Raw genomic sequence first — 72,089 nt, forward strand, 5'->3', positions numbered from 1 at the left:
ACACATAATACCCAAACAAAAACATTTATTACACGAAATCATTACACAAAGAATCCAAACAAGAACAAACACAACATACAAGCTCAAGTCATCAACACAATAATCAAATAACACAGAACAATAACTCTTAACTCTTTAAGGCCATATACAGTGTGGTTGATGCTTCATGACTTCCATGTCACCGCTTTTCCCTCAATCTCCATAAAGGGTGATGGGGTTTATGCTTCATGAATGAGAAAGAGTGGGAGAGAAACAGTCGTGAGCCTCGTAGAGATATCCACGATCTTCATGATTCATGAGGGTGGAGTCAGTATTCGTTATTTAATTAGTTTATGATTTACGATCGGTATATTATTTAAATGTTGCATTTCTTATTATTTAAACGACAATCATCCCTTTCAACCATCAATTAATGACATACAAAACATTGTGATGGAAATATGGGTATACTTGTCACAAGACTTGGTAAAAGTTATCTCTTTCCAAATACAAGAAAGCTATACACTAGAATAGGAATTCACAAATGTGATTTTACAATTTTGCATCTAGAAAGAGTTTACTTTTTTGCCAATAAAAAAAAGTAAAAAATTAAAGGTTAGTACGTTATCAAAGCATGTCAAGAATAACCCCAATTTTAGGGCTTAGTATAACATATGGTACATTATGCAAGACTTTGTAAAACAATTACCAACAATTAAAGTATAAAGTATTTCTTAATCTACGTTTAAACAAAAACAACTTAAAAGGCACTTTATGTCAACATCTTAATTCTATTAAACCACTACAAGTTGTATTAAAAGAGACTTTTGAAATAACTTTAAAATAACTCTAAGCCTAAAATGTAGAGATTCACTAAAACGTAAATTTGCATTCTCACCACTTGCAATTCATTGCTTTAACATATACAATTTCCCAATAGAATTTCTATATATGTCAACCAACCACTCCACGATAATGGTCGTGATAAACATCACCAACATGGTTTTTCTTGTATTATTGTTATTGGTATTTATTGTCAAAAGTAAAAAAGAGTACACATGATAACTTGTATTTGTACATTAACTTGCTACAAGAAATAGATTGAAGAAGATCAAAGATGGCTTGACTTGCGGTGCTTCTTGTATTTGTTTAAGATGAAGAAAATAGTTGGGAGCATCAAAATGTCTTAACTAGGGCCATTCATTAGATTTTGAATGATTTGTGTGACTACTAAAAGGGAATCCTTTAAAACAAAAACTTGATAATTGTTTTAAATAGAGTTGTTCATGAGTTGAACCGAATCGAGCTAAGGCTAGCTCGGGCTTGTTAAAAGTCTAATCAAACTAGCTCGGCTTGGGTTGGATTTTAAACCGAGCTGAAAGTTTAAGCCCGAGCTTGGCTTATTTATAAACTGAGTCAACTCGCCTTGGTTTGTTTTCTCGTTTAATCGATGTGGGATGGGTAAATCACAAATGGAACAAAGTAGAAGGAAAAATAAGCGAGAAAAAGAAAGCAAAACTGCCAATCTTTGAACTCGCGACCTTGTATATGACATAGAGAGTGTCTTACTATCTTTTGTTTTAGTAGTTATGGATTTAAATTTGAATATAACAATTAAATTCTTTATATATATTAAAAGGGGGAAACTTATTGGCTCCCAACTATTTAGGTCATGTGCAGTCATCCGTTTGACACACTCTTAGGGCTACACTGGTCTTAACAATATCACTGGAAGGTCACTTATGGATGTATTTAAGGCGTCCCTTCTTCAATGGTACGTTAAAGGTTGAAGTCTAGTCTTGAACATAGGTATAAATTGGTGTGTATGAGTTATGTTATTAAAAGAATTACTTACACATATTAGGGTTTTTAACATATAATAAAGTTATAGCGTAGAAGAAACCTCAATGAAAGGGCAACCCTTCTATTTCTAGACATTCTTTGTCTTTTAGATGATAATAACAACTCATTCCATAAGGTCATAGTACTCCGACCGTGTTAATATAATTGTTGCATTCTTTATGTGGTATTATAACCAATGGTATTCCTATTGTTCATTATGCACTACTGGGTCATAGTACTCCGACCATGGTAATACAATTGTTGCATTCTTTGTGTGGTATTATAACCAATGGTATTCCTATTGTTCATTATACACCGATAAATATTGACAAAATCTTAAAGAAGACTCTATGGAATATTATTCGGCATAAATTGTAGTGTTTGGTATCATTGAATCCAATTTCCTACAAAAAAATAATCAATTTTGTTATAGTATTTATGAAGCAACATAATTGAGTTATTCTATGCATTTTTGTACTCACATGTAATCCAAAATCGCTAACACAAGAAATCGATGTTTAGCACGATAAACTTGTGTATCATTGTAAAAGGTAATTATGTTAAACTACTTACACAACTAAATACAGTTCACAACACAATTGCCTTTTATAATCAAATATATGAGACTCAAATTTTCAAATTACCTATTTGTTATTGCACACGGTAGTGTTTTTGGAATTTGTATAAACACGAGTTGACGTTCACCCGCGCGATGCGGCAGGATGTTGATTATGAATGTGTTAGTATTCCTATATAAAATGTAAAAATTCTCAAGTTTATGACAAAAAAAAGGTCTTCATTTTGCACATCCACCCTACAAAAAACACCACACTAATACATTTTAGTTTTATCTTTTAATTTTGATTTGCGCCAAAACATGTTGGTATTTGCCACATTTGTCACAATCAAAGATCAACATCATAAGGATTAATCTGTAAACAGGCTCGTCAATGCATTAGAGTGCATTGCAATGTTAACAAATTGCACCAAGAAAAATTAGTAGATACAATTTATGTGTCTTTGATCACAATGATGTGTTTTAAAAAACAAAGTTCTTATCAAAGCCTTTTTATCAAATTTTTGAGTACATTCTGCTTATTAAAACTGCTTGGGCGTAACAATTCTGATACATATACGTAATTATATACTTGACATATTTTTTTTAAATGACAAAAAGATACTTTAAAAAAAAACACTTCTAATTGAATATTGAATAATTCAATAACAAAGTATTTAACTTCCACACTGTTTAAAATTCAAATAAGATTAAGGATTAACTTGTAATTCTACCAAAGATTAAGGTTTAACATGTAGTTCTACCATAACGATTAAGATAATCTTTCTTTTGTAATATCCCTATGGTAACCACTGCTACTATTCCCTTTTCACAGCTTCTCCTTCATCCATTTTTCATTCACTTTTATATGTTTCTTCTCCAAAGGTTCCATACCTTCCAAACAAAAAAAAACATACCAATCAAGCCGCTTTCACAATTTTTTTTAAATAAAAACCAACAAACACCAAGAAAATCATAAGAGGAAGGATGCTGAGAATAGGAAAGTGGCCTAACCTTACTCTTAAAAAACTGGGTTTAATATTTACTCGTTTAGGCTTAAAGTAACGGGTTGCTCGTGCAAACCATGGCATGGCTATGAATCCGCCCCAGCGTAAGCGGATCACTATCTGCACCAATAGCCAGTCGGACCATGAATCCTTTTGAATCGGCGTCACCAACCCTTATCCAAACAATTGTGTCCCATGGGGTAAACAAACATTTAACGGCAATAGAAATACATCACAATTAGTAAATATTATATCTTTTTATCAAAAAAAAAAGAAATTTGGTGAGAATATGAATAGTCAGAATAGACAAACCTGCAGTAACCACAATATTAAGAATATGGAAAACCTTCAGTGTGGTCCAACGACAAACATGCATTAACCAATATATTAAAAACATGGAAAACCTTCTGTGTGGTCTAACCATACTCTGAAACTCTTTGTTGTATCCGAAATAATTGCGTCTATAACATGGATGATTAAAATCACACATCATTTACTAAAACATTTGCATACATATTAACAATTTCCGTAATTATTATTATAATTCTAAAAGACTAAAACAAAACACTATAAACATGAACACCATAAATTAGACAACATAAAACTCAACAAACAATAGAAGAAAAACGTAAATCACCATTGCAACGATGGCGCCAAAGGATTTTAATATGATATACAATACGGTATATGTTCGAAGGATTCTTAATTTTTGTTTACGAATGATTCACGAAACATTCCCGAGATTAATTAGAAAGTTTATCAATCCTTGGACTGATCTACTTTGACTTTGGTTTCTTGATCGGATTGTTGTTAGTAAAACATGGGTTGAATTTTTGGGGTCATTAGCGAAAAGTAAGTGGCCAGAGATGAGTGTGGTGGGGTTTATATACGGCGTTAAACAGTGGCATTCGACGTTGAGTCGGTGGATGGAGTTGATGTGGCGGTTGAGTTCTATGTTTGTATGAAACTGTGAGTGGATTGTTTGTTCGAGATGTGGAAAACAAATGGGATGTAGGCACCGTTTCGAAAACGGTGTAATTCTTTTACCGTACTCCGAAGTGATGCGTCGGTTCATAAAATAGATTTAAGCACCGAATCAACTTCAAGTTATCCTAATATCCAAAAATGAATCGCCGCCATTGGTTTAACATTGCTTTGCATCCAATGACTTTCTAAGGGACATGACTTTTGAGCAAAATAAACGTAACCCAATTGCTATTTGATATTATATGATAGGGTGTGAGTTATATGAACTAAAAGGTGTGACTTTTAAACAAATAAGACATAACTCAAGTTGCTAATTGTATAAGGGTATAATATGTGTTTGAGTGCAATTTGCCTATTTTTGAACGGCCAACGACATCTTATTAAACGTAGGTGAGTAAAAATCTAGACACCTAAAAGCAGGGGTGTTAAACGGGTCGTGTTCGCGGGTTGACAGGTTCAACCCGACCCGAACCTAAAGATTTTACACGAACCCGAACCCGAAAATCGTATCATACATATCAACCCGAACACGACGCAAAATTTCATGGGTTGATCCGAACACGACCCGTTCAACCCGAATTTTTTAAATCTTTTTCTGAAATTAACATATTAAAACTAAATTTACTTAAAAATCACATATATATATAATAATATCATATTTAAATTATAAAACCTATGTTAATTTCTCTTTCTAAGTTATAATCATGGCATAAAATACACACCCCATTAAATTTATGACATAAAATATGTTGTAAAAATATATATAATAGTATAAATGTGTTAAATGGGTCAACCCGTCAACCCGACCAGGTTGACCCGAACCCGACCCGTTAACCTAAACGGGTTCGCGGGTTCAAGCTAAAGTTGACCTGAACCCGTTTAGACTAAACCTAAACCCGTGAATTTCGTGTTTGGTTCGTGTCGGGTTTTCAGGTCGTGTCAGAAATTCACACCCTAACCTAAAAGTACATCCACCAAAAAAAAAACATAACACCAGAACTAGGAAACCTTCAAAAAACAAACAACTGATCAAACATCAAAAACACCTTAACTCCACCGTTGACTTCATGTAAGGGGGACTTATTCGACCAAATTTTTATCCATAAAAATCCCAACACTTTAACTTCTTCGATAACCTGTGAAACTAAACCTGACTTCTGGTTAAACACCATATCTTTTCGCATTTTCCATATACACCATAGAGACGTTAAAATGATAACATGGGATGCTTTTTCTTCTTCTTCTTAGAGCCATGGGTAAACATGTGTAAGTCTAGCAAATCTCTCAAGCACAAAGCATAAATAGCCATAATGTTGAACCATTGGGAAATAGCCTACGACACTAATTGAACAAACAAACATGTGACAAAGACGTGCTCAGGTGATTCTTTGAAATCACCACGGAAAACACATGAATCAGATTTCACTTGGATATTCCTATGAATCAAAGCAGAATCAGATTTCACTTGGATATTCCTATGAATCAAAGCATTAATAGTTGGTAACCTTTAATTTTCGACTCTCCAATCAAGAACGCTAAAATTCTTCGGGACCCAGTTGTTCCACGTAAACATATAACTTGTCTAGACATTAGTAGTTAAGTGAATACATCTTTTTAGGCTATAACTAAAAAACTCCAGAATATCTAAGTTTCAAGCCCACTAGTTGACTAAATACATCTCTTTGGGATACTAACTGAGAAAACCCCAAAACTATCTAAGTTTCAAGCCCATTGGTCCTCAACCCCATAGATGGTCCAGGACTCCATGAGAAGCAGCAACTGTCCCATCTCAGTCAATTTCGTCGAGTCCACATCGGCGGCTTTAACGCCCAACACCCACACGAGCCAACCGAGTCCAACCAAACTCGATCAACCATTGAACACATATTTTATGCTTCCAGAAGGAACAACGAAGGGCAAACCACATCAATGGATTAGAGCAATGCCAAATGTCCAACCAAAATAAGATGTTTGTCCCTCGACCCAACACCCCTTTGATAGCCTTACTCAAATCTATCTCCACCTATAAAGAAAATCATTAGAAACTTTATAAATTTGCTTTCAACTCCAAGACCTAGAATTAAGGTGAATAGACCAAATTACTTTCCTTCATAAACCATGCTTATCCATTTTGAATCTCCACCACCATTTAGATAGCATAGCCAAATTTGCATTTGTTACCATATTCAACCGGAGAAATAGTTTTCTCCCAAGCAATCCAATTAACCTTAGATTAATATTGTACCCCCAAGAAGAAAGTTCTACACATACTTTGCAAGCCAAAAATAACTTGAGCTAGGGCCTTATATAACAAGAAAAAAATACTTAGGCAACGAATTAAGCACCGACTTTATTAAGGCAACACGCTCGCCAAACAACAATTTTCTAGCTTTCCAAATGTATAACTAATTTCTGAAAGTATCTAAAATCGGTTTACAGTTTTCACAAGATTCATGTTTATCCTAACTAGAAGACCTAGGCATTGATCAAAATTTTGTTTTTTACAATCTTTGATCTAACCTTGTGAAAGATGAAGTGAAAAATATGGGTTTTTTTGGTAAGCTTTAACATACTATTGGATTTATTAAAAACTCAATTAAGATGGTGAATGAATCTTAAACTAATCTGGTGGAATCTATTCCGATTCCATATTTAACAACCAATCATAAAGTTTAACATTTCTTCCATGAATCTGTACAACAATATTTCATATTGCTTCTTCAACAAGCAAATTAACATTAAAAATAAACAAAAAAAATAATCGTCCCCTATTATAAATATGATGTGACAAACCCTAGAAAAAACTATCTCTTAAACATACTTGTTATCCTTTTAAAAGGACCCTTTCATTGGGACGATTGAGACCCCAACCCCAAGCCCAAAGCTCTTGGAAGATGTGGGAGATTGAGTGGGTGGTGTGGTGTGCCTCACCATCCCACGAGACCACCTGTCACACCCCAACCGATGGCGGAAACATCGGGGCGTGGCAATGAGCGAAACAGATTGTCCAAGAGAATCCATAACAACTATTAATGACAATATATTTAACGTTAATATCCCATACTACTAACATATAAAGTAAAAATAGTCATTACAGATATAAGTCTCAAAAACAAGTCTATTCCGACAACTCATATTTATTTAGCGGGTTTCTAGACTTCCTGATGTACGTGAAGTGTGTTATAATTTGGATGTATATTTTAAGCCCTTTTTACACTTTTAGCCAAGTTTTAAATTTATAAAACACGATATTTACTAACACTAAACACACATATGGGCAAGTGCACCCATCGTGGACGTAGTATAGTGTTGGTAAGATACCGAGGTCGTCCAAGGACACAAGAGCTTTTAGTACCGGTTTATCCTCAACGTCTAATCAAATCAAAATGTTAGGAAAAGATTTTAAACTAAGAAAATAAAACTAACTAAAATGCTGAAAATAAAAATAAAAATAAAAACAGATAGACAAGATGAATCACTTGGATCCGACTCGTGTGTTAGTGTAACCTTTGATTATTTTCACACTTTTGCACTTGTTTAAGAGATTATCTTAGTTATTGTAGTAGGCCCCTCTTTTGAAGGCGACGTTACCCTCAACCCAGTAGTTTGCGTCAGCAAGGATACAATCCTAAAGGGTCGGATTATTGAAAGATAATTAATTAAGTTATTAATGCATAATGTGGTAGGCCCCTCTTTTGAAGGTGACGTTACCCTCAGCTAAGTAGTCTGAGTCAGCAGGGATACAGTCCTAAGCAGCTGGGTTAAAGTTTTAATAGTAGTTAACTTATGAGGGGATCAAAGAGTTTGGACCCTCGCCATCCAATACCTTTGGGTATTGAAGGAGGTCCTACTAAATTTGACCCAGGTCCCTTGCAGGATCTCTAAACGCTGAACAACGGCAAGACTCTTACCAAACCATTCCCTTAACCCCCGACCAGGTAGCCAACATACCTCCATATAGACCGTGGAGATATGAATGGTGAAAATCTTTTATTTTATATAGACAGTAAAATAATGCCAAGACACCACGGACAAACGATAAGGAAGAATCACCTTCAACATAAGAAACTAGTAATTAAAGTCATTAATACAAAACCAATTAAAAAGTGCAAAAGATTAAAAATAAAAAGTATTACACTAAACACTTGTCTTCACCAAGTGATGTAAGAGACTTAGGCAAACATGGCCTTTGATTGTCAAGAACTCTTACGATCAATCTTGGATCCCGAGACGACTCACACACTCTATGATGGATGATGGATGATGGTGGTGGATGATGGTGTTATGGTGGTGGTGGGTGGTGGGTGAAGTGTGAGAGAGGTGGTGTGCCAAGGGATGAGTTGAAATGTCTCCAAGCACTCCTATTTATAGGCTGAACAGAAGCTCGGGCACGGCCCCGTGCCCGCTGGGCACGGCCCCGTGTCCATCCTTGTCTCTCTCCTCATTAATTGTAATTCGCAATTACAATAAATGCGTCTACAGGAGTCTGACCACGCCCCCGTGTCCACTAGGCACGGCCCCGTGGTGGGCAATAGAAGCTTCTAAAGGTTTGTCTTTTCTGTTGCTTGTGTCCTTGGTTTTGCTTGGGAAGATGCTCTTGAGGGGTCGGGCATTCCACTTTTGTTCCTTTTCTTGTATTTATGTTAGATTTTGCTGTCTTTTTGCTTCTTTTGTTAATTTAAGCTCATTTAATCCTGAAAATACAAAAGGAAGACAAAAACACACTTTTTCCAACATTGGTACTAAAAAATGGTTAGTTTTATGCCACATTTGATGTAATTTATATGTTGCATTTTGCGCATATCAAATACCCCCACACTTGAATCTTTGCTTGTCCTCAAGCAAAACTCTTTATAATGTGGCTTTATTCACTCCCAAATGGAATGGGTAGAAGAGAAGGTTTTTGGACTTGTCATAGAGTATCAGGATTTCGAAGATACTTTATTGAGGTTTTATTTTTATTTATTTACAATCCTATTCGGCATGATTTATTAAGAACATTCTTTAAGATAAATTACATATTCGGGCATAACATACCTTTTTTTAAAATCTCATATATATACAAGTTCACATACCTCACGGGAGATCACTCAACACTCGGCCGAAGGTGTATTTTTAGTGAATCACTCGAGCGCAGCATGGAACTTACTTCTACCATAAGCTTGCCAAGCAATTAATCCTCCTCCTTTTTAACTATATACCTTTGTAAATATCAAGAAGACTTTATGGGTTTTTTTGGCTTGGGCTAAAGGTGGGTAGTTGGGTTAGTGGTTAGTAAAAGGGCGAAAGGCGTAACAAACGTCGGTTTGAAAGACTTTTTATTTTTCATATTTGTATTTTATTTCGATGGATTGTTCAAACAAAGAGATTTGATAAACTTTGTTTGTTTGTTTGGCTTCATCGAAATATATATATATATATATATATATATATATACATATATTCAAAATCATAAGAGAACCAAACGTTGTTACTAAAAAAAATAAAATAAAAAGGTTTAGGTGGGTAAAAAGGGTTGTTTTGGGTTAAGAAATGAAAAGGTTTAGGCTCAAAGGGGTTAACTAGGGGGATTTTGGGTAGGTGGTAAAAAAAAAAAGAAATATAATGGTGTAGAATGAAAAAGGGTTAGTCCTAATGCCTCCATCATTTACTTACTCGGGTTTAAGTTGGTAAGGACCGGGAATGTATTGTTGTGGCAAGTTCTAGAGTCGTATGAACCAAGCGGCTATTCACACAAGAAATGAAAAATGAGCATTTAGTGTAAAGATATATATATTTGTATGCTCGTTAAAGGCTCAAAAAACTCACTTTTGTGGGAAAAGGTTTTTTTTTGTGATCAAGTATATATAATCGTATTTTAACTAAGTTTGTCATGCCTTTTCATAATTTTCTTATGTTGGTTCTTTTTATCACGACGCTATCGGTTGTAAATTTATAAAAATATAACCTTATTAAGACTTGAATTCCCAACTTAAACTTAGACAAGTAAAAAATGATTTTTTTTTTTTTGAAAAAATTTGGGGTGATTAGCGGTTCCAATAGAGTTTTGTGTAAGGCTTGTTATTAGGACTTGCAAAATTCAAAGTTTTAGCATCCCCCCCACACTTAAATTACACATTGTCCTCAATGTGTCCCAAAAATAATTTTTTAGGTTGATTGAATGTGTAAAATGTTGTTAAAAGCAAAATTTTATGTTACTGGCAGTATGGACACGGCCCCGTGCTGGGTGGACACGGCCCCGTGTTCAGGTGCCAGTAACGAAAGCTTACAGAAGTTGGACACGGGGGCGTGTTGGCTGGGCACGACCCCGTGTTTGGTAAAAATCTGCAGAAAACTAAACAAACAGCAGGTCTGGGAGGTGGGCACGGGGGCGTGTCGGCTGGACACGACCCTGTGTGGACTGTCTGCAGGGCTGAAAAACAGGTTTCTTTCTCTGGTTTTCCTGTCCTGGCTTTAGTAGTGCTAATGTTTAGCACTCTAAGCCTCGTTTGTACATGTTTTATCAGTAAATACCACACCAAACAATACCAAACGTCCTAAATTACCAAGTCAAACATCAAACCATCAAGTTAAAAGTAAAAACAAAAGCAGAAAATAAAAAGAGTTAGGGAAAGTAAATTGTTCAACACTTCGGCACGCAGGCCGGAAATTGTCTGATAGAAAGGGAAATTAACCTGTGGGCTCACCAACCGTCCACTCCTACTCCTTCTTCACCCTCCTAGTCCATGTCTTCATCACTGTCATCACCTCCTCCCCCATGACCCGCCATATACTCCTAGATGCTTCCGATGTCATCTTGGATATCGGTGATGTTTCTTTCAATGGCCCCGACTCGGTGGTATGTGTTGTTGGCAAGGTTGTAGGTGTTCCTGGTGCACATAAGGTTTTCCTGCAAAAGATCATGTAAACTTTGAAAGTTAGGAAAACCACCCCCTTATGAGGAGGATTGGCCCAGATCACCATGGGGTTGGTACTGGTACTGGGGAGGTGGAGCGTGAAGGACTAGTGCTTCTTGTGGGTTCCATGCATGGCCTTGCATTCTCTGAAAGCTTACAGACCTATCTTCCGCCTCATATATTAGGTTCATAGCACGACAAATGTGCACATCGACCCGCCCCGACCATGGGCTTCTCTGGAAGGACCTAGGGATGTTCGTGAAGTGCTTGAAGAGGCGGTACACCCATCCCCCATAGAAGATCGGGGTTGGTGCATGAGCAAGCCGGTTCAGATGCATGTTCTGGAGTAGGAGGAATGGAACATCGAGGGCTCTTCGGGTGTGAATGCAGTGTAGGACTACCAAATCTCTCAACCCAACAATGCCGCTGTTGTCATGTTTCTGACTAAGAGAGTAAGTAAGGAGCCCGTGAATGTAGCGATAGAGCGGATCCCTGAGCTTAGTGCTCTTAGTACTGCTCGGATTGTAAAACCCATCACCAATCTGAGCCCATGCAGCCTGGCGTTCATTCTCATCAATCTCACGCATTCCCCCGGTATTTTCCTCATTTCCCGCATCTTCCTCTGAATACAGCCCCACTATTGCCCCGAATTGCGCCATAGAGATCGAATACCTTGTCCCACCACATCTGAATGCAACCCCCTCATTGTCGAACGGGTCACACCTTGAAGTGAAGGTGAAAGTATTGTAGAACTCCAAAGTGCACTCGTGTACCGACCGGAGTCGAGTGGTCAACGCAACCCTGAGCGGGTCGGTAACAAGGTTGTTGAAGCGGTCAAGTTGATTCACCATGAGTAACATGTCCGTGCATGCTTGCCTTGGGTATTCCTCGGGTCTCGTTTGAAGCGTATCATATCTGGCCCTAGCATCGAGCTCATTAAGGTTGAATCTCGTAAACTTCTTCGACATCTGAAAGAATACACCAAAAGTTAGCACGAAATAGTGGAATTTTCGGAAAACACTGCAAACAGTGAGCTGGACACGGCCCCGTGCTCAGCGGGTACGACCCCATGTCCAGGCTTTTATTACTCAAAAATTGCATTTTTCGTTCCGGTCCTGAAAATCTGAAAATTTATGGCCAAGTAGGTGCGGTTTCCCCTGAAAATAAAACCCCATGTGCCGTTTTTCCCAAAACAAACCGTTTACCCCTTCAATTTTATCTTTTTTCGATTCAAAAACGAGGGTTTGAGGTTTTTATGAGAAATCAGGCAAATCTATCAACAATACAAGTGTATTTACTTCCCATTATACTAATCTAAACTAATGCTAACAAATTATTTCAAAAATTTGAGGTTCGATCCGGATTAACTTCAAGAACCCTAGATTTTTCCCAAATTTTTGATGTTTTTACTACATGCAAGTAACTAATCTAACTACTAATGATAATAGAATCATACCTTAATGTTGTTAGAGTGAGAGGAGACGTCGAAAATATGCGGAAAATCGCCTGAACCAGAGCGTTTTTCGGGGAAACGGGGCGTGTGGAATGAAACTGTTTGTGAAAAGGGGGGTTTTTATCCCGACAGTTGCGCGGACACGGCCCCGTGCTGAGCAAAGTTTTTTTTTAGTGTTCGTGTGAGTGCCCGTTTTTCCCAAAAACATGGTTAGAAGACTTACCGGTTTCGATGTGTACTCACTTGTTCGTAACATACCTGGTACGATGTGGATGTAACGACTCTCACTAAAATTAAAACTTATTATGTTAATTGTATAAAAAGGAAACCCTAATTGAGACACCCAAGTAATTCTGCATAAACCCTAAAATTTTCAGAACATTCAAAATCAGGATCAGGGCCCCTAATACTCAAAGGGGGTTAAACCCTAATTGATATTTATCTTCGAAATACGTTGTCAAAATAGAAATTCGTTCGTACATCGACTCACCCAGGCTATGCTAGTGACGAGGCTACCCTAGGCCATAGGGCACGCCCCGCGATACGCGACAGGGGGAGAGGATCCCTCCGCGACTCGCATGCGGCTCAAATTTTGGGTATAAATGCAGGGGTTTGGGGCCTGAACTAGTTGCTCAGTTCGACAGTCTAAAACGTCGTCCTACTCTTTGTATCTTCGTTTCTTTCTATCAACGCCCTAAAACCCCGAAACTCTGCTCGTTATTAGGGTAAGAACTCTAATCGCTGCTACGATTCAATCTCCGATCGACTGAAACTATCCGACGGGATGTTTAAGTACTATCCTTTGTCATTAGTCGTGATTCCGACAGGATGTTTAAGTACCACCCGAACTCGAGGAATACTTTGTCATTCGTTGTGAATCCGACGGATGTTTAAGTGATTGTACTTTGTCATTCGTTGTGAGGGTTTTATCTCGTGATTGTCGTTAAAGTTGAATTGAGTTAATACGCTAATACGAGTTCTATTGTATCTAGAAATTAGAACTCATAAGCAAGGAGCTGCTAGAGTACTTAATAGCTAAGTAAACTTAATAGTTAAATAAACTTAGCAGCTAAGTTAGCTGAGTAGATTAATTAATTTGTTAATTAAGTTAAGTATGATTAATTAATTAGTTAATCAATATTAATTAAGCTAACAAGATTAATTAAGCTAAGTAAGATTTATTAAAAATAGATATATATAGGGACGTATGAGAACGTTTAATATTAATAATTAAATATATATTTTTTTTTGACCTTACTCCGTTTTTAATGAAACTTAGGTTAAAACATAGATAAAAATATGCTCGTTCTAAAGACATATTCGTCGTTTTATAAAACATCATATTTTAAAAGTTATACAAGAAAAACGAGTGAAGCAGCTGAATTAATATATATAAACAAGCTAGCTAGCATGTCAAGCAGGTAGGTAGACATGTCAATTGTATCCCACATCGACCAAAAGAATTGTTGAGGTGCTTGCTTGCTTGCTATAAATAGGAACCTAGGATTTCATTTTTCATTGCTCATTTCTTTTCTTCTTCTCTCTATACGTTGGTGTTCTAACCAATAATCACCAAAGCGATGTCCTGTCAGATCGATTTAGGAACCATCTAACGAATGCCGAAGTGTTGTGCTTTGTGAATTTCGTTAAACGGAATCCAAAGTACTATACTTTGTGAGTTCATTAAATGGATACCAAAGTGTTGTCTGAATAAGACTATACTTTGTGAAATTCGTTAAGGTTCGAATCTCGTGACTACCGTTAAGGTTTGATTTGGGTTTTACACAAATACGTATTCCATTCTGTTAAACTATGTGTTTAACTACCAAGAATACTCCCAACTACACACTTACAATCAAACAAACTATTAAATCATCAGAAGATCCAGAATAATAAAGTGCATGCTTAATTATCGGAAGAAGTAGAATCAAGAAGTTTGTTAACTCAATCCTGCATGCTTATAAAGTGAGTCATTCTCTTTTTATTAACTATTTTACAATACTCCAAATTATTTTCAGAGTTATAATTACAGTGATTAAGTTTATGTAATCACCAATTACAGCCGGTATGTGGGGTATTGTGCACATTACTACTGTTGTTATCACTTTAGGTGGGCGAACCTAATTAGTGATATTCGTCACTATTGGGGCAGTCAATGGGGGATATGACCACAATCACCGAAATGAGTCGAGTGACAAATATTGTGGGTAGTTGGTTGATATCAGAAACATTGTAATCTCTCTTAATACTGTAAATTATATCAAATCAGTCGTTTTAGTAAACTGAATGATTCACTCAGTATTACCCCGCTGACAAAACCTTTTTAAAACGCGTTTCAGGTAATTACAGTAGATGGGAGTAAGAATTGGATCCGGCACTGAAAGACTTCAAGAAGTGGCTTATTGTATTAGTTAAATCAAATTAAGAAATATTGTTTTTATTAAAAGCTACCTTTGTAAATATGGAATTTATTCCATCTATTTAAATAAAATCCGGTGTTTCTAAAATCTGATATTTTTCCTAACTCACGGTCCTGATGAAATTTCCGCTGCAATGTTTTCAAAAATAACCACCGGTACCGCTTGGCTGCTCGCGACTCCCGATTCCGTCCACGGTGGGTCAGGGGTCGTGACAGAAGGTGGTATCAGAGCCACTGCTTTAAGCCTATAAGTGTTGTGATAATAATACTTAAGCTTAAATAAAAGAGTTAGGAGATTGCTATTAACTGGTAGCACATTTGATAATATTTAGACTTGAACATAAGAAAAAATACCTTAGTATAAGCTAAGCCACTTGTTTAAGCAATTAGGTGTTGTAATAATACCTAAGTTTAAACGGAGAATTAGGAACTTAATATTATCTGATAGCACTCTGGATGATATTTAGACTTGAACTTAAGAATTTTGCCTTAATATAAGCTTCAAGATAAAATTACTTATATAAGTATAATGTAATGGATATTGGTATGCCATAAGAATGACGGTTAGCAGGAAATAGCACTTAATTGCTATTAATTCTTGCTTATTGATATTACTTGGTTTAGAATAAAGATATGTTATGGAAATACAAATTTCCTTGATTCTGGATAAAAGCCCTAATAAAGAGGCACTTTTAAAATCTTGAAAAGATACTATTTATGGGAAATAGAAAATTTTCTCCGGCAAAACTGGGTATAGAGTAGCAGACTCTCCAGCTTGTCCGGATATACTGAGATTACCTCTCCGGCGTGAACCGGATAAGACGGGGTACATAGTATGTCAAACGAGTGACAAGATTTCCCTAAATAATATCATGAGCCGATATCTGACTTATTTTGGAAATATGAATCTATTATATACATTTAACCTTATGAAAGGTATGTATATTACAGCATGTGAAATATATAAATATATAGATATGTATATCTATAAGGAATTCCAAAAGTCAAATAAGAATAAAGCACAAGCATATGTGTCAATAATAAAATCTAGATTTCTTTATCAGGAATCTCTTGCATATATCTATAATTTCGATGTCAAACATTCTTTCGTTTGATCATCTACCTCGTAACTCGTACGACAAAATAATAATGAAAATCCATTAAGTTGGGGCACCATCAAAAGTATAAGAATTTCCAATGCGTTACCATAAGTTATTACCGCAAGTAAGAAACATGTAAAATTGTGCTAATACACAAAGAAAACACACGAACTTAAAATTTTACGTCCACAGACGTCGAAGTATATCACACACAACTTTCCAGGCAAGACCTTTGGAAAAATATAATTGGGCATGACGACACCAAAGCAAATCTCGTCAGTGGAAGAACTACTAATCAAAAAGCAGCACTTGGCCATGTGATCCTACAAATGACATGAATCTTGCTGAGACACGATAGAACCAGATTTCACAACAATCGGTTCACAGTCTAATCAAAGTCATAACTATTGGCACTGCAAAAGAAGTCATATACCTTTATAATCCCCACTTTTATTTTATTCGATATTCTCTAGTAATATCACTTAACAACGGTTATCACACGAAATTCCAGATAAAATTCTTATATTCCTTCCGTTGCAATCCTGACTTCTGCCTATAATGAGTTGACTTTTGCAATCATCATACCATGAGGATTTCTTTCATAGTAGCAAATATTAATCCATTTCATTTCTTGGTAAATCAACACGCTACACATGCACTGTTTGTTGCGCATGTGGTTCATTTGAATTATAAAGACCATAGGAGGACATCATTCCAATTTGTTGTTTTATCAAAAGTTCAAATATCATTTTGCTATACTTGATCTTTTCATTGTAAACCGCGTTTTTACAAAGCGATGACTCTTTAATATTGAATCAATGAATTTCTTGAAAAACTCGATTTTCTTTTAAAGGGTATACATGGTTTCTGTTATAATCATGTCCGAACTTCCTTATTAAAAATCGTTTTATTCAAACCAAGTAAACTTGCTCGCAATACGTATTCAATTCAAAGTCCCATATGATATTTTAGGCCATCACAATTCCAATAAGCACTTTGATTCTCTTGAACCATAACATGCTTGTTTGGTATTCGACTTCATTAAATCATTTCTTTGATCACGATCACCTTGTGGTGACGTTTTCACAAAATCTGAAGCATACGCTAATCTCGGATTTAATTATTTATTTATTTATTTATATTGAAATCCGCTTTGATTTATTCTATACAAGCAATCTTAAAAACAATCATGTGCTAAGATAATGATACACAAATCTATTTCATATTTCAGTATATTTCTTAATAGTTCTTACAACATCAATCGAGCCTTTCGTGATATTTATTGATTTATCATCATTAATCGAAAATTCTATGATATTCATTTGGTCTTTCATCATCAGTTGAAAATCCTATAATATTTATTTAAAATTTAATATAAATTTAATTGATTATATATGGAAACTTTGATAAGTAAATACCTAATTTATAATATAGTATTGCTATATTTAAAATTCTTGTTAAACCATTGAGCTGAAGAATTTATATTATAAGGAATACTCTCGTTTAAGTTTATGAATAGTTATTGTTATTTATTTTTGGTAATAATATATTAATAATAGTAGTATTAATATTATTTTAGGTATTAGGGTTATTTTCAGGAACACATATTGGATAGCCTTGCCTTAGATAGGCATGAACTGACCACCCATGCTTAAACAAGGCAGCACTAACCAATATCCAACCATGATAATAACTATTTAATGTATATAAATTAAGTCATCATACTTATTTAGTAAATTTCAAATTATATATAAAAATATTTTTATATTATATATAGAAATATATATACTTTGTACTGTAAAGAGAAGACATATTTTCATAAAACAATTAAAGGGACGAATAAAATTATCTAAATAATTGTCTAAGTATTCATTAACAAGACATATTATAAATATATGTTTATCTTGATTAATATTTCACAACTATTAAAGACTTATAGAAATATTCTTTTATAATATATATACATTAAAATATCAAATGTTATTTACGCAAGCCAATATTTAAGTATGCTTGATATTAAAATAAACATTTATTATTTTACTTTTATGATTTAAAATACCCTATTATAAAATCTTATAGTTAAACATACTTGATTTTAAAAATGATAATCGTGAGTTCTAGGATATTGGGTAAACCTATTTATAAAACATATATCATTATTTTGTCAAAATTACCACGGGTTTTGATATTTTAAACCTATCTATATTTATTTATTATTCTACTTTATGATAACATAAAAGGAAAAGGTATTTAATAAATCAAAATATCACCTATCTTTAATTAAACATTTGATTAGAATCATCTGAATACAATTATGTATTAAGACAAAAATACACTAACTTGATTGTCTTTTCGTGTATTCTTACAAATCACCCATCTCAATACATTGATTTTCTCATATCATAATTCAATATTTGACAAATTATTTTCATGTTTTCATTTCATTTTGAACCTGTCAATCTTAAGTCTTCCTTAGGTACCAATCAAGGTAAGTTTTCTTCTGACAAAGAATTTTATTAATTCTAAAAAAAAAATTCTTCACATTCATTTTAAATATCTATTGATCATATATCTTTTGGCTTGAACATAATCACCTTGAAAACTATATCATTTCATCGGAATGTCTCATCTTTTGAAATATCTAGATTCGCTTCCTTGAAACTCTCAGTTAATTTCGAAAATGGTAAATTTATTATTAAGTTCTTTCAATCATAACAGTACCTTGCAGTATCCATATACATTTGTAGCCTGTGCTAATAATAAACCCTATTCATACGTCATTCGTTTGATTTGTCATATTCTTGGTACAATTATGTACTCAGATTACGATACACTAAATTCTATTGTCCAGTACCATTTAAGTAAACGATATTGATTTTCGGATAATCATTAACAAATCATTTTCCATACTTCCATTCACAAATAGATATTTATCAATTCGGAATCTCCCTCAATTGATCAAAGTAAGTTCATTTCGGATATTGAATCCAATTGTTTCTATAAATCATTTTTATTTTCAAAATTCATACCCCTCAAATATCTTTTGATTCCATCCCATGATACATTGTTTCTATTAATTAAAAAGAAGTAACATAACCCCAAGAAAATATCATAGTCCAAATCTCGAGGACGAGATTTTATTAAGGTGGGGAGGATGTAACGACTCTCACTAAAATTAATACTTATTATGTTAATTGTATAAAAAGGAAACCCTAATTGAGACACCCAAGTAATTCTGCATAAACCCTAAAATTTTCAGAACATTCAAAATCAGGATCAGGGCCCCTAATACTCAAAGGGGGTTAAACCCTAATTGATATTTATCTTCGAAATACGTTGTCAAAATAGAAATTCGTTCGTACATCGACTCACCCAGGCTATGCTAGTGACAAGGGGAGAGGATCCCTCCGCGACTCGCGTGCGGCTCAAATTTTGGGTATAAATGCAGGGGCTTGGGGCCTGAACTAGTTGCTCAGTTCGACAGTCTAAAACGTCGTCCTACTCTTTGTATCTTCGTTTCTTTCCATCAACGCCCTAAAACCCCGAAACTCTGCTCGTTATTAGGGTAAGAACTCTAATCGCTGCTACGATTCAATCTCCGATCGACTGAAACTATCCGACGGGATGTTTAAGTACTATCCTTTGTCATTAGTCGTGATTCCGACAGGATGTTTAAGTACCACCCGAACTCGGGGAATACTCTATCATTCGTTGTGAACCCGACGGATGTTTAAGTGATTGTACTTTGTCATTCATTGTGAAGGTTTTATCTCGTGATTATCGTTAAAGTTGAATTGAGTTAATACACTAATACGAGTTCCATTGTATCTAGAAATTAGAACTCATAAGCAATGAGCTGCTAGAGTACTTAATAGCTAAGTAAACTTAATAGTTAAATAAACTTAGCAGCTAAGTTAGCTGAGTAGATTAATTAATTTGTTAATTAAGTTAAGTATGATTAATTAATTAGTTAATCAATATTAATTAAGCTAACAAGATTAATTAAGCTAAGTAAGATTTATTAAAAATAGATATATATAGGGACGTATGAGAACGTTTAATATTAATAATTAAATATATTATTTTTTTGACCTTACTCCGTTTTTAATGAAACTTAGGTTAATACATAGATAAAAATATGCTCGTTCTAAAGACATATTCTTCGTTTTATAAAACATCATATTTTAAAAGTTATACGAGAAAAACGAGTGAAGCAGCTGAATTAATATATATAAACAAGCTAGCTAGCATGTCAAGCAGGTAGGTAGACATGTCAATTGTATCCCACATCGACCAAAAGAATTGTTGAGGTGCTTGCTTGCTTGCTATAAATAGGAACCTAGGATTTCATTTTTCATTGCTCATTTCTTTTCTTCTTATCTCTATACGTTGGTGTTCTAACCAATAATCACCAAAGCGATGTCCTGTCCGATCGATTCAGGAACCATCTAACGAATGCCGAAGTGTTGTGCTTTGTGAATTTCGTTATACGGAATCCAAAGTACTATACTTTGTGAGTTCATTAAATGGATACCAAAGTGTTGTCTGAATAAGACTATACTTTGTGAAATTCGTTAAGGTTCGAATCTCGTGACTACCGTTAAGGTTTGATTTGGGTTTTACACAATACGTATTCCATTCTGTTAAACTATGTGTTTAACTACCAAGAATACTCCCAACTACACACTTACAATCAAACAAACTATTAAATCATCAGAAGATCCAGAATAATAAAGTGCATGCTTAATTATCGGAAGAAGTAGAATCAAGAAGTTTGTTAACTCAATCCTGCATGCTTATAAAGTGAGTCATTCTCTTTTTATCAACTGTTTTACAATACTCCAAATTATTTTCAGAGTTATAATTACAGTGATTAAGTTTATGTAATCACCAAATTACAGCCGGTATGTGGGGTATTGTGCACATTACTACTGTTGTTATCACTTTAGGTGGGCGAACCTAATTAGCGATATTCGTCACCATTGGGGCAGCCAATGGGGGATATGACCACATTCACCGAAATGAGTCGAGTGACAAATACTGTGGGTAGTTGGTTGATATCAGAAACATTGTAATCTCTCTTAATATTGTAAATTATAACAAATGAGTCGTTTTAGTAAACTGAATGATTCACTCAGTATTTCCCCGCTGACAAAACCTTTTTAAAACGCGTTCAGGTAATTACAGTAGATGGGAGTAAGAATTGGATCCGGCACTGAAAGACTTCAAGAAGTGGCTTATTGTATTAATTAAATCAAATTAAGAAATATTGTTTTTATTAAAAGCTACCTTTGTAAAAATGGAATTTATTCCATCTATTTAAATAAAATCCGGTGTTTCTAAACTCTGATATTTTTCCTAACTCACGGTCCTGATGAAATTTCCGCTGCAATGTTTTCAAAAATAACCACCGGTACCGCTTGGCTGCTCGCGACTCCCGATTCCGTCCAGGGTGGGTCAGGGGTCGTGACTGTGGATGCTTTTATTCGTTGACCGTTTGAAGCGAGATCTCTTCTTCCTTATCCTCAATGGATCCTCGATAGAGCTTTAGCTGTTGGCCATTGACTTTGAATGGAATTCCATTTCGAGATTTAATTTCTACTGCACCGTGAGGAAAAATATTGGTGATGGAAAAAGGTCCTGACCACCTAGATTTTAGTTTACCCGGAAATAATCGAAGTCGTGAATTAAACAACAGAACCTGATCTCCTACTCGAAATTCATTAGGTTTAATGTATTTGTCGTGTAGGTTTTTCATTCTTTCCTTATAAATTTCCGAGTTAGAGTATGCATAATTCCTTAGTTCGTCTAATTCATTTATTTGACAAAATCGATTTTTACCTGCAATATCTAGATCTAAGTTTACATTTTTTATTGCCCAGTAGGCTTTGTGAGCTATTTCTACCGGCAAATGAGAACTTTTTCCATAGACGAGCTTATATGGTGTTGTGCCTATAGTGGTTTTATAAGCAGTATGAAATGCCCATAAAGCATCATCTAATTTATCGGCCCATTCCTTTTTATTTAATCCTACGGGTTTTTCAAGTATTTGTTTTAAACCTCTATTAGTCACTTCGGCTTGTCCGTTTGTTTGAGGGTGATATGCTGTTGAGACCCGATGATAGACCCCATATCTTGTTAAGATTTTATCGAGTTGATGGTTACAAAAATGGGTACCCCTATCACTTATTAGTGCTTTAGGTGTTCCAAAACGAGAGAATAATTTTTTCAGAAATTTTACCACAACTCTTCCATCATTTGTTGGAAGGGCTTCGGCCTCGGCCCATTTAGACAAGTAATCAAATGCCACAAGTATATATTTGTTTCCTTTTGACGGTGGGAAAGGTCCCATGAAATCGAGTCCCCACACATCAAAAATTTCACAAACGAGAATGCCATTTTGTGGCATTTCATTTTTGGAAGAAATATTACCTGTTCTTTGGCAAGCATCACATGTCTTGACAAGATCTTTCGCATCTTTGTAAATGGTCGGCCAATAAAATCCTGAATCAAATACCTTCCATGCTGTACTGGCAGCACCCTGATGTCCTCCATAAGGACCTTCATGACAATGGCGGAGAATTCTTCTTGCTTCGTTCCCATGTACGCACCTTCGGATGAGTTGGTCAGCACACATTTTGAAAAGATAAGGGTCTTCCCAAAAGTAATGCTTTACATCAGCAAAGAACTTCTTTCTTTGGTGATGTGGCCATCCTTTGGTGACTATACCGCTAGCTAAATAATTAGCATAGTCGACATACCATGGTTCTTGTCTGTATTCCACCATTTCCAGGGACTCTGTTGGAAATTTTTCGTTGATTTGTTCGTCCCTGGTTGCCTCTAAAGCTGGGTCTTCTAGGCACGAAAGCTGATCTACTGCTGTGTTTTCTGCTCCTCTTTTGTCTTTGATTACAATATCAAATTCTTGGAGTAGTAGAATCCACCTGATCAAAGGGGGTTTGACATCTTGTTTCTTGAAGAGGTATCGAATAGCTGCATGATCTGTATAGACTATAGTTTTAGAAAGAACAAGGTAAGAACGGAATTTATCAAAGGCAATTACCATGGCTAGTAATTCTTTTTCAGTAGTTGTGTAATTTTCTTGTGCATCATTAAGTGTTTTACTAGCATAATAAATTGGGTGGAAATGCTTTTCTTTTCTCTGTCCCAAGACTGCTCCAACAGCAAAGTCACTTGCATCACACATGATTTTGAAAGGTAGTTTCCAATCGGGCGCTATCATGATAGGTGCATTGACTAGCATTTCCTTGAGGGTTAAAAATGCTTGATTGCAATCCTTGTCAAAGATGAAAGGCGCATCTTTTTCAAGTAATTTTGTTAGAGGTCTTGAAATTTTTGAAAAGTCTTTAATAAACCGTCTGTAAAATCCGGCATGCCCTAAGAAACTTCCTATTGCTCTAACGGAGGATGGTGGAGGTAATCGAGAAATTGTGTCAATCTTTGCTCGATCAACTTCCATTCCCTCGCTCGAGATCTTGTGACCGAGTACTATTCCCTCTGTTACCATGAAATGGCATTTTTCCCAGTTAAGGGCGAGGTTAGTTTCCTCACATCGGGATAGCATTCGTTCGAGGTTATCGAGGCATTGGTTGTATGAATCTCCAAAGATAGAAAAGTCGTCCATGAAGACTTCCATTGTCTTTTCTATCATGTCATGGAAAATGGCCACCATGCAACGTTGGAAAGTTGCGGGGGCATTACATAGACCGAATGGCATGCGACTGTAAGCAAAAGTTCCATAGGGGCATGTGAAAGTTATCTTTTCTTGGTCTTCAGGTGCTATTGGAATTTGAAAGTAACCTGAAAAACCATCCAAGAAACAGTAAAATTTATGACCGGATAGTCGTTCTAACATTTGATCAATGAAGGGAAAAGGAAAGTGATCCTTCCTCGTTGCTTCATTTAATCGTCTGTAATCTATACATACTCTCCATCCTGTGACGGTTCTCGTTAGTATTAATTCATTATTTTCATTAGTTATTACCGTCATACCTCCCTTCTTTGGGACTACTTGGACTGGACTTACCCATGGACTATCAAAGATAGGATAAATAAGTCCGGTGTCAAGCAGTTTGATGACCTCGTTTTTAACCACTTCTTGGACATTTGGATTTACCCTCCTTTGTGGTTGTATCACGGATTTGTAATCATCGTTCATCAGAATTTTGTGCGTGCACATGGAAGGGCTTATTCCTTTTATATCTACAAGCTTCCAAGCGATCGCATTTTTATGTTTTTTCAAAAGTTTAATTAATTTTTCTTTTTCTATATTATTTAGTTTAGATGAAATAATTACAGGAGAACCACCATCTTTGTCTAGAAAAGCATATTCCAAACCTTTTGGGAGTTCTTTGAGCTCAAGAGGTGGGTCTTTAGGAGACTCCTTATTTTGGGGCTCATCTAAATTAAGAACCTTAAAGGTTTGTTCTATGGCGACCCCTTCTTCAACAAAGTGGTCAACTTTTTCACTTGTATCGGGTGGCTCATCTTCATCTTCAATTAGGGGGTCATTATTGCCAAAAGGATATTTCATTGAACGCTCAATATCTATGCTCCTTTTGAATGCCCCTAATTGAAGAGATAGATTATTGGACTTCCGGTTTTTCAAAGCTTCATGAGTTTTTACAAAAGGTCTTCCCAACACTAGAGGAGCGTCATCGAGGATGACAAAGTCGGTTGGAATAACCAATTGATCTGTTTGAACCAAGATATCCTCAACTACACCAATTGACTTTATTACTTTTCGATTGGATAGAAAAATGGGTATTTGAATTGGAGCAAAATCACTAATACTTAATTTTTCGAAAATGTAATTAGGCATTATGTTAACACAAAGATCTTTATCAATGGTGACATTACTAATAAATGAATTTTGAAAAAAACATGGAACCAGTGTAATGTTAATTTCAAAAAGGGTCTTCTTTTATTAGTGAAGTTTGATCATTAGTTAACTTAACACTTACCATTTCTTCAATTTTCGCGTTAGTGTTTAGTTCCTTTAAAAACTTAGCATGAGTTGACACTAAACAATGGTTTTCAAAAGAAGGTGACAAGAGATTAATTTCTTCAAAATTAGACTCTTCTTGGATTTTAATGTTATCGGCCTCACCTCTTTCGTTGTTTAACTCATGTGTCGGTTTTTCATTTGTTTGTTCTTCCATTTTTAACTATTCAACTATCGTTTCTTTATTTAGTTCTTCTCTTGCGTGGGACTCCTCTTCCCTTGCGCGAGATTCTTTTATGTAACGTTCGATACTTTTAAGTTTTTCTACTATCCTCTCGGCTATGTCGGTGATAGAGTAAGGATCGGGATCCTCAAAGCTTGAATCCGGTTGTTCGATCCTTGGTTCCTCATAGTACCCATATGAAGTAGATGGTTCACACCATTGTTCCTCATAATAAGTATATGGTGGATAAGGGTCGTAATTTTGTTCTTCATAGTACTCATATGAGGTAGATGGTTCACACCATTGTTCCTCATAATAAGTATATGAAGGTGGTGGCTCATATCTTGACTCCTCAAAGTATGAGTATGAAGGTTCATACCTTGGTTCATCAAAATATGAGTATGAGGGATAAGGTTCATAACTTTGGTCTTCATAGGATGTGTATGAAGTCGATGGCTCGTACCTGGTCTCCTCATAATAGTTGTATGAAGTGGATGGTTGAAATAAGTTACAACATTGTACCGAGTGTGGGTTACCACAATTAGTGCAATATTCTCTCATATAATCATCCTCCTCATAGGTGTAGTTGTAGCCTCCTGAGTATTGATCCATAGGAATCACTCAACAGACCACAACTGAGTCTCGGGACCAGAAAACAGAAATAAAGATGGAAACAGAAGCTGGACACGGCCCCGTGTTTGGTGAACACGGCCCCATGTTCAGGGTCTGTATCTGGGCGTTTTAATTAAAGTAACTGGTCTCGTTGAGCACAGGGGCGTGTTTAGTGAGCACGGCCCCGTGTTCAGACTCTGTATCTGGGTATCTAACTAAAAATATGCAGCACGGCCCCGTGTTCAGTGAACACGGCCCCGTGTTCAGGCTACTGTAAATGCAAACTAAACTAAAATGCAGAAAAATGTGCGCGCGTTTTAAAAAGGTTTTGAAAAACTGATTAGGCCGTCGATTTTAAGCTTTCTTAAAATCCTTGTGTCCCCGGCAACGGCGCCAAAAAACTTGATGTGCGTGAAGTGTGTTATAATTTGGATGTATATTTTAAGCCCTTTTTACACTTTTAGCCAAGTTTTAAATTTATAAAACACGATATTTACTAACACTAAACACACATATGGGCAAGTGCACCCATCGTGGACGTAGTATAGTGTTGGTAAGATACCGAGGTCGTCCAAGGACACAAGAGCTTTTAGTACCGGTTTATCCTCAACTTCTAATCAAATCAAAATGTTAGAAAAAGATTTTAAACTAAGAAAATAAAACTAACTAAAATGCTGAAAATAAAAATAAAAATAAAAACAGATAGACAAGATGAATCACTTGGATCCGACTCGTGTGTTAGTGTAACCTTTGATTATTTTCGCACTTTTGCACTTGTTTAAGAGATTATCTTAGTTATTGTAGTAGGCCCCTCTTTTGAAGGCGACGTTACCCTCAACCCAGTAGTTTGAGTCAGCAAGGATACGATCCTAAAGGGTCGGATTATTGAAAGATAATTAATTAAGTTATTAATGCATAATGTGGTAGGCCCCTCTTTTGAAGGTGACGTTACCCTCAGCTAAGTAGTCTGAGTCAGCAGGGATACAGTCCTAAGTAGTTGGGTTAAAGTTTTAATAGTAGTTAACTTATGAGGGGATCAAAGAGTTTGGACCCCGCCATCCAATACCTTTGGGTATTGAAGGAGGTCCTACTAAATTTGACCCAGGTCCCTTGCAGGATCTCTAAACGCTGAACAACGGCAAGACTCTTACCAAACCGTTCCCTTAACCCCCGACCAGGTAGCCAACATACCTCCATATAGACCGTGGAGATATGAATGGTGAAAATCTCTAATTTTATATAGACAGTAAGATAATGCCAAGACACCACAGACAAACGATAAGGAAGAATCACCTTCAACATAAGAAACTAGTAATTAAAGTCATTAATACAAAACCAATTAAAAAGTGCAAAAGATTAAAAATAAAAAGTATTACACTAAACACTTGTCTTCACCAAGTGATGTAAGAGACTTAGGCAAATATGGCCTTTGATTGTCAAGAACTCTTACGATCAATCTTGGATCCCGAGACGACTCACACACTCTATGATGGATGATGGATGATGGTGGTGGATGATGGTGTTATGGTGGTGGTGGGTGGTGGGTGAAGTGTGAGAGAGGTGGTGTGCCAAGAGATGAGTTGAAATGTTTCCAAGCACTCTTATTTATAGGCTGAACAGAAACTCGGGCACGGCCTCGTGTCCATCCTTGTCTCTCTCCTCATTAATTGTAATTTGCAATTACAATAAATGCGCCTGTAGGAGTCTGACCACGCCCTCGTGTCCACTGGGCACGGCCCCGTGGTGGGCAATAGAAGCTTCTAAAGGTTTGTCTTTTCTGCTGCTTCTTGGGCACGGCCCCGTGCTCGCTGAGCACGGGGCGTGTTCAGTCTTCTATGTCCTTGGTTTTGCTTGGGAAGATGTTGTTGAGGGGTCGGGCATTCCACTTTTGTTCCTTTTCTTGTATTTATGTTAGATTTTGCTGTCTTTTTGCTTCTTTTGTTAATTTGAGCTCATTTAATCCTGAAAATACAAAAGGAAGACAAAACACACTTTTTCCAACATTAGTACTAAAAAAGGGTTAGTTTTATGCCACATTTGATATAATTTATATGTTGTATTTTGCGCATATCACTTCCTAACTTGTTTCAGCATAGCATCCAAATCAACCTGTCACATACGTTAAAGTAAAGTAAATACATAAAATGTAAAGGTGAGTACACAAGTTTGCATAACATATAGTATGGAAAGCGTTTACGCATAACCAACTTGTATCACGTAAGGGCGAAGCATGTAACTATCAAAACTATGTTCACACTTAACTATGAGACTGTGTTGTAGAGTATGCACGGCACATGTCCAGCAGACACGTGAAGTAAAGTGATGTGATCCCTAGCAACCCCTGTCCACGACAGGTGCTGAGTCCAAACTATAGTACTATCGTTGCTAGAGGCGGTATAATGTAACACTGTATAAGTATAGTAACAAGCATTCATAGATCACGTATAACATGCGGGAGTGGTTAGCGTTCATAAAGTGTTTGCGTTGTGTGTTGTTGTGTTTTGATAGAGAACGTATGTAACACCCAAAAGTGCATTGAAAGAAAATGGGTTCGAGTATACTCATAGTGCGTGTTTAGCTAGTAAACACAGGCTTGGATTGAAGGGAGCGCGTGGAGTTAGCCTGAGCATAGAATAGTAGCGTAAGCGTTGAACAGCATGTAAACAGGATGTCGGATGTGATAAGTGTCGAATGGTGATTCGATCGGATGAGATACCATTCGAGCGGATGGTCATCCGGACGGATGGTCATCCGAGCGGATGGCCATTCGAGTGAGTGTATGTTGTTTGTAAAAATTGTTAAAGTTTGAAGTTTAATCAAATCATTTTGAACAAGGATTAGTATGAGGGACAGGTCGCCTGGTCGAATGGTCATTCGATCGGATGGTCATCCGATCGGATGGCCACTCAAGTGGGTAACTCTTATTTGTAAACTTTGTAAAATTTTCTAAGTTAAAAGTTTGAAATTTAACGGAGTTAACGGAGATGGCGTGACGACATGTCAAACAATGGAAACACACCAAGGTTCAGCTCATTGGAGCGGATGAGAATCACCCCATTCGATCAGATTCACTGTTCTCTGACGAAGTTTCATGTCTGACCCGTTAATCAGTCATCTCTTCGGTGGAAATCCGTTTTCAAGCCGCTCTAGACTAAGGAACGAGTCTAAGGTCAGTTTGGGTCCAGATTCCATCGGTTTTGAGTAGAAAAGTTGAAGAAAAGTTTAAGAGGAGTTGACAACAGTTGAAGAATGTTGAGATCTAAGTTAAAATTGTGGAAATCCTTTAGATCTGAACCAATCTTGATGAGATAATGTCACAGAACAGTTTGCATAAGCAACTAAGTGAGAACCACCTTCAAGGAGTCCAAATCAGGCGATTTCGAGAAGAAAATGTGTGATTTTGATGGAGAAGATGATGTAAAAGTGTGTAGTGATGATGATTGTTTACGAAAGGGTCACACTGCCATTTTGGCACTAGTTACTGATGCATCAACGAAAGAGAAAAGAGTAGAGGATATCCCAGTTGTACGCGAATTTCCTCAAGTGTTTCCTGAAGATTTACCTGGTCTACCGCCTCATTGCCAGGTCGAATTTCAAGTCGAGCTAGCTCCAGGAGCAGCACCTATAGCTCGCGCACCGTATCGATTAGCTCCAACCAAACTGGAAGAACTGTCAAAGCAACTACAAGAGCTCTTGGATAAGGGCTTTATACGTCCTAGCTCTTCGCCTTGGGGAGCTCCAGTACTGTTTGTGAAGAAGAAAGATGGAACTTTCAGGATGTGCATTGATTACCGCGAACTGAACAAGGTCACAGTGAAGAACCGCTATCCTCTTCCTCGTATTGACGACTTATTCGACCAGTTGCAAGGGTCGAGCTATTACTCCAAGATTGATCTGAGGTCAGGTTATCATCAGCTGAGAGTCCGGGATGAGGACGTCTCCAAGACAGCATTCAGAACTCGCTACGGCCCTACGAGTTTCTAGTCATGCCATTCGGGCTAACGAACGCGCCTGCAGTCTTCATGGATCTTATGAACAGGGTGTGCAAGCCTGATTTAGACAAGTTCGTGATTGTTTTCATCGACGACATTCTGATCTACTCCAAGATTCAGGAAGAACACGAACAGCACCTGCGTCTTATCTTGGAACTTCTTCGAAAGGAACAACTTTACGCCAAGTTTTCAAAATGCGACTTCTGGCTTCGTGAAGTCCACTTTCTAGGCCACGTGGTAAACAAGGATGGGATTCATGTCGATCCATCCAAGGTAGATTCGATCAGAAACTGGCCTGCGCCTCGCACTCCAACGAAAATACGCCAATTTTTGGGTTTGGCAGGTTATTACAGACGGTTCATTAAAGACTTCTCCAAGATTGCACAGCCGCTTACGCTACTGACACAGAAGGGTGTTACTTATCGTTGGGGTAATACACAAGAAACGGCTTTCCAGTACCTAAAGGATAGGCTTTGCAGCGCACCTATTCTCTCATTACCAGAGGGCACGGATGATTTTGTGGTCTATTGTGACGCATCGATACAGGGGCCTGGTTGTGTATTGATGCAGCGAGATAAAGTAATTGCTTATGCTTCGCGCCAACTCAAGGTTCACGAACGGAACTACATGACGCAGGATCTAGAGCTGGGAGCTGTTGTTTTCGTGCTCAAGATATGGCGACACTACCTGTACGGTACCAAGTGCACTATCTACACCGATCACAGGAGTCTCGAGCATATCTTCAAGCAGAAGGAATTGAACATGCGACAACGTCGATGGGTTGAACTACTGAACGATTACGAATGTGCCATCAAGTACCATCCAGGCAAAGCCAACGTTGTGGCGGATGCCCTCAGTCGAAAAGATACTTTACCTAGACGCGTGCGAGCACTACAACTTACTATTCAGTCCAGTCTTCCTGCACAGATACGAGATGCTCGGGTGGAAGCATTGAAACCAGGAAACGTCAGGGCTGAAGCCTTACGCGGCTCAAGGCAACGATTAGAACAAAGGGAAGACGGCGCCTACAATGTAACAGGACGCATTTGGGTTCCGCATTATGGCAATTTACGCGAGCTGGTAATGGATGAAGCTCACAAGTCTCGCTACTCGGTACATCCAGGTTCGGATAAAATGTACCACGATCTCAGAACAACATATTGGTGGCCTAGCATGAAGGCCCACATAGCAACTTACGTCGGCAAGTGTTTGACCTGTGCGAGAGTCAAAACGGAATACCAGAAACCATCAGGCCTGCTTCAGCAACCAAGGCTACCACAGTGGAAATGGGAAGAAATTTCCATGGATTTTGTTACTGGCCTGCCTAGATCCCAGCGTGGGAATGATACTATTTGGGTGATCGTTGATCGACTCACAAAGTCTGCTCACTTCTTGGCTATCAAAGAAACTGACAAGTTCTCTACCTTAGCAGACGTTTACTTGAAAGAAGTTGTTTCGAGGCACGGAGTGCCAACTTCTATTATTTCGGATCGGGATGCACGATTTACTTCAGAACTATGGCAAGCAATGCACAAAGCGTTCGGCTCACGGCTAGACATGAGCACAGCTTACCACCCTCAGACAGATGGGCAGTCTGAGCGCACTATCCAGACTCTTGAAGACATGCTTCGGGCGTGTGTTATCGATTTCGGCAACAGCTGGGAAAAGCATCTCCCGTTAGTGGAGTTTTCGTACAATAACAGTTACCACACCAGCATTCAAGCCACTCCATTCGAGGCATTGTACGGACATAAATGCCGGTCACCTCTCTGTTGAGCAGAGGTGGGGGATAGTTAGATCACAGGTCCAGAAATGGTAGTTGATGCTACTTAACGAATTGCACAGATACGAAAACGCATGGCGGCAGCTCGCGATCGTCAGAAAAGTTACGCTGATAAGCGCAGGAAACCGCTCGAGTTCCAAGTTGGGGATCGAGTGCTACTCAAAGTCTCACCCTGGAAGGGTGTGGTTCGTTTTGGTAAACGAGGTAAGCTCAATCCGCGGTATGTTGGACCGTTCGAAATCATCGAGAAAATAGGCAAAGTGGCCTACAAACTGAACCTACCAGCTGAACTCGGTGCAGTTCACAATGTTTTCCATGTGTCGAATCTGAAGAAGTGTCTGTCAGACGAGACCCTCATTGCTCCTTTGAAGGAACTCACTATCGAGAGCGGTTGCAGTTCGTCGAGGAACCAGTAGAAATCACGGACCGGGATGTCAAGGTCCTCAAGAACACCAGAATACCTCTTGTACGAGTTCGTTGGAACTCCCGTCGTGGCCCAGAGTACACCTGGGAACGAGAAGATCAAATGGAACTCAAGTATCCCCAGTTATTCGAAAACCGTGCAACCACTACTGAGGTTGAAGCTACTACTGCAGAATTTCGGGACGAAATTCCAAATCAACGGGGGGATGATGTGACACCCCAGGAAAACCAGTAAACGATACAACTTACCTAGCTTCCTCAGTAACCGCATGCCAAATTTCGGGACGAAATTTCTTTCAAGTTGGGGATAATGTGACAACTCGAGTTTCCAAGATTTCACTTTCGCATTTATTGCACGTTCACTGTTTGTTTAGTTGTTTACTTGGACAATTGGTTGCGTTGTAACTGTATACGTTTTGGTTTGATAAAGTATATTGTGATTGTGCATGGTTGTGTGTTATTTACGAAAAATGTGACAAATACATGAACTTGGTAATGAAACTGTAAATTATATTGTGATGGGTGTGCCTTATGTAAAAGATGATACTTAGGGGGTGAGTAGAGTAGTTAGTGAAATTTTAATCACTCTTAACCCTAATCTCCTTCACTAATCATCACACAAGAATCAACACACGTACTTTCACATTCTCCAATCCTCTCTTGCAATCATTTTCTTCATCATTGGCAAGCTCTCAATCATCACTCTTGATTCCTCTCTTTATCTCGAATCAATCCAAGGTAATTGTTTAATGATTTCTTGTTGTTAATCTTTGATTATGTGATTTATGCAAAACCCTAGTTCTACATGTAATGGTTCTGTGTTTATTGATTCTGATTATTGTGAAATGAAGATGATTAGTTGTGTAATCACTAGCATGACACTAATATGTCTAATATCATGAAGATGTTCATTGTTGATTAGATTACTGCAATGCATATGAATGAATTAGGGTTTCCTGATCGTAGAAACAAAAATGTAACTGTTGCCTTGTAGTTGAATGTTCATATGATTGATGGTTTGCCCGATGTTTGATCTTACATGTAGTCCGACTTTTGTTGATTGAAATTGTCTGAGTTTTGATCATACATAAAGGTCCGGATTTTTACCCATACATAGATGGTCCGACTTTTATTTGTGGTGTGGTCCGAGTTTGTGTAAGGAGCTAAAGGGTCCGAGTTTTGCATGCCTATGTGATGTCCGACTTTTAAAGATGAACAAGGGTCCGAACTTTTGATGCTAGTAAATGGTCCGAACTTGTTGGCTTGTATATGGTCCGAACTTGTTTGCTTGTAGATGGTCCGATCTTGTTTGCTTGAATATGGTCCGAACTTTGTGGTTAGTGTAAGGATCCGACTTTTGTATGCATGTGAGGTCCGATTTTATGATGTGGTATAAGGTCAGACTTTTATGAGGTTGTATGTTGTCCGAATTTTATAAGGGGAGGGGGATAGGTCCGACTTTTATTATATGTAGATATAGTCCGACTTTTCTAATTGAGCCTTGTCTGAGTTTTAAAGGCATGAGCCTCGTCCGAGCTTTTACTTGCATAAGTGTTGTCTGAGCTGTGTGATGCTTGAAAAGTCTGAGTTTACTAAGTATGAACACTTGCATGCTACTGTATATATAACTGTATGTTTTTGTATGTTGCTGGATGATCCTATATGTGTGAACAATCTTCTCATATCATTCTGTACATAATTATCACACAGAACACAGCTACTTGGATACCAAAGACTTGTAAACCCTAATTGAACGTAAAACACTCACATCGAGTTTATGTGCAATGTACCTTAGGTCGTGAGTAACGGACCTAATCATTTATTAACACTAGAAGCAATAACATACCAAGCAAACCAAGGTGAGTTCACACTCTTACCAAGGCATGGCATTCGCGGGGTTTGGGAATGGGATTGAATGAATGAGGATTGAATAGATACCTGTACTTACACGGTTACTAGACTATCTACCATCGTCCTCGGATGCGCAGGACACATACGTAAAACCTACGTATACTTGTACTCATCACTGTCCTCAGGTTGCGAAGGACACTCACGTAAAACCTACCTGAACTTATACTCACTACTGCCTCGGTTGTGTCAGGCACTTACGTAAAACCTACGTAAACCCCCGCGTACCCCTGTCCTCGGTTGTGAAGGACACTTACGTAAAACCTACGTAAACTTTGTACGTACTACTGTTTTCGGTAAGAAGAACACTTATGGTTACAAATAGTCTAGTGTATATGCAATTATGGGAAGCCCCCACCAATAGAACATACTATCGGCCCAGTAGAGCCACAGGTTGCGAAAGGAACTTACTATTACAAACTTACTTTCTGTGAACTCGCTCAACTAGTTGTTGACTCTCTGTTACATGCCTTGCAGGTCGTTATGTATTCATGGAGCTTGCATGGGGAGGCGCGGTCGTTGTGAACAAGGATCGTGAATGCTTGATTTAAACATTTGACATTACATACTTTATTTATGATTGGGCTTTTACTCATACGCTTCCGCTAAACTTTGTTATTATACTTATGTTTTGGATCACCTTTCATATGGATTGGTTTGGTTAATTTACATTTACATTTACTATATACATTGTTCTATATGATTGGTGGCTTGATCCTGGTCAGTCACGCTCCCAAGCGGTGATACTCCGCAGGTGGATTTTGGGGGTGTGACAGATGGCCTTTCGATCGGATGGCCATCTGGACGGATGTCCATTCGACCGGATGTCCATTCGGACAGCCGTGTGGTGCGAGTTAGTTTTCCAACTTTCGTTTCGTATGTTAAGCGTTGCGTTGCATTTAAGCGAGTTACGAGTAAGCGTTGAGCGTGTAAGCGTTGCGTTGAGATAACCACATCATATAAAACAAGTAATCACACAATTAACACACATAAACACATAACTAAAAGCATAAAAGTAGATCTGGGTTTCGAGTTTGCGTTTAGTATAATCATGCGATGTGATATGCCATAAAATGCGTTTAAAAAGGTAAGCATCGTGAATAGCATTAAATCGATAACTGCGTTTTGAATAAGCGTTGAAATCATGCGTTTAAAATGCGTGCGAGATATAGTTTAACCCATTGCGATAATCGAAATCTCGAGAGTACAAGTAATTTAGCAAGAAATGACAGATACAAATGACCCGGAAAGTCGGGTTGTTACAGCCTCCCTTACTTTAGGGAATTTCGTCCCGAAATTAAGGCACAGGCGTAACGAAGAGTTGGGGTACTTAGCTTTCATATCACTTTCGAGTTCCCAAGTGAACTCGGCGCCGCGTTTGCCTTCCCAGCGAACCTTCACTATAGGAATGTGAGAGCGTCGAAGTTTCTTGGTCTCTCGATCCATGATTTCTACTGGCTTTTCCACAAAGTGTAGAGTTTCGTTCACTTGCAAATCCTCGAGAGGGACATGCAGGTTTTCTTCAGCTAGGCACTTCTTGAGGTTCGAGACGTGGAAAGTCGGATGTACGTTGCTGAGTTCCTCCGGTAATTCGAGTCGATAGGCCACTTTGCCAATTCTTTCTAGAATCTTAAAGAGAACAACGTATCGTGGCGCTAGCTTTCCTTTCTTGCCGAATCGGATCACCCCCTTCTAAGTCGAAACCTTTAGGAGTACGTGACCACCAACTTCGAACTCAAGGGGCTTGCGGCATTTATCGGCATAACTCTTTTGACAACTCCGCGCTTTCAGGAGATTGTCTCGTATCTGGAGGATTTTGTCAGTCATTTCTTGTAATAACTCAGGACTGGTAATTTGCGCGTCTCCGATCTCATGCCATACAATAGGCGATCGACATTTTCTTCCATATAATGCCTAAAAGGGTGCCATTTGTATACTAGCGTGATAACTGTTGTTGTACGAGAATTCAACTAAAGGTAAATGCGAATCCCAATTACCACCAAAATCTATAACGCACGAACGAAGCATGTCTTCAAGGGTGCGAATCGTGCGCTCAGTCTGACCGTCGGTCTGGGGATGGAAAGCGGTACTGAGATTAAGAGTAGTACCGAGAGCGGATTGAAAAGTCTCCCAGAGACGCGAAGTAAATCAACCATCGCGGTCAGAGATGATGTCACGAGGTGTCCCATGTCGACAAATGACTTCGTCGGTATAGATTCGTGCTAATCGTTCAACCTTATAGTCTTCTTGTATCGATAGAAAGTGAGCAGATTTCGTTAGAAGATCAACAATAACCCAAATGCTATCGTGACCTGATGGCGTGCGAGGGAGTTTCATAATGAAATCCATAGCTATACTCTCCAATTTCCGCATCAGGATCTCGGGTTGTTCGAGTAAGCCAGAGCGTCGTTGATGTTCAGCCTTGACTTTCGAGTAAGTTAGGCATTTTGAAACATAGAGAGCGATATCCTTCTTCATTCCTGGCCACCAATACCAGGCACGGAGGTCCTGGTACATCTTGTCGGCACCTGGATGAATGGAATACTGGGATTTGTGGGCTTCAGTCAGCAAAATCTCGCGGAGACTATTGCGACTAGGAATCCAAATTCGATCGAGATAGTGAAAGATACCATTCGGTTTATTCACTAATTGATTTTCGGTTCCAAGTATTCGTTCTTCCTTCAAGGTGTTCTCGAGAAAACAAGCGTGTTGAGCGTCGCGAATGAGGGCTTCGAGTTCGTGTTGGGCTTGAATGTTACGAATACTATGTAGATAGCTTCGTTGGCTAAGAGCATCGACAACGATATTTGCTTTGCCCGGGTGGTAGCGTTTCTCACAGTCGTAATCGTTGAGAAGTTCAACCCATCTGCGTTGGCGCATGTTCAGTTCCTTCTGGTTCAAGATGTGTTGTAAGCTCTCATGGTCAGTGAAGACCGTACACTTGGTACCATAAAGGTAGTGTCGCCTAATCTTCAACGCAAAAACTACTGCACCGAGTTCGAGATCGTGGGTTGTGTGGTTCTTCTCATGGACTTTGAGCTGACGAGACGCGTACGCGATAACCTTGTCTCGTTGCATAAGAACACAACCAAGACCTAGGTTAGAGGCATCGCAATAGACAACAAATTCATCGTTTCCATCCGATAGCGCGAGTACGGGAGCGTTGCAAAGCATACGCTTAAGAGTTTGAAAGGCATCCTCTAGCTCGGTTCCCCAAACAAAAGTCTTGTCTTTATGTGTAAGAGAGATGAGAGGAACGACGATTTTGGAGAAATCAGCGATAAATCGACGGTGGTAACTCGCCAATCCGAGAAAAGAACGTACTTCGGACAGTGCTTTCGGTGTAATCCAACTCTTAACTGCTTCAATCTTCACGGGATTGACGTGAATACCTTGACTATTGACGATGGGACCGAGGAATTGAACCTCCTCAAGCCAAAATTCACACTTGGAGAACTTGGCGTAGAGGCGATTCCCTTGGAGAAGCTCGAGTACCAAACAAAGATGTTGCGCGTGTTCGACTTTCGACTTCGAATAAATAAGGATATCATCGATAAACACGATGACGAAGCGATCAAGAAAGGGTTTACACACACATTTCATCAAATCCACGAAGACCACGGGTGCATTGGGAAGACCAAAGGGCATAACGACGAATTCATAATGGCCATAAGGGGTGCGAAAAGCGGTTTTAGGGATATCTTCCTCCTGAATTCATGACTGATGATAACCAGAGCGTAGATCGATCTTAGAGAAACACGTAGCGCCTTGCAATTGATCAAATAAATCATCGATTCGAGGTAAGGTATAGCGATTCTTGATAGTAAGCTAGTTGAGTTCCCTATAATCGATGCACATTCGGAATGATCCATCCTTCTTTTTCACGAAAAGGACAGGTGCGCCCCATGGAGATGTGCTAGGGCGTTTAAAGCCTTTATCAAGTAATTCATGGAGTTGACTAGAAAGTTCTCGCATTTTGGACAGTGTGAGGCAATAAGGAGCTTTAGCGACAGAGTTAGCTCCAGGAATGAGGTCGATACGAAAGTCAATATCACGAGTCGAGGGTAGACCGGGTAAATCATCAGGAAAGACATTAGGAAAATCATGAACCACAAGTAGTGATGTGGAAAAAGTAGTTCAACTAATTAAACTAGAATAACCCTAAATTAAGACTCAAGTAATAAAAATCTAGACTCTCTAACTTGACTAAACTACTCACCGGCAAGTGAACCGGTCGACTCTAGCAAAGAAAAGTATGTCCGGATGTCGAACCCACAAGGACTCTAATGAATTACGTTAACAACTCTATTTAGATTAGACACTGACACGACTTAACAATTATTGTGTTTTAAGGGGGGGGGGGGTTTACTAAAATCCTAAAATTGAAATTAAAATGGAATTAATCTAAGACACGAATGAAGACTAAGGTTTGATTCAGATGAGATTAACGACTACCTAGACTTGAATCCAGTTTAACTAGGAAAGGACTTTTAACGGTATTATTGTTGTATGGAGCCGGGATCGTAAAATACTAAACCTTAAGGTATTTCAATGCTAAGACTTCCCAACCCTTCTCAGGAAGAAACCTAGGAAACCCTACAAGGCTGTTATGCACACCGACTGTTAGACTTCCTCTCAGTCCTCTAACGACTATAAAAGTGCCCTAATACGACTATCAGCCTCTCAGCGCGACAATCTAAGGCAATTCTAGGTTCTAACTTGGTTTACTAGACACAAATGCAATAAGGGAACTAAGATTGACTTCTCTCAAAACCTATCTTAGATATATACTGCACCGCGACCTAATAACTAACTCGAGCCTCTCAGCGACAAGTTAAGCAGAATATTTAATTCTAATTGTATTTCAATTACTGTTTCTAAGGTTATCGGCCGATTTACCCAAAGATTACCCGAATCCGCAAGGATGCAAATAATCAACACAAATTTATTATGTGAAAGTCATTCACCAAAATCTATGTGAAACAGCAAGTAATCAACAATCGAAAGTAAATACGCATATGCACCAAATCAGAAATTCTAGAACAATTGACTTTCAAAGATCAATCCATAAACAAACAATAATAACCGTTAAAAGATCCAAACTTTATCAAACTATCATCTTGTCTAGGTAGTCCCAAAGGTTTTAGCCCAGAAACATGTTGTCTATAGCAAACAAATCAAGTTCAAAACAAGAATTCATCGGAAAATATTGAAAACACAAAATTAAAGAAAACCGGGAGATAAAACCCGAACAATCTTCGCTTCCACGCTCCAAGCTTCAACCGAATGATTCCCGCAAGCTAAAACTCTCCGAAAGACGTGAAATTTGCTCCAAAAGCTCCCCTAGGGTATTCTTGGTTCGTAAGATAGTTAATGATAATGATTATCCTTCAATAAATACCAAACCCTAATGAAAACAAGAATAATTTTCGCAGCTCACCCCGTCGCGCTATGCGACGGGTTCCTATCTTCTCACTCGCGCAACGCGAGCAGGTGGAGTTCCAGATTTTGTTTGCTTTGTGTTGGCGCTACGCGACAATATGCTCTCCTACCCGTGGCGCGACGCCACGGGTGTTTTTTCACAGTAACTTGCTTCAAAAATCCAACTTTAGAACCCCAAAACTCTTCAAAATAATTCTAACACTTTTAGACTTGTTCCAGGACGTGATGTTTCAGTACTCCAGCTCGTTTCCACTCAATTTTCAGCCAATTAAAGTATTAAGACCTGGAAAACCAAACTTTGATCAATAGCACGTAATTCTAAATAAAACTAAGCTATAAATAACGATAAAATATACAAAATATACATGAATAAAGGATGTATTTTGCAATACATCAAACATCCCCACACTTGCTCTTTTTTCGTCCTCGAAAAAGAATTGTGCAACGGAATTAGAGACGAACAATCACTTGGGTCAAAAATTATTTATATCTTATTAAAACCAAGACTTGCGTTAGCCGCGATTGCGCATATACTTGTCCTTTTAAACCCGAATCCAATCCTAAGCCCTTATCATGTGATTTAATTTAAGTGCGGTCAATCCACCTAGGGCCTCACACTAGAATTTACGGTCCACCTACTCCCACCTCAAGCTTATAGGACTAAGAGAACAATCACTGGACCAATTCCCTACCGTCTTATATCAAAACCAAGAGAGTTTACAATCAAATATTTTTTTTTTCATTTTTTTTTCTCTTTCATGAGTCTAGACGATGCTTTCCCTAACCAAGAGGCAATCCGGCTGTAGAGTCGCTATCCCCAACCCAGATTACTTAAGCTTCGGTACTTTTTTTCTTTTCTTTGCACGGTCGATTTCACACACCCTAGCGGTAATCTTGCTGTAGAGTCGCTATCCCCAGCTCAGACTACATAGGAATGCATTACTTTCATTTAGTTTCTAGATCACTTTTTATTCTATTTTTTTCGCTTGATCGCAAACTCTAACAGTTTTAACTTATAACGGTGCCCCTTATACTATTATCGGCAGTTTTAATTTCCCATATTTCCCAGGCGAAAACCCACTAGCAGACCGACAATTAAGGTATATTAGCTCAAAGGGACTTAAAACCAAACCCGGGCCTATCCACATATCCCTAACTAGACGCAAGCTCGATTTATTATAATCTCATATTATTATTATTTAACCCAAGCAAAAATTCACCTTTTCTATCATTTTCCGTTTCATTTGCAAACTTCTCATATCGAAAGACATTTTTCTTATTTTTTTGATTTTTTTGATTTTTCAATTTTTTAATTTTTTTTTTTTTTTGTATTTTTCAATAAAAGACTTGATTATTTACATGTATCCCATCCCCACACTTAAAGACTGCATTGTCCCTAATGCAAGAATGGAAATACGACACAACTACCTAAATAACTACTAAATAAAGAACAAAATAAAGAACGACTAACGACGAAATAAATAAATAAATATACAACAACAAAAAGGGAAACGACTTAGCTGATATGTGAGACTGTCAAAGTGCCAGTCATTTCCACATAAGCCCTCCAATTCGAAACGCGCTCAGCAAACAACTCTAATCTCGGACACGTGAACGAAAACGGCTAACACAATCAACCTATCAATCATAAAACAACTACCAAAACATATCATCATATATCATCAAAAGCATCAGTAGTTCAGCAGTTTCATCACATCAACCAACCCATTCATCCCGAACCAACCTGTTTTAAAGTGTACGAATATCAGTACAGACCAAAAGTGAGGATCAAAACAACATAAAAGAAAAATAGTCAGCAAAAGATATAATCCTTAGCTGCTGCTCTGCATCCTCATGCCATCTCCACACTACTCCTGTTGCTCTCTAGCTACACCACTACTCTCTCTAACTGCCTGAACTGGAGGATCCGGATCAACTTTCACGTCCGCACCAGCCTGACCCTCCTGCTGCCCCGGCTGGTCTCCCCGAAGTGACTCGATCAAATGCTCCAACCTATCAAACCTCTGCTCCAACCTATCAAACCTCTACTCCACATACAACGAAAACGACTCCAATGTAAGAGGCTCAGGTGGAGGCTGTCTCCTCGGGTACTGACGTGCTGGCCGCTCGTGTCGTTGAGGTGGTCGCTGCCTATGTGTCGGCTCAATCTGAATCATGACATCCTGAGCTGGATGTCCCTGTGGTGGCTAAACCTGTGGACCCTCTCTGATCGGCTCCCAGCCGTAGGGTTCCTGCCACGACACTATGCCTGCCTTCTGCAGGTCTTGCAACCCAAACAGCGCTGTCGTGGGCCCCTTATGTAGAAATTCGGGAAGATATTTGGTCAAAACCCCCAAATTTGTTGCAATCCTAGTAATGTAGGGACCCATATCCAAACCAGCTCGAATACCACCTCTACGACCTCTACTAAATGAATCTGCTAAGACAGTGGCCAGATTCATTTCCTTGCCCTGCACTCTACACATCAAGATAAAAAGCTCTATCCAGTTCGCTTTGTTCTCCCCCGACTTCCGCCCTACAAGTGTAGTAGACAGAATTTTCAGCACATACCTATACACCGGATTACGAACCGATGTGATCAGATTCGTTAACCCAAACGGATGATCGGAAATCGTACTCCAAAACTCACTCAACTCAGTCCCACCGACACTATAATCCCTCGGCTTATTATACGCACCCCTCAAGCAAGTCACAAACTCTGGCCTTTTCACCTCTTCTTCTGTATACAACCCCGAAACCACAGCAAACCGCGCCATATTCATTTCATACACTTGCCTACCCAAACTAAAAGACACCACTGTGCCCTGGTCGAACTTACCTTCCTTATGTAACCACGTACTATGAAACTCCAGAACTAACTCCTCATAGTGAGGCTCTATACATTCTAGCGCATCACTCAACCTTTCACCCAAAAGATCTCTCACTTCCTGTGCTGAGCCTATCTCATCCAACCACTTCCAATTGATAACCCGATGCTGAAGTAACTTAGTATCTTTCAGTTTGTCAAACTTAATCCATTCTGGTTCATCCACCTCAAATTTCAGAATTGGGTGATTTACTGCTAGACTCATTTTCTGATCCGGAATAAAGTTGTAAGTCGCCTGATACTTAATCTTTCTAAGTTTCGGATCATCCGCTGCTATTTGAATTATCGGCATTTCTTGAGGAACCGGATCCTGCTGCGGTGCTGATTGACCCGCTCCGGTTTTCCTACCTTTTCCTCGGCGAGAACTACTAGCCATGCCTGCAAAACAGAATAAATTCAAGACAAAACAAGCAGACAATCAGTAAATAACAACTATTTTTGGTATTTTTTAAATTTTATAATTTTTTTTATTTTTTTATTTTTTTCAGAAATCAGAAATAGCCGTATAGCATTTCATTCGCGGCTAAATCTAACACAAGCGGGTTACTTTTTTACAATTGCTAAGTGGTGGTTAAACTCGCCCGAATGGAGATTGAGTACGGGCGAGCTTAAACCACTTGTACGTGCAAGTAAACCCAAACAATACTAAAAACTACTAATACTATGCTAAAACGACACCAAGACGACGCGGAACACTGAACTAGACTCAATGTACACTACCCCCCATCGGCACTTTTAATTGTCCCAATTAAGAGCCAAAGTGCCGAAAGATGACATTGAAGTCGAAGTCGCGCTTTAAATGTAATTACCTTTTAGTTGTTTTGAAAAGAAATTTTAGCGTCGAAGGATTCCGCCTAGTGAAAGGAGGTTTCTTTTGAAAGCAAAAATTAAATTTTCATGCGCAAAATCGAACCTTCAATTCAATGTATCATACCAACCCATTCAAATATCTAGCAATCAATTTCAACACCAACCCGATTACCAAAACCAATCTCAATCAACTACATTTACTATCCCAAACCGACACCACCCAAGGCCTATGTACTTTGAAACAAAAAGCAAATTCCATTTCAAGTAGCAACATGAACCCAAACCAAGCCCATCCGCAACCTATACAAACAAATGCATTAATCATGAACTCGAGACAACACTGAAGAACAAATCAGGACCGACAGTTGACTGGACAACGACTCAACTCGACTTACTCTACGACCAAAGACTAACCTAAAACTGACTCACATTTGACTCGAGACGAACCTTAACCGAACCAACAGACTCAACATACGATATACCGACTCAAACGATTAACTCAACAAGACTACTGTACTGACCATAGGTACTCGACAGTCAAGACCCATAGCCGACCCGACAAAACTCACTTACTGCTTCAACATATAGAATCGACTTCAACAAGAAATGATTCAAAACAGGACTCGACTCAACACTGGACTCCAATGAACCACCAAACTGATCTGACACACCAAGACTAAGACATCACTGGACTTGAAATCTACTCATACCTTGACTCGAAACCTATGCCGACTCGACAGATCAACCTAGTATGACTGACTTGACACCTGTTGACATCATGAACCAAGGAAATCGACTTAACCATGACATCAAAACACCTAACTCACAAACACTCGACTCAATGACGACTAACCCAACAACTTCTGACCACTCGACAGCACTTAACTGACTCGACACAACCGGACAAAACATAAACTAACACAATGAACAGACCATCTATGTTGAATCAACGATTATGCAAGAAACTAAACAAGAATCGTACTTGAATCGATGAAATATGTGTGAAAAATCGGAACTTTTGTGCAAAACGAGTCCCAAATCGGTGAGATATGTCGGCTGGATGTTGATTTGTTTATGGGAGTTTTGTTGGTGGGTGAAAACCGATCACGGAGGTAGGAGGAAGGGTGTAAATGGTGGGGAGATGGAGGTTTAATGGAGGTTTTCGTTGAGGTGGAAGGGTTTTCGGCGGTGGGGGTAGAAAAACAAGGGTTGGGTGATGTTCGGGATAACTGGTGACCGAAAAAAGAGTTTTATTATTATTTTTTTCTTTAACGAGCTCGCGTAGCACGACCGTAAACAAGGGAGGCCGTGGCGTAGCGCCACGGAAGGGATCACATGAAAAGGTTCAACTTTGGGGGTTCAAACAATTTGAAAGCGTTCAAAAATGTTTAAATGACCCTAGATGGTGGCGCTACGCGAGCTTTGGGAGTGTATGGTGGTGGCGCGACGCGAGTGACCATTTTCAACAGAAAGTTGCAAAAAATTCAAGTTTTTTGCCTTAGAAATTTTTTCTAACTCTTAGCCAACCTTCCCCAAACCATTCCAAAATTTTTTCTAAGGTGCTGTTTGTTTTTTTAAAGGTAAAATGTCTGCAGTCTGCGGACCACATCTGCAAACATCTGTAGCAGAAGAGGTGGACCAAACCTCTGCAGTCTGCAAGAAGAAGACTGTTTGTTTTTTAACTTCTGCAAACTGCTGGAATAACACCAAATAACATAATAGACATCATAAATCGAAAATTAACATCAAAATTCAGATGAGAAGTTTCGGATCTATGTGCAGGTGAACTATCTTACCATGCATTTATTTAGTTTTTCTTTTTTTTTTAACATGGTAACTTAACTAATAAAATAATTAAATTTGTTGATAAAAGAAATAAAACAGATCAAATTCAATATTCTCGTCATTATCTAAAGAACCCTACCATCTTCTAGATCTATCTTTCTCTATAATAACCACCCCAATACTCCACCAACAACCGTCGCACAACCACCCAATACACCATCGCACCACCACCCCAGTACGCCACAACCTACCGTCGGACCACCATCCTCCGGCGAACACACCACTAGATCCGTCACTTCTCGCCCAACCGCTCTCTCTAACATCAGTCATTCGTTACTCGTTTTCGAAAAGTTCTCAACGCTACCTTGAGCAACCGGAGTGACGACGGAAGCATCCTGGCCTTCTTTCTGATGAGAACTTCTGGCGGCATTTTCCGGATCTGCCCGCCGTGAAACCACCACCAGTGTTGAAGACGGCGGTGACGGCTGTGGGGAAGAAGACGGCGGCGGCGGTGGGAGGAGGAGGAGAGGGGTGGAGGAGTGGTGTTGGGGTTTTTTTTGTTATGTTTGTGTTTTTGTGAGAAGAGGTTTGAAGTGTTTAGAAGTAGGAGGTTCACATCTGTTTGGGGAAGAGGACGCGCAGATCTTTTTAAATGAAATCTCTTCTGAAAAACAAACAATCTGCGAAACAAAAAGTCTGCGTGTGTTCTGCGCCGCGCAAACAAAAGAGGCCAGGAAGCTCTTCTTGGAAAAAACAAACAGCACCTAAGTATGGGACTTACCTAGAATGACTTTTTCCCCGCATTTTCAGCTCTTCAAGGATACGTTTCCTACAAATTTTCTCAAACATACAAAACACAAACACAAACAACTACGAAAATCATGAAAAATAACGAAATTTACAAACGGTACATACTCTACAAACGACGCTTTCCTCACTCACTGCTCGGTGAAGGTGGGTGGGTCCTCGAGAGGAATTTCTTCCTGTTCAGTAGTATCAATGGGACCTCCCAAGTAATGTTTCAAGCGATGACAGTTAACTTTCCATACTCCTTTTTCGACTTCATCGTATAATTCAACCGTGCCGTATGGAAACACCTCCCTAACTACATACGGTCCACTCCATCTTGATTTTAGCTTCCCTGCTATCAATTTCAACCTCGAATTGTATAGGAGCACTTTATCACCTACCTTAAACTCCTTCAAACCTCGCAACCTCCTATCATGCAACGCCTTAGTTTTCTCCTTGATACTCCAAGATCGTTCATAGGCAGCATCCCTCAAAGCTTCCAACTCATGAATTTGGAAGAATCTCCTTCTAGCGGCTTCGGTAGGATCAAGGTTAACAGTTTTCAAAGCCCACAAAGCTCTATGCTCTAACTCTACCGGAAGATGGCAAGCTTTGCCATACACAATCATAAAGGGTGTTGTTCCTAACGGTGTTTTGTAGGTGGTGCGGAATGCCCATAAAGCGTCGTCGAGCTTTTCCGACTAATCCTTTCTACTCTTTCCTACCGTTTTCTCTAAGATTCTCTTCACCCCTCGGTTAGCATTCTCTACTTGGCCACTAGTTTGCGAGTGGTATGCGGTGGAAAGACGGTGAGTGACACCGTAGCGTGCAAGTGCCTTTTCCATGGCAGAATTGCAAAAATGCGTACCACGGTCACTTATTATAGCTTTAGGAACTCCGAAACGTGTGAATAGCTTTTTAAGGAATCTCACCACCACTCGGGCATCATTAGTAGGTAAAGCTTGAGCTTCCACCGACTTTGAGACATAGTCTATGGCCACGAGGATGTACCTATTCCCACTCGAAGATGGGAAAGGTCCCATGAAGTCAATGCCCCAAACGTCAAAGATTTCAAGAACTTGGATGGGATTTTGGGGCATTTCATCCTTGGATGAGATGTTGCCGGTACGTTGGCAATGGTCACATGTCCTAACAAACTCTACGGCATCTTTAACTACCGTTGGCCAATAGAAACCACTATCAAATACCTTTTGTGCCGTCACATTTGGGCCATGATGGCCTCCCATTAACCCTTCGTGCACATGTCTAAGGATGTTTAAACCATCCTCCCTTGAAACACACCTTCTAAGCACTCTATCTCCACCTATCCTAAATAGGTACGGGTCATCCCGAATATACTTCCTAGCATCCCTAAGAAGCTTTTTCTTTTGTTGATATGACATACCCCTCACAAGATCTCCAGTCGCTAAATAATTTGCCAAATCCGAGAACCATGGCAAACCCTCTACCTCGGCACTAACAAAGTCTATGGTTTCGTGGGGAAAAGTGTCTCCTATGGAATCCTCACGAACTTCCTCTCTCTTAGGATCCTCTAAACGTGACAAATGGTCGGCGTCCACGTTTTCCGCTCCCTTTTTATCTTTAATTTCTATAGCGAACTCGGAGAGAAAAAGAATCCATCTAATGAGACGCGGCTTCGCGTCTTTCTTTTGGAATAGAAATTGCAAAGTGGCGTGGTCGATGAACACGGTGGTTTTTGAAAGCACGAGATATGAGCGAAACTTATCAAACGCAAACACTACGGCTAAGAGCTCTTTTTCCGTGGTGGTATAGTTCTCTTGAGCATCATTTAAAGTTTTGCTAGCGTAGTAGATTGGATGAAAGTGTTTATTGATTCTTTGACCTAAGACCGCACCTACGGCATAATCGCTTGCATCGCACATGAGCTCGAAAGGCAAGCTCCAATTGGGCGAAACAAGGATAGGGGCACTAACGAGTTTTTCTTTCAAGAAGTCAAATGCCTTGATACACTCCTCGTCGAAGACGAAAGGTACATCCTTCTCTAAAAGTCGGGTCATGTGGCGTGTGATTTTGGAAAAATCCTTAATGAAACGCCTATAAAATCCCGCATGACCTAGGAAGCTCCTAACGGACTTGACACTAGTAGGTGGAGGCAATCTACTTATGGTATCTATCTTGGCCCTATCCACCTCTATACCCTCTCTCGACACCTTGTGCCCTAAAACTATCCCCTCCGTCACCATAAAGTGACACTTCTCCAAATTCAACAGAAGATTTGTCTCTATGCACCTCTTAAGCATCCTATCAAGATTTAGAAGACATTGGTCAAAAGTGGTGCCATAAACCGAGAAGTCATCCATGAAAACCTCCATGGAAGTCTCAAGCATGTCTTGGAATATAGCAACCATGCATCTTTGGAAAGTGGTCGGAGCGTTGCATAACCCGAAAGGCATGCGGCGATACGCATAAGTGCCGAAAGGGCATGTGAATGTCGTTTTATCTTGATCCTCCGGGGCGATGGCGATTTGAAAATAACCTGAAAATCCATCGAGAAAACAATAGAATTTTTGACCCGCTAGGCGCTCCAACATTTGGTGAATGAATGGCAAGGGGAAATGGTCTTTTCGGGTGGCGTCGTTTAACTTTCGATAGTCTATGCACACACGCCAACCGGTAACGGTCCGAGACGGGATTAGCTCGTTCTTTTCGTTTATGATCACCGTCATCCCACCCTTCTTTGGGACGACTTGGGTCGGGCTAACCCATGGTGAATCGGAAATAGGGTATATCACCCCGGCATCTAACAACTTAAGCACTTCCTTCTTAACGACCTCTTGCATGTTCGGATTTAGGCGCCGTTGAGGTTGCACCACCGGCTTATAGTCATCTTCCATGAGTATCTGGTGGGTACAATAGGCGGGGCTTATGCCCTTGATAACCGAAAGACGCCATGAAATGGCTTCCCTATTCACTCTCAACACCTCTAACAACCTACCCTTCTCTCCCTCCTCTAACTTAGACGAAATAATGATGGGAAACTCGGACCCCTCACCTAAGAAAGCGTACTCTAAGTGGGATAACTTTGAGTTCTAATGGGGCGGGTTTCTCTATAGGTGTACTCTCAAGCTCGCTTTTTACCTCACTCAATTCTAACACTTCGGGGACCCACTCGTTCTCTTCTACCTCCTCACTCTCACTCACAACCTCCTCAACCTTCTCAACTACCTCATCTATCCTACTCTCAACTAGGTCGGCTCCACTAATATAGTCAAACCAATGGTCGACACAAGATAAGAAAGACTCTATGAAATAGACCGAATGACAAGGACTACTAAGGTCATCGGAACCACTAGGGTGTTCCATGGAGCGTGCTATCTCGAAAGTAACTCTCTCCTCACCGACTTGAAGTGTGATTTTCCCGTCAAAGACATCGATGATGGCCTTTGCAGTACACAAGAATGGGCATCCTAGAATGATAGGAACCTTCTCGTCGGCTTCCATATCAAGAACGACAAAGTCCACGGGAAAGATGAATTTATCCACTTTGACTAGGAGGTTTTCAATTATACCACGTGGATACTTAACGGATCTATCGGCTAGAGATAAAGACATACGTGTAGGGGACAACTCTCCTAGACCTAACCTCTCATACATGGAATATGGCATTAAGTTTATACTCGCTCCTAGATCGGCTAGGGCCCTACACTCGGTATCACTCCCAAACAAGCACGGGATGGTAAAAAGGCCCGGATCTGTCAATTTTTCCGAGACCTTGTTCAACACTACGGCGGAACATCCCCCACTAAGGGGAATGTTAGAAACCTCTCCTAACCTATCCTTGCATGTTAGAAGATCCTTTAAAAATTTTGCATATTTGGGCATTGATTGGAGGGCTTCTACGAAAGGGAGGTTGATTCTGAGCTGCTTAAAGATCTCTAAAAATTTTCCGTACTCTTTGGAATAAGTTTGATTTTTAAGGCGGGAAGGAAATGGAGCACGGGAAAGATCAACAGTGGGTGATGGAGCAACTTGTATCGGCTTCTTTCCTATACTTTTCTCACTTGAAGGCCCCCCGGTGTGTGCGGTACTTGCTGGGATGAACCTAGGTTGCACTTTACCGGGCACCTCCATTTCAATCTCCTCATCTATGGGGTCCTCATCTTCTACCTCGACACGCTCGGGTCTCACTACCTCTCCTAGGGTCCTACCGCTACGGGTCGAAATTGCCTTCAAAGTGCCAGATGGGTTGGGCTTTGTGTTTCCCGAAAATTGACCGGGAGGTCGTTCTTGCAACTGGTGTGCAATATCTCCAACTTGCCTTTGAAGGACTAAGAAATTTGAATGATTATTCTTTAAGAGTGTAGCGTGTTCTTCTAAGGTACGTTGGGTAGCCTAATCCTTAACCACTAGTTGGGTAAGAAGGTCATGTATCCTAGACAAACTACCATTTTACCCCTCATTCTTAGGTGGAACCTCTTGGTTTGACCCCTCACCTCTGAACTGCCCCGCGTGAACCTGAACTAGCAAATTGACCTGTTTGACCCGACCCCTCACTAGAATAGAAACCTGGCCCCCTGCTTTGATATTGACCTGATGGAAAACCAGGGGGTTACCTGAAGAGCAATAACTATTGGCACGCCAATTTGAGTTACTATTATTGAACGGGTTCGTTGGACCCCTATTTTGACCTGCTATGTACTCGACTTGTTCTAGGGTAAGTGTTGGGCATTCTATGGTGTCATGTCCACCTCTACAAACTTCACACCTATCTACCTTCTTCTTAATTTCTAGCAACTCTTTGGTGATATAGTCAAGCTGAGACACTACCTTTGAGTCTGAAACAACTTGATTCACTCCTCGAGAAGATGAGGAAGTAATCACAGGGTTGGAATTTCTGCTGGTAGCACTATGATCTATATCAGCATGAGCGAAGCTCTCAAAGAGGTCATTGCAGTCAGCCACAATTTTCTTTCCCATTAAGTGGCCTCCTGCAGATGTGTCGAATCGGGCCTTGCACTCAGGGGTAAGACCAATATAATTTTTTTCTAGTAAGGCCCAATCCGACAGCCCATGTTGGGAACAACGCGAGAGTAAAGTTTGAAACCTCTCCCAAGCTAAGTGATATGGTTCGTCAGGCTCCATTCTGAAGGAATGGATCTGATCTCGAAGGCGAGAGGCCTTCACGGGTGGAAAATACTTAGCAAGAAAGGCATCTCTAAGTCCAGCCCAAGTAGTGTAAGTACCTGCTGGCTGCGAATCGAGCCATGTGGCTGTGCGGCCAGCAAGCGAAAAGGGAAAGACTTGGAGAAAGCGAGCATCAAGATTAACACCTTCGATGCCGAAGGTGCTACACAGACGGGTGAGACGGTTGATATGTGCTAGCGCATCCTCATCATCACGACCATGGAACTGACAAGAGTTGTTAATGGCGGTCATGATGTATGAGGGAATTTTCCAGGACTTGTCATTGGTGATTTCAGGGATGGTGATGGGTGAATTGGCGGTAAAACCTGAGGTGGAACGCTGGTGGACAGTTTGGTTATCGGGCATTTAGTGAACTGGTGGTGGACTAGGGTGACAGGAGGGAGGTGGGGAATTGTGGGGTGATGACTTCGGGGTGAAGTCGTAGTTTGGTGGTTTAGAGTCTAGTGTAGAGTTAAAAGGGGCTGTAGATGAAGTTGAGGATTTTTTTACCTGAATACTGGGTGTGGAGAAGGAAGACTTGTCAATCGGCGGCTTCACTGGTCCCTGCGAACGTGTGTGGGGCATGAACTGCAAAACTGAAGACAAACAAGTAAGACAACTCCGACAAAAGACTCTAAAAATACGAAAAAGACACTAGAATTACTTAGACTCCTACGACTCACAAACACACAGAAAGCACGTAAAGATATATGTTGAAATCCAAACAAAGCAGTTAACGCAATTGCCAAGAATCCCCGGCAACGGCGCCAAAAAAATGATGTGGAAAAAGTAGTTCAACTAATTAAACTAGAATAACCCTAAATTAAGACTCAAGTAATAAAAATCTAGACTCTCTAACTTGACTAAACTACTCACCGGCAAGTGAACCGGTCGACTCTAGCAAAGAAAAGTATGTTCGGATGTCGAACCCACAAGGACTCTAATGAATTATGTTAACAACTCTATTTAGATTAGACACTGACACGACTTAACAATTATTGTGTTTTAAGGGGGGGGGGTTACTAAAATCCTAAAATTGAAATTAAAATGGAATTAATCTAAGACACGAACGAAGCTAAGGTTTGATTCAGATGAGATTAACGACTACCTAGACTTGAATCCAGTTTAACTAGGAATGCACTTTTAACGGTATTATTGTTGTATGGAGCCAGGATCGTAAAATACTAAACCTTAAGGTATTTCAATGCTAAGACTTCCTGACCCTTCTCAGGAAGAAACCTAGGAAACCCTACAAGGCTGTTATGCACACCGATTGTTAGACTTCCTCTCAGTCCTCTAACGACTCTAAAAGTGCCCTGATACGACTATCTACCTCTCAGCGCGACAATCTAAGGCAATTCTAGGTTCTAACTTGGTTTACTAGACACAAATGCAATTAGGGAACTAAGATTGACTTCTCTCAAAACCTATCTTAGATATATACTGCACCGCGACCTAATAACTAACTCGAGCCTCTCAGCGACAAGTTAAGCAGAATATTTAATTCTAATTGTATTTTAATTATTGTTTCTAAGGTTATCGGCCGATTTACCCAAAGATTACCCGAACCCGCAAGGAGGCAAATAATCAACACAAATTTATTATGTGAAAGACATTCACCAAAATCTATGTGAAACAACAAGTAATCAACAATCGAAAGTAAATACGCATATGCACCAAATCAGAAATTCTAGAACAATTTACTTTCAAAGATCAATCCATAAACAAACAATAATAACCGTTAAAAGATCCAAACTTTATCAAACTATCATCTTGTCTAGGTAGTAACAAAGGTTTTAGCCAAGAAACATGTTGTCTATAGCAAACAAATCAAGTTCAAAACAAGAATTCATCGGAAAATATTGAAAACACGAAATTAAAGAAAACCGGGAGATAAAACCCGAACAATCTTCGCTTCCACGCTCCAAGCTTCAACCGAATGATTCCCGCAAGCTAAAACTCTCCGAAAGACGTGAAATCTGCTCCAAAATCTCCCCTAGGGTTTCTTGGTTCGTAAGATAGTTAATGATAATGATTATCCTTCAATAAATACCAAACCCTAATGAAAACAAGAATAATTTTCGTAGCTCACCCTGTCGCTCTACGCGACGGGTTCCTATCTCCTCACTCGCGCAGCGCGAGCAGGTGGAGTTCCAGATTTTGTTTGCGTTGTGTTGGCGCTACGCGGCAATATGCTCTCCTACCCGTGGTGCGACGCCACGGGTGTTTTCTCACAGCAACTTGCTTCAAAAATCCAACTTTAGAACCCCAAAACTCTTCAAAATAATTCTAACACTTTTAGACTTATTCCAGGACGTGATGTTTCAGCACTCCAGCTCGTTTCCACTCAATTTTCAGCCAATTAACATATTAAGACCTGGAAAACCGAACTTTGATCAATAGCACGTAATTCTAAATAAAAATAAGCTATAAATAACGATAAAATATACAAAATATACACGAATAAAGGATGTATTTTGCAATACATCAAGTACCTTTTCCATCAGCTTCTTTTCCTTCTCCGCTACTACGATGTGAGCCAAGAAAGCCTTGTATTCCTTTCGGAGATACTTACTTGCTTGAATGCACGACATAAGTTTAAGTTCCTTCGAAGATACTTCGCCATAAACACAGAGTTGGTCGCCATTAGAAAGAGAGAAACGAATCATCTTTTCGAAACAAACAACTTCAGCACGATTTTCGCGAAGAAAATCCATGCCTACTATGACATCGAAACTACCGAGTTGCATCAGAATGAGATCGATCGGGAAAACGTGATTGTTGAGTGCGAGAGTACAATCACGAAGAACAGAACTAACGGTGAAGGTTTTTCCAGTGGCAATTTCTACGTCGAACGTCGTTGGGAGGTTAGCGCGTTTACGGTTTAGGAGCTTTTCGAATTCAAACGACACAAAACAGTTATCGGCTTCAGTATCAAATAAACACGAAGCATAAATACCGTTAACGAGAAACGTACCATTGACAACATTGTTGTCAGTCTGAGCCTGGTAGACGTTGATATTGAAAGTTCTTCCGCGGGCTGCTTGTTATGGTTGTTGCTGCTGCTGCTGTTGCTGAGGCTGCTGTTGTTGCTGCGGTGGTTGCTGCTGCGGTTCTTGTTTCACAAGTCGATTCGAGCAGACGTTAGCAAAGTGATTCGGGTCACCACAGGAGTAGTAAGCTCGTGCATGAGCAGCGGGAGTAGGAGCTGCTTGGTTACCCTGGATAGCAAGTGGTTGAGTTGGTTGTGCTGGAGGAGCTTGTCACACCCCACCCGATGGCGGAAACATCGGAGTGAGACGAAAACGAGATTGCAAGAGACTTCATAACACTATTAGTGACAATAATTAAATAATATATTTCATCTCATTTCAAAAAGTCAATTACAAAGGTTGGAATCAAATACAACAAGTCAACAACTTGAAATACAAGAATGACAATAAGAATACAAAATTTTAAATGTGTATCTAAGCATCCTACCATGTTCCATGCATCATCAACATCATCTCAAAACCTGCAACATGTTTTAAAAGCATTATTCAATACAAAGATGTATTGGCGAGTATACAGGTTTTCACACATAACATAAAAATAAGTTGTAAACAATTTCACATGGCAAGCTATTGAAACAAGATAAACAATAAAATAGGCATGTGTTTAACTAATCAAACCAATGATGAAACGCAATAAGCTCTTAACATAACCCAAAGTTTACAGGCGGTGCGTTAATTCTATAGCGCTATATATGTCAAGGATAGGCTCGTATGAAGTTAATCATAAGTCTAACACAAAACATATAACCCCAAGTTTAAAGTATCAAGTAACAAGTATGCATTCATGTATAAGGAATTTTTGTGCATTTAAGAATAAAGTTTAAGTGTAAGTTTATAGTTTGACATGTTACACCCCAAAAGGTGGTAAACGAAAAAGGGGTTCAAATATACTCACAGTTTTGCAAAGTTTCCTTTGGTGATTCCGTGAAGAGTTAGAGGTTGGAGCTTCAAGCTTCCTTTAAAACACTTAGTGTTTTCTTTTAGAACTCTTAGAGTTCTCTTCCTTGCTTTGAATATTTAAGAGCAGTGTTGCAAAAGTCGGATTCCTCGGCCGAGTACTCGGCGAGTACTCGGTCCTCGGACCTCCACCTTGGCGACTTCCTCCTAGGTGGTCTCAACTACTCGGCCTCGGGAGTACTCGGTCCTAGTCGACGCCTAGTCGGCCTAGTCGGAGCCTAGTCGGCCTAGTCGGAGCCTAGTCGGCCTAGTCGGAGCCTAGTCGGCCTAGTCGGTCTAGGCGGTCAACGTGGTTTGTTGACTTTTAATCGGTCAAACTCGGTCAAAATCGGCCTACTCGGCCTTGTACTCGGACTACTCGGCCTTGTACTCAGACTAGTCGGACTTGTATTCAGAATATTTGAACTTTAAACATGTTTCATTTTAAATTATACCCAGTTGACATGAATTATGCTTATTTTAACACATAAATAATATATAACAATTAATTTTATTTATATTTACCATGTCCGCGTACTCCCCGAGTACTCTCCGAGTACTCCGATTACTCCCAACTCCCCAGTCGGCCGACTAGGGACCGCCTAGCGACTTTTACAACACTGTTTAAGAGAAGTAGAGAGGTTAAGAGAAGAATGGTTGGAACACTTAGTGTCCTTTTAGAATTCTTAGAATTTTTGATCTAGAGAGATTGAGAGAGTTAGAGAGATGGAGAGAAGAACGGTGTGAAGAAAATGGTAGAAGGAGGTTGGTATTTATAGGTAGAGAAGGTGGAAAAGGGTGAAATATGATTGGGTAAAAAGGTGGAAGAGGATTGAAAAGATGATTGATGGAGAAAGGATGTGGAAAATGGTGAAATATGATTGGCTAAAAATGTGGAAGAGGATTGATGAGGTGGAAAGATGATTGGTATATTTCTTGAGTATATAAAAAGTATAAAAGTATAATTCAAGTATTGAAGATGTGCGTATAAGTATTTATACGTATAATTATGTCGGTTTACGTATAAATACATATTTAAATGATCGGTTGTGTGAAGAAAATATGTATAAAATATGAATTTTATTATGATTAACGCCTCGAATTGTGAGATTGAAATTAAAATACGAATGTAAGGTTTCTAAAATTAGAATATGAATACGAACATTTTTAAAATAGAAATACGAAGATACGAGGCGTTACAGAGCTTGAGCTTGTTGACGCAGGCCTGAACGATAATGAGCAGTAAAGTGCCCATAAATGTTGCAGTTGGCACAAAAATGACAGTTCACCCCTGCAGGGTGATGGTAGGTGCAAGTAGGGCAGAGAGGATGAACACCAGTATACGCACGTTTAGCAGGCAGTGCGTTGGTGTTAGGAGCTGCAACTTGTCGGTTCTGGTTGGGTTGTACGGGGATAGTGTTGAGAGGAGCGGCGGTATAGCATAGTTCTTGTTGTTGTTGTTACCCTTGCACTTGCGGTTCTGGCATGAAGACTTTGAAACTTGTGATGCTGCAGTGTCGGTAGCGGGAGTAGCAGTGACCTGTTTGAGATTCTTGGTTGAGGTTTTGAAATACCCAGCTAAGACTCGCTTGTCGTTGATCTCAGCTGCGAGTTGGTAAGTCTCCTCAATTGTAGCAGGTTTAGCTGCTTGAACAAAGTCAGCTACACAGTCGGGTAGAGCGCGGATGTATTTCTTGATCGTTATCTCTGGTGTTGTCACTTGACCAGGACAGATAATATTGAGCTGTTTGAAGCGAGTGGTGAGACCAGCGTTGTCACCTCCTTCTTGTTTGATATGCCAGAATTCATTCTCCAGCTTTTGCACCTCATGAGGAGGACAAAACTCCTTCATCATAAGCTCTTTGAGCTCTTCCCATGAAAGACCATAAGCTGAATCATTGCCGCGTCTGTTACGCTCAGCAGTCCACCAGTCCAGAGCCCTGGACTAAAAAACTCCAGTAGCATTAATAGTACGCAGATTTTCTGGGCATCCGCTTTGCCTGAAGGTAACTTCGATTGAGTCAAACCACTGGAACATAGCACTGGGTCCATATTCACTCGTGAAGCTAGCAGGACCGCATGCTTTGAATTGCTTAAAGCTGAAAGGCGTTTTCGGAGAGTCGCTCTTCGATTCCACAGAGGACTTGGTGCTGACATCGTTGATCTCACTGACGATCTGAGGTATGACCTTAGCCATTTCCTTGGCCACCAGCGAAGCGATGCGCTTGTCAGCATGGTTGCGTCAAGCTGCGCGTGAAGTGTGGGATCCAAATGACGACATTGTCTGCAGCAGACATCGTCATAGGATTCAAACGAGATTCGATTATTTCGGGTTTCGTAAAGTTTAGCGTTCGTAAAACATCCTTATTATTATTATTATTATTATTATTATTATTATTATGTAAAGCATCAGGAATACGTCAAACACATAGGCACATAGTCACGTAGGCACATAATCCACATAGCCACATAAGCACATAGGAGCACATAGACCACGTAAGCACATATTTTGCACGTATTCACCTATATTTTGCATGTATTCACCTACATATTTTGCACGTATTCACCTATCTTTCAAGGTTCGCGTATCGCGTTCGAGAGTTGTCAGAGATAGCGAGCAGCGTAGGAGAGTCCTTAGTTCGTGTTGCGATTAGTTAGTGTTTGAGATTTGGTAGCTGTGCGAGTTGTGCGCGTTTTGCGGAGAGATGAAAGCGATGAAAGCGAGAATGCGTAAAAATCTTCCAAAATCAAAACATATAAAACATATAAACACATAAAATCGATAATTCATAGAGTTAGCGGTTGCGAGCTCAGAATCGAAACAGAGCGTGCCCTAGGTGTTAGGGCATTGACTACCCAAAGTTATTCGACTATCCACAAGGACCTCGAGTACACGCTTTGCCCTACTAGACTGTGCTCTCGCCAAATCACGGCGATCGACACTCATCCTTCCAGTTACTACGTGACTCGAATCATTGGAATCCATCGAGACTTTGGTGAGAGTTTATAAAATCAAATCATGGAGTGGAACGTGTCATTAAGATACGAGTTTCACCCCTAACTTAACAACTTGTCCCAAGACGCTCTGTTATCAAATGTTTTGAGAGTTCCAACTAGATACAGAGAGGGGGAGATTTCTGTTGAGGTGTGGATGTCACTCCTAACTCAACAGAGGTTCTCGTGCTGAGAGTAAAAATTAGGCGTAGAGTGAGCGACTTTATCGAGAGTTCTTGGTTTTCACGCCTAATCTCGACAAGATCACTTGATTGTGTTATGCGAGTGTTTTCGAAAACGTGAGTATTGTGTCAGCCTTAGGAAAGGCAATAGTGCATTTTCAACCTTAGGAAAGGCTTTCGTCGTGCGAAGCTGTAATATGCGGTGTTCGCACAAAGATATAGTTTTCGCGAGTTCGAGCGAAAATATCAAGAGTAAGCTCGTAAGAAACCCCTACTGGGTTCGCACTGAGTTGGTCTGTTGGTTAGACTATAGACTAGGTCAATCCTAAGACTCGACCTAATTCCCTATAGTTATGGCTCTGATACCAATCTGTCACACCCCAACCGATGGCGGAAACATCGGGGCGTGGCACTGAGCGAAACAGATTGTCCAAGAGAATTCATAACAACTATTAATGACAATATATTTAACGTTAATATCCCATACTACTAACATATAAAGTAAAAACAGTCATTACAGATATAAGTCTAAAAAATAAGTCTATTCCGACAACTCAGATTTATTTAGCTGGTTTCTAGACTTCCTAACTTCTTTCAGCATAGCATCCAAATCAACCTGTCACATACGTTAAAGTAAAGTCAATACATAAAATGTAAAGGTGAGTACACAAGTTTGCATAGCATATAGTATGGAAAGCGTTTATGCATAACCAACATGTATCACGTAACGGGCGAAGCATATAACGATCAAAACTATGTTCACACTTAACCACGAGACTGTGTTGTAGAGTATGCGCGACACATGTCCAGCGGACACGTGAAGTAAAGTGATGTGATCCCTAGCAACCCCTGTCTACGACAGGTGCTGAGTCCAAACTATAGCACTATCGTTGCTAGAGGCGGTATAGTGTAACACTGTATAAGTATAGTAACAAGCATTCATAGATCACGTATAACATGCGGGAGCGGTTACTGTTCATAAAGTGTTTGCGTTGTGTGTTGTTGTGTTTTGATTGGAACGTATGTAACACCCAAGAGTGCATTGAAAGAAAATGGGTTCGAGTATACTCATAGTGCGTGTTTAGCTAGTAAACACAGGCTTGGATTGAAGGGAGCGCGTGGAGTTAGCCTGAGCATAGAACAGTAGCGTAAGCGTTGAACAACGTGTAAACAGGATATCGGATGTGATAAGTGTCGAATGGTGATTCGATTGAATGAGATATCATTCGAGCGGATGGTCATCCGGACGGATGGTCATCCAAGCGGATGGCCATTCGAACGGATGGCCATTCAAGTGAGTGTGTGTTGTTTGTAAAAATTGTTAAAGTTTGAAGTTTAATTAAATCGTTTTAAACAAGGATTAGTATGAGGGACAGGTCGCCTGGTCAAATGGTCATTCGATCGGATGGTCATCCGATCGGATGGCCACTCAAGTGGGCAACTGTTATTTGAAAACTTTGTAAAATTTTCTAAGTTAAAAGTTTGAATTTTAACGGAGTTAACGGAGATGGCGTGACGACGTGTCAAACAACGGAAACATACCAAGGTTTAGCTCATTCGATCGGATGGGAATCACCCCATTCGATCAGATTCACTGTTCTTTGCCGAAGTTTCATGTCTGACCTATTAATCGGTCATCTCTCCGGTGGAAATCCGTTTTCAAGCCGACTCTAGACTAAGGAACGAGTCTAAGGTCAGTTTGGGTCCAGATTCCATCGGTCTTGATTAGAAAAGTTGAAGAGGAGTTGAAAACAGTTGAAGAATGTTGAGATCTCGTTGAGATCTAAGTTAAAATTGTGGAAATCCTTTAGATCTGAAACAATCTTGATGAGATGATGTCACACAACAGTTTGCATAAGCAACTGAGTGAGAACCACCTTCAAGGAGTCCAAATCAAGCGATTTCGATAAGAAAATGTGTGATTTTGATGGAGAAGATGATGTAAAAGTGTGCAGTGATGATGATTGTACAAGATTTGAAGAGAAATACTTACGAAATAGCCTTGAATCGTGAGCAGAAGTGACAGAAAGTGACTTGAGAGCGAGTGGTCGGATGGAGACGTCAACTCAGTGAAAGGGACGTGTGCGGGCAGTATTTATAGGGTGAGAGAAGGGTTAAGGCGGTGCGAGTAAGTGACAGTGGTCGGATGGCCTTTTGATCGGATGGCCATCTGGTCGGATGGTCATCCGGACGGATGTCCATTCGACCAGATGTCCATTCGAACAGCCGTGTGGTGTGAGTTAGTTTTCCAACTTTCGTTTCGTATGTTAAGCGTTGCATTTAAGCGAGTTGCGAGTAAGCGTTGAGCGTGTAAGCGTTGCGTTGAGATAACCACATCATATAAAACAAGTAATCACACAGTTAACACACATAAACACATAACTAAAAGTATAAAAGTAGATCTGCGTTTCGAGTTTGCATTGCGATAGTGTTTAGTATAATCATGCGATGTGATATGCGATAAAATGCGTTTAAAAAGGTAAGCGTCGTGAATAGCGTTAAATCGATAACTGTGTTTTGAGTAAGCGTTGAAATCATGCGTTTAAAATGCGTGCGCGATATAGTTTAACCTATTGCGATAATCGAAATCTCGAGAGTACAAGTAATTAAGCAAGAAATGACAAATACAAGTAATTACCCGGAAAGTCGGCTTGTTACACCACCTGGCTTACAAGTACCCTCTCCCACAACATATCGACGGACCTAGTATTTTGGAAGATAAACATACATCCAATATAAATGATAGTGACAATTATGACAAAATGACTAAAACATCTTTATACTTAATAAAATCATTGACGGGAAATACTAAAAAAAACACACACAGGGCAAATATAACAAAATAATCGAACCAAAAAAATACTTATCGTTATCATAAAAAAAGAGTTAAATGCCATTTTAGTCCCTGTGATTGTAACACCTCGAAATTTTGTGTCCAATAATGTGTTAACACGTGTCATGAGATACACATGGCATTAAATAATAAATAGAGGACTAAAGTTGACAAACCTGGAAAGTATGTGAATTCGAGGGTTATAAATGTCAACGAAGGGTAAATATACTATATAGTAACCCTAAACGATGCTCGTACCTTCAAACGAATAAATCATGGATCGTGCGGAGCGAAACGCGGAAGAAAGTGAGAGATTTCAAGCTACAGGGGTTAACTGTGTCAACATGTTTAATTATACCTCTGAGTGACCCTTTGACGAACCCGAGGCTTTGTAACAGTAAAATATACTCACTAGAATATACTATATAAATTTCGCGAAGTTCTGTTTTAAAACAAGAAAGTTATGATCAAATTCGTATGCGAGGGGTTAAAAGCGTCAACAATAAAAGTTAAGGCTTTCCGGATGGTAGTTAAACTACCCGGGGACTTAACAATGCGGGTAAATGTCACGAGGCCCTTATCCGTAAATAGACGAGGGCCAAATCACAAAGTTACCCCTTCGAAACCGAAAGGTCAGGTTCATGATTATAAAAGATATGAAAATCTTGAAAATCAGACCTCAGGCGGGCCGCGTAAAGTATATGGGTAAGTTAACGCGGGCCGCGAGCCACCTATTGATCCGTTTACTGACATGAAGATTCAGGCGACCCGCGTAATATGTAGCCTGATCTTAACGCGGGCCGCGTGAAAGTGCCAGATGCAGAATGCTTGGACAGACTTGCTGTTTGAGCTTGTGAACGATCATTTGAACAATTAATGAAGCATGGGCGCCCTCTACATGTTCCCTAGCACCTTAGGACACCTGCTGATCATCCATGAGCATTGTAGAGTGAGTTGTAATGATCCTATGCCAATTTTTTCACTATAAAAGCCAATACATTGTGCACAAATGAAACACACCTCAAATCTGCATTCTAGTCCATCTCTGGAGCTCTAAACCATTCTTCTATCATCCCTAATCGTGCACCAAGCTTCTGTAAGTGTGTCTAACCCTTTGTGGTTTCGTTTTTCCATAGTTTTAGCCTAAAAGTCAATCCGTCGTAATTAACGATTGACTTTGCGATAAATCACGAATGGTCCAGTGATTTGTCGAATCAAAGATAGTTATATGATGGTAATCATGTGGGCATTAAACCCCTAAAAGGGCACCCTCTGATTCCCACTCTAACTAGTCCAAATATCGAGTCAAACGTGCTTAGAAAAAGTCAATAGAAATGTCATTTTGCGATTTCTTGCATAATCTGTAATGTAGATGATATGTGACCTGTTTGAACACTCATAAAACATGATAATAAGTATATAAACTAGTCTAAGCTTGTTTGATCCGACCATTTTCTGTTTAGACCCGGTTCGGAGCAGAAAGTCGCAAAAGTTTGACTTTTGCATTGACTTCAGTTCTGACCCGTTAAAGTTTGATTTAGATAGGCCTTAGGACTCTCTTAGGACCAGGTTACATGATGGTATAAACCTCTGTGACCGGTTCATTGTTTGTCCAAGTCTTTTACACTTTTCCGTTAAATGCTTAAAAGTTGACCATAACGCCCTTTTTGATTTAAAACAAGAATTTCAGACATGTGAAAGGATCATAACCTTAGTTACTGATTTCTAAGGATGTCCCTAAAATTTCGTGTCAATCTGAGGTCCAGAATAGGAGTTATGCTAAATAGCGCAAATTGCGAAACTTTAGTAATTAAATAGCGCAATTAGCATAACGCCTACCTAAACCCGGATTTCGACACCAAACCTTTTACTCACTGATGTAAAATAATATTTTGGGATTTTTAAAGATTTTTAATTATTTTTAACCTGCTCATAACCTGCGGTTATGGCAACGGTTCGGTAAATGCCGAATATACCCTTTTCGGCCATAACTTGAGTTCTACAAGGTCTTTTGACCCGATTCCAGTTGCCACTGATTTTATATAATAAATAAAGTATTTAGACTTTATAAACTGTTCGGAAAACTCAGATTTCCTGTAGAACTCAGAAACCTCTTTTATAATCTTTAAAAAGACCGAAATACCCCTACGGGGCATAATATTAACTTAAACTCGTTGCGGGCATTATGGAAGGTATCCTACTGATACCACAACCTCTTTAGGGCATATTGACTTAGGAAAACAGTGTAGGACTCTTACGGATTACCCGTTGTGCCTTTTGCGTGCACGGTTCGGCTTGTGTAACTAGTTTACATAAATTAGCCGAAACGGGTCAAACCATATTGTTTTGACCCCAAAATCCAGAGTATGATTATTATACCCATGTAAAACAAGTCTTCAAACTTGTTGGGTCAAAATCACACTCCATTCACGGTTTTCGCCTTTCACGCGATTAAAACCGTAGCTATCCATTGAAACTAACCGGTTTAAGCTACGGCTAAATTAAAGACCCGTTAGGATTCTAATAGGTTAATTTAAACCTTCGTTCCAGAATAGGGGACCAGTAAAAGCTATCTGCAATTTATTTCAATTAAGGAATTATACTTGCAAAGGTAAATACTTTTAACTTATTTTCCGTTATACGAGCTTGGGTTACGGTATTTAAAATACCGCTTGGTCGGGCAATTGACCCCAACTCATTAGTAGTTGGGTATTATCAATGTGACCCGTTTAAAAACTTGTTTTGTTGGCTTGACGCCTTTGGGGGCTTAATGACCATGTCCCGGATATCCTTGGCAGCATTTACGAATGGCCACGACCTCGACATCCGGGTGTAGGCGTACACCCGGCATTATGTCCATGACTATAAAAGTGTAGCCATTGGTTACCCACCACGGTTTTATACTATGTGGTGTGTCTATTAAACTTTAACCCAGCACGACCCGGGCGACCGAACGCATAGTAACATGTAATTCTTTACAAGGTTTGATTATAAATTATCCCAAGTTATAAAGAGTTTGTACCTTGAGCATTTAAACCAATTTTATTAAACATTTTACAAAAGTGTCAGTTGAATGTATTTACCAGTGTAAGCTGACGTATTTTCCCCAAAAGACTAAATGCAGGTACTATGCGTAATTGGCTGGGATTTCTCCTTAGCATCATTAGAAGTCTCGCAAGCTTAAGATGCCTGAAGTCTGTTGAACAATGATCCCCTGTGGATTTTACTTTCAACAATGGTGATACCTTGATATACACTTAACGTTGAAATATATTTTATCTTTATGCTTCCGCTGTGCATTCATATAATTGTGTGGTTTGACTATATTGTTGCCAACTACGTCACGGTAATCCCCCACCGGGCCCACCGGTGAGACACGTGGAAATCGGGGTGTGACAGGTTGGTATCAGAGCCAACACTGAGTGAATTAAACACTAACCTTTGTGTTTAATCTCAGTTACACAATTGCACATACTTGAGTCTAGACAAGAACATAGGACAAATTCGAATTGTTATTCCAGTTTGTCTTTTTATTGTTTATTGTTTACTGTTATTTAAAGTTTTGAAAGCAGGAAATATGCCACCTGCAATCAGACGAGGAAGAGGAGGAAGAGGCAGAGGACAGATCATTACTCACAATGATCACGAGGCTGGACCTTCGAACATGCGAGCTCCTTCGAGTACAAGGAGTGAAGAACCACAGAGACGAAGAAGAAATCTTTTTGAACCTGCAAGGCATTCTACCTCGCATAGCTCAACACCCTCATACCGCCATTCTTTGAGACCAGATTCGGAAATAATCCCAATAACCCTCAACCATCCTTTATACCTCTTCAGCGATCTGCTTCGCATCGATCTTATGGCGATCCTTCACCTTTCTTCATAGGACAGTTTAACCCGGCGGATTATGTCCAAGAGCCTATAGGGTATAACCCTTTAGGACCAGAGGATCACTTTTCTGAAGATAATGCAGTGGATATGGACGAGGATACAGACCCCGTTGAGCCTGCAAGGGGTACTCCCAATCATCCAATCGAGATCTCGGATGGGTCATCCTTCCATGGAACACCCTATCAAGGTCCCGACAGCTACCAGGCGAGGTTTGACCAATGTAATTGGTACTTTACACCTTCACATCACTTCTCGCCTCATGATCAACAGCAACAACAGGATCCTTCTGAGGATTCACGGTTTGTGGCCGTTACGCCACCGCCACCGGTTCAACCAGTAATTCCAGATCCGCCAAGGCGTAGAAGATCAGGCGCACGGATGTCCACCCGAGGAGGGGAATTCCATTTCAGCACCCCTCGCCACTCGAGTGCTAGTCACTTTCCGTCAGTACCTGAAGAAGAACCACAATTAGGGGAACCTTCTGGTCACCCTGCAGAGGTGAATTCTGCACCAGTTGCACCACCTCCGCCACCATTCGGATATGACAATCCGATACCAGCGTACGGCGCTTCCACGGCGTACAATCCGTTTGAGCAGCCGACTCACACGCACTACAACTATAACTATGATGCCGATCCATATGTGGTAGCGGCAAATTATAATGCCCTCCATGGAACCTCTTGGAGACCAGATTACTCAGCTCATGGGTATCCAATACCTCCTAGACCTCCGGTTCAGCAACCGTCGCAACAGCCACGTTTTTCTCCACCGGAGCAAGAAGAAATACTCCACCGTTTAAACCATGTGGAACGAGACTTCAAACAAGAACGTAAGAGTAATCGTGGATTTCTCAAAGGTCTAGCAAACCTACTAAAAGGGAGGAAGAAACGAGATCATTAGTCTCCTCATGTATTATTGTATTGTTATTGCAATTTAGTCCCTGCGTGGACAATGGCTTTTCAGTCCCTACATGGACTTATCTTTTAGTCCCTGCGCGGACATCTATCTTGTATTTGGTCCCTGCGTGGACTTGTTTTGCTATAAACCTCTGCGTAGGTAGTTATTTACTTAAAAAGTCCCGTTTAGGGCAGCGTGTAATCATAATTGAAATTTTGGAATATTATGTTATAAATTTCATTTTGTTATTATTATATATGAAATAAATCAAAAATCATTCCTTTTAAATTTAAATCTGCCTAATTAAAGAATCTTAAGAGTGAAACCTAGCCAGGTATCTTAATAAGATCCGGCCAAGATGGTAAGACCTGATTAAAAGATTCAGATTCCCAGTTAACCTCTGTAATCATGTTAACGATCATGGCAGATGTGATTCGTAATAATCGCACGCGTCTTTCTTGTATAAGAGTCCTTCTAAGGATTTCAAAGCCCAAATTAATGGTTTATAAATCATGGGTTAAGTCATCAATAAAGATGATCATTTATTAAACATCCATTAGTGATGTAGTGCCTACGGGCCAAACTTATAAACATCCATTCGTGATGTAGCGCCTACGGGCCAAATTATAAAACGTCCATTAGTGATGTTGTGCCTACGGGCCGTAATTATTGTCATATAAGACAAAAGACAGTGGTGGTCTATGACTCCCTGTCAGAAAGGATAAAAGGACTACGGTTCAAACCTTCGTACCTTGATTCTCTGTAATCTCGGCTAATATTATAAAAACGTCCTCGTGACTAGGCTTTTATGCCACTAGCAATATTGATTGTAATTAGGATAAGTATGTTCAAATCCTAAATAAAAGTGATTAACAAATTAACCAGATATGGTCTCTGTTACCATGGTTAATGAATTGCCAAAAAAGACAATTCCATAATAAACTCCTAAATAAAAATTTTCGTTATCTTCTGTAATAGATTCAAGTTACCATGGCTGATCCTAGTGGGGAAAATAGCCACTCGAAAGAAGACGAATATGATAACGCCCAGGTTCATTTGACGGGCGCAGAACTGAAAGCTCTTGTCGACAATGCTGTTAAGGCAGCTCTAGATCGACAATACGAGGAATATACTGAATCTCGGAGCAGAACCATATCCAAACCACACTCCAAGCCGAAAACCCACTCAAAATCACACAGCAAGCCACCGTCCAAGCCTAAAAAGGACGATGATAATCACTCGTCCAATGAAAACAGTGTCCGTCAAGAGAGAGTGTATACTGATGCGTCTCGCGCCAGGGGCTGTACCTACAAGTATTTTGTATCTTGTAAACCCCGAGACTTCACTGGGAGAAAGGCGCAGTTGACTGCATGACGTGGCTAAACGAGATGGACACCGTGGTGGACATCAGCGGCTGTGCAGAAAGAGATGTGGTAAAGTATGTGTCACAATCATTCAAGGGCGAGGCCCTGGCTTGGTGGAGGGCGTTGGTTCAGGCCTCGGGAAAGGCTGTTCTATACAGCATGACATGGGAGGAATTTATTTCTCTCATCAAGGAGAATTACTGCCCTCAACATGAGGTTGAAAAGATAGAGACTGACTTCCTGTCCTTGGTGATGACAAACCTTGACTGCCAAGCTTACCTAACGAGCTTCAACACGATGTCCCGGTTGGTTCCATATCTGGTAACCCCGGAGCCAAAGAGAATCGCTCGTTTCATCGGTGGGTTAGCCCCCGAAATAAAGACAAGCGTGAAGGCCTCTCGGCCAGCGACCTTTCGATCTGTAGCCGATATATCTTTGTCCCTTACTCTGGATGCGGTCCGACAAAGATCGCTAAGGAACAAAGAAGCTGAAAAGAGAAAGCGTGAAGATGAAACTTCACGGAGGTCGAGCAAGAAACACCGTGGAAACGGTGATAACAAGAGGGGGTCGGAGTCAAGGAAGGATGGGCAACAGTCTGGTGAGAAGCCCAAGTGCAAGACTTGCAAGAGACATCACTTTGGAAAGTGTAGGCTCGAATCAAACTCGCTGACTCAGTCGAAGTCGTATGCTTGCGGGTTGTGCAAGTCCAAGGACCACAAGACCGTGGATTGCAAGAAAATAAAGGATGCAACTTGCTATAACTGCAACGAGAAGGGGCACATTAAAAGCAACTGCCCTAAATATGCCAAGAAGCCTGAAGAGACCAAGAAGACCAATGCAAGAGTCTTCAGGATGGAGGCGAAAGAAGCAGTGCTGGATGATAACGTGATCACAGGTACTTTTCTCGTAAATGATATCTTTGCAAGAGTACTTTTTGATTCGGGCGCTGATAAGTCTTTCGTAGATCATAAATTTTGCAAATTGCTGAATATGCCTGTCAAAACCTTAAATGTGAATTACGAGGTAGAGCTAGCAGATGGCACCATAGAAACCGTCTCCACTGTGTTAGATGGATGTGTGATATCCATTAAGAACCACTCTTTTCCTCTATCTCTACTTCCCTTTAAATTGGCTGGTTTTGACCTAGTATTAGGTATGGACTGGTTATCTCATAACCAGGCTCAAATCGTCTGCAATAGAAAGCAAGTAGTGCTAAAGACTCCGACTGGTGAATCGCTTACCATTCGAGGAGATACCCAGTACGGATTGCCTGAACAAGTGACTATGCTCAAGGCTTCAAAATGTCTAAAGAAGGGTTGTGTCATCTACATGGCACAGGTGATTATTGAAGAGCCTAAACCGAAGATAGAAGACATTCCCGTCATTTCGGAATATCTAGAAGTTTTCCCTGAAGATCTACCTGGTTTGCCACCAGATAGGCAAGTGGAATTCAGGATCGATATCATCCCTGGAGCAGCCCCTATTGCTAGAGCACCTTACAGGCTAGCACCAACCAAAATGAAGGAGTTGAGGACCCAGCTGGATGAACTACTAGCTAAAGGTTTCATCAAACCTAGTTCGTCTCCCTGGGGAGCACCTGTCCTGTTTGTTAAGAAGAAGGACGGATCGATGCGTCTGTGCATCGATTATCGCGAGCTTAATAAGGTCACGATAAAGAATAGATATCCCTTACCGAGGATCGACGATTTGTTCGATCAGTTACAAGGGGCAAGTTATTTCTCGAAGATTGACTTAAGGTCAGGCTACCATCAACTGAAAGTCAGAGATGAAGACGTACATAAAACCGCATTTAGGATTCGATATGGTCACTACGAGTTCCTAGTGATGCCTTTTGGGCTCACTAATGCACCGGTTGCGTTCATGGATCTCATGAATCGCGTCTACAAGCCATACTTGGACAAATTCGTCATCGTTTTCATCGACGACATTCTTATCTACTCGAAGAACCGAGCTGACCATGAGAAACACCTTCGCTGTATTCTCAAACTCCTGCATCGTGAGAAACTCTATGCCAAATTCTCTAAATGCGTGGCTTCGAGAAGTCCAATTTCTTGGACATGTCGTCAGCGAGCGTGGAATCCAGGTGGATCCCGCTAAAGTAGAGGCTGTCATGAATTGGCAAGAGCCAAAGACGCCTACAGAGATTCATAGTTTCCTGGGGTTAGCAGGATACTATAGGCGATTCATTGAAAATTTTTCAAGGATTGCTGCGCCCTTAACTTCCCTGACCAAGAAGAAGATAAAATTTGTTTGGGGCCCTAAGCAGCAAGAGTCCTTTGAAATTCTAAAGCAGAAGCTGAGCAACGCTCCTGTGCTGACATTACCTGAAGGTACCGAAGAGTTCGTAGTTTACTGCGACGCGTCACACACTGGCATGGGATGTGTGCTCATGCAGAAAGGCAAGGTTATTGCCTATGCTTCGAGACAGTTAAAGGTGCATGAGAAGAATTACACCACCCATGACTTGGAGCTGGGTGCCGTTGTGTTCACACTAAAACTGTGGAGGCATTATCTTTATGGTATCAAGTTTGTGATCTATTCAGATCATAAGAGCCTTCAACATCTGTTTAACCAGAAGGAGCTAAACATGAGGCAACGCCATTGGATGGAGACTTTAAATGATTATGATTGTGAAATCAGATATCATCCCGGCAAGGCGAATGTAGTCGCTGATGCCTTAAGTAGAAAGGAAAGGGTGAAACCCATCCGAATCAATGCCAAGAGCATTGAAGTGAAGAATAATTTGATTGAGAGGTTGTTAGCTGCACAGCGAGAAGCTGTGTTGGAAGCTAACTATCCTAAAGAAAAGTTAGGAGTAACTGAGGAGCAGTTAACTCTTAGCAAGGACGGAATTTTACGATTGAATGGACGAATATGGGTTCCAATTTACAGAGGACTACGAGATGTTATCCTCCAGGAAGCCCATAGTTTCAAATATTCTGTCCATCCTGGAGCAGATAAAATGTATCAGGATCTAAAGGCAAATTATTGGTGGATAGGCTTGAAAAAGTCTGTAGCCGCTTACGTAGCAAAATGCTTAACTTGTCCGCAAGTCAAGGCTGAGTATCAAAAGCCATCTGGCTTGCTACAACAGCCTGAACTTCCGGAATGGAAATGGGAATGTGTAACTATGGATTTTATTACCAAGTTACCCAAGACAAGGAAAGGAAATGACATAATATGGGTTATAGTCGATAGACTGACTAAGTCATCTCATTTCTTACCCATCAAGGAGATTTATAGCTCCGACATGTTAGCCCAGTTATACGTTGATAAGATCGTAGCCTTGCATGGCATACCTGTGTCTATTATCTCTGACCGGGATACTAGATACACGTCTCATTTCTGGAAAAGCTTCCAGCAATCTTTGGGCACACGTTTAAATTTTAGTACGGCTTACCATCCTCAGACAGACGGTCAGAGTGAGCGTACTATTCAAACGTTGGATGACATGCTGCGTGCATGTGCTATCGATTTGGGTGGTAGTTGGGATAAGAACCTACCATTAATCGAATTCTCCTACAACAATAGCTACCAAACCAGCATTAAGGCTGCGCCCTTCGAGGCATTATACGGTAGAAAGTGTAGATCGCCTGTTTGTTGGGCGGAAGTTGGAGATGTCCAGTTATCAGGACCAGAGATAGTCTTCGAGACGACGGACAAGATTGTCCAGATTCGAGACCGTCTCAAAGCTGCCCGAGATAGGCAGAAGAGTTACGCGGATCCAAAGCGTAAAGATTTTCACTTCGAAGTAGGTGAAAAAGTGTTACTTAAAGTATCACCTTGGAAAGGGGTGATGCGTTTCGGTAAGAAAGGCAAACTAAGCCCGAGATACATAGGACCTTTCGAGGTTATCGAACGTGTCGGGTCCGTTGCCTATAAGCTAAACTTACCGGAGGAGCTCAATGGAATTCACAATGTGTTCCACATTTGCAATCTAAAGAAGTGCTTCGTTGATGAATCATTGGTGATCCCACACACAGATGTGCATATAGATGAGAGCTTGAAATTTGTGGAAAAACCTTTGTCGATTGAAGATCGACAGGTAAAGAAGCTTCGAAGGAAGCATGTACCTATTGTTAAGGTCAAATGGGATGCCCGAAGAGGTCCCGAATTCACGTGGGAGGTTGAAGCCACGATGAAAGAAAAATACCCTTATTTGTTTGAGTAAATCTCGGGTCGAGATTTATTTTAAGGGGGTGAGGATGTAACACCTCGAAATTTTGTGTCCAATAATGTGTTAACACGTGTCATGAGATACACGTGGCATTAAATAATAAATAAAGGACTAAAGTTGACAAACCTGGAAAGTATGTGAATTAAAGGGTTATAAATGTCAACGAAGGGTAAATATACTGTATAGTAACCCTAAACGATGCTCGTACCTTCAAACGAATAAATCATGGATCGTGCGGAGCGAAACGCGGAAGAAAGTGAGAGATTTCAAGCTACAGGGGTTAACTGCGTCAACATGTTTAATTATACCTCTGAGTGACCCTTTGACGAACCCGAGGCTTTGTAGCAGTAAAATATACTCACTAGAATATACTATATAAATTTCGCGAAGTTCCGTTTTAAAATGAGAAAGTTATGATCAAATTCGTATGCGAGGGGTTAAAAGCGTCAACAATAAAAGTTAAGGCTTTCCGGATGGTAATTAAACTACCCGGGGACTTAACAATGCGGGTAAATGTCACGAGGCCCTTATCCGTAAATAGCCGAGGGCCAAATCGCAAAGTTACCCCTTCGAAACCGAAAGGTCAGGTTCATGATTATAAAAGATATGAAAATCTTGAAAATCAGACCTCAGGCGGGCCGCGTAAAGTATATGGGTAAGTTAACGCGGGCCGCGAGCCACCTATTGATCCGTTTACTGACATGAAGATTCAGGCGA

The 72,089-nt window shown here is 39.8% G+C and overlaps 2 protein-coding genes across 2 annotated transcripts; both read right to left on the reverse strand.

Annotated features, from left to right (window-relative positions):
• Positions 1-46,007: 46,007 nt before the first annotated feature.
• Positions 46,008-46,487, reverse strand: LOC110930052. Its single transcript, XM_022173276.1, has one exon. It carries the CDS (start codon positions 46,485-46,487, stop codon positions 46,008-46,010), a length of 480 nt encoding a protein of 159 aa, XP_022028968.1.
• Positions 46,488-46,559: 72 nt separating this feature from the next.
• On the reverse strand, positions 46,560-51,390 carry LOC118491185. Its single transcript, XM_035988723.1, has 7 exons — positions 51,084-51,390; positions 49,959-50,168; positions 49,239-49,775; positions 48,960-49,142; positions 48,430-48,892; positions 47,017-48,141; positions 46,560-46,869 (listed from the first exon to the last, which is right to left on the reverse strand). The coding sequence occupies exons 1-7, from the start codon at positions 51,388-51,390 to the stop codon at positions 46,560-46,562; spliced, it is 3,135 nt and encodes a 1,044-aa protein (XP_035844616.1).
• Positions 51,391-72,089: the final 20,699 nt, after the last annotated feature.

This window comes from Helianthus annuus, chromosome 1 (assembly GCF_002127325.2).
Source record: "Helianthus annuus cultivar XRQ/B chromosome 1, HanXRQr2.0-SUNRISE, whole genome shotgun sequence".
Lineage (NCBI taxonomy): Eukaryota > Viridiplantae > Streptophyta > Magnoliopsida > Asterales > Asteraceae > Helianthus > Helianthus annuus.

Bases quoted from the DNA above. Each gene is read 5' to 3' on its own strand.
- LOC110930052 (XM_022173276.1), bottom strand. From the start codon at position 46,487: ATGATTGTGTATGGCAAAGCTTGCCATCTTCCGGTAGAGTTAGAGCAT.
- LOC118491185 (XM_035988723.1), bottom strand. From the start codon at position 51,390: ATGCCCGATAACCAAACTGTCCACCAGCGTTCCACCTCAGGTTTTACC. The intron at 49,143-49,238 runs GTGAGGAGAGAG...TCTATTTCATAG, and splicing joins GAAAATCACACTTCAAGTCG to AGTCTTTCTTATCTTGTGTC. The intron at 48,142-48,429 runs GTTGGAGCGCCT...AAATCTTGATAG, and splicing joins TTGCCATTCATTCACCAAAT to GATGCTTAAGAGGTGCATAG.